Source organism: Nomascus leucogenys, chromosome X (assembly GCF_006542625.1).
Source record: "Nomascus leucogenys isolate Asia chromosome X, Asia_NLE_v1, whole genome shotgun sequence".
Classification (NCBI taxonomy): Eukaryota; Metazoa; Chordata; class Mammalia; order Primates; family Hylobatidae; genus Nomascus; species Nomascus leucogenys.
The window spans coordinates 115,924,854-115,995,526 of record NC_044406.1 but is presented as its reverse complement, the minus strand read 5'-3'; the positions used below and the strand labels follow the sequence as shown (position 1 = coordinate 115,995,526).

At 46.5% G+C, this 70,673-nt stretch overlaps 2 protein-coding genes across 4 annotated transcripts in view; one reads left to right on the top strand and one right to left on the bottom strand.

Annotated features, from left to right (window-relative positions):
• Positions 1-9,896, bottom strand: part of RAB33A (RAB33A, member RAS oncogene family) — a 12,862-nt gene extending 2,966 nt beyond the window's left edge. Inside the window, exon 1 of the mRNA XM_003262316.3 lies at positions 9,260-9,896. Coding sequence (XP_003262364.1) covers positions 9,260-9,652 — 393 coding nt within the window. The 5' untranslated portion in view covers positions 9,653-9,896. The remainder of the gene's footprint in view (positions 1-9,259) is intronic.
• A 5,797-nt stretch (positions 9,897-15,693) lies between these two features.
• Positions 15,694-51,911, top strand: AIFM1 (apoptosis inducing factor mitochondria associated 1). Of its 3 annotated transcripts, XM_030806574.1 has the most exons (17): positions 15,822-16,030; positions 25,266-25,408; positions 26,588-26,718; positions 31,944-32,043; positions 33,624-33,748; positions 33,877-34,007; positions 35,908-35,998; positions 40,848-40,932; positions 41,595-41,671; positions 42,769-42,877; positions 43,973-44,080; positions 44,427-44,515; positions 44,973-45,113; positions 47,689-47,831; positions 49,460-49,584; positions 51,106-51,302; positions 51,645-51,911. In XM_030806574.1, the coding sequence occupies exons 6-17, from the start codon at positions 33,913-33,915 to the stop codon at positions 51,714-51,716; spliced, it is 1,332 nt and encodes a 443-aa protein (XP_030662434.1). In that variant the 5' UTR covers positions 15,822-16,030; positions 25,266-25,408; positions 26,588-26,718; positions 31,944-32,043; positions 33,624-33,748; positions 33,877-33,912; the 3' UTR covers positions 51,717-51,911. The 3 variants fall into 3 exon arrangements, with proteins under 3 accessions (XP_003262362.1, XP_003262360.1, XP_030662434.1); XM_003262314.1 differs by lacking the exon at positions 25,266-25,408 and having other exon boundaries at positions 15,694-16,030; XM_003262312.1 differs by lacking the exon at positions 26,588-26,718 and having other exon boundaries at positions 15,694-16,030.
• Positions 51,912-70,673: the final 18,762 nt, after the last annotated feature.

Genomic DNA, 70,673 nt, shown 5'->3' with positions numbered 1-70,673 from the left:
AGCTTTTGGGATAAAGGCCAAATTATGAAGAAAAAAGCTGCTATCTGTAACATATGCAAAGACATAACTCCCAGGAGATATACATTCAGCCCAATCTATTTCCCTTTATATATCCAACGTCTTGGACAAGGGAGATCCATGCTCAGAATGATGGTCCCAAGGCCCTATACAATTCTCAGTTATCAAAGAAAATTTGATTACGGCCACTAATTGACTGCTATGGCTCTTAAAGCGAAGTATAGCCTTTATTTGGAGTTAGCAGTCAGTAAGTATAATCTAGTAAATATAATTGAATCTGTTGGCTGAGTGAAGATTTTACAGGGCCCTAGAGTCATCATTCCGAATATCAGTTTTCATTGTCCAGGCTCCCCGTCATCTCCCTCTATTGACACGGCTTCCAAGTTCCTCTGGCAAGACCTTCAGATTGAACCCTTCTTCTATTCTGATTTCTGTGTCCCTCGGCCCTCGGCCAGCCTCTCCTCTCCTCACTCCTGGACTAGAGCAAAGTATTTTGGATTGTGGATGTTTCCATTGCAGGGTCTCCTGAACACTGCTCACTTGCTTGCTTTTTTTTTTTTTTTTTTGAGATGGACTGTTGCTCTGTTGCTCAGGCTGGAGTGCAGTGGTGCAATCTCAGCTCACTGCAACCTCCACCTCCCAGGTTCAAGCAATTCTCCTGCCTCAGCCTCCCAAGTAGCCGGGATAACAGCCGTGTGCCACTGTGCCTGGCTAATTTTTGTATTTTTAATAGAGACGGGGTTTTGCCGTGTTGGTCAGGCAGGTCTTGAACTCCTGACCTTAGGTAACAAAAAAAGTGAACTTAAAAATAAATTGAAGGCCGGGCGCGGTGGCTCATGCCTGTAATCCCAGCACTTTGGGAGGCCGAGGTGGGCAGATCACGAGATCAGGAGATCAAGACCATCCTGGCTAACACAGTGAAACCCCGTCTCTACCAAAAAATACAAAAAAATTAGCCGGGCGTGGTGGCAGGCGCCTGTAGTCCCAGCTACTTGGGAGGCTGAGGCCGGAGAATGGCGTGCGCCTGGGAGGCGGAGCTTGCAGTGAGCCAAGATGGTGCCACAGCACTCCAGCCTGGGCAACAGAGCTAAACTCCGTCTCAAAATAAAAAATAAATAAATAAAAATAAATTGGAGTCTGAGTATAGTGGCTCACTCCTGTAATCCCAGCACGTTGGGAGGCCTAATCACTGCCGATCCACCTGCCTCAGCCCTTGAAGGTGCTGGGATTACAGACGTGAGACCCAGTGCCCGATCTCTGAATACTGGCTTTCTGACTAGCTTTACTCAATCCCTGCTTGTATCAGCATGCCATTCACCTCTTCAGGAAACTACTGTAGCCCTCTACTGCATGTGGCATCACATGGATTCCACATGTGGAATTCTGTCTGCCATAATTTGACCCTTCCCAATCTGGTTTCAAACTACTCAGCTACACCTGGTTGATTCCCTCCTCTGTACTTTGGGTCATGTTAGTCCACTCCTCCCCTACAGAATCAGCTGCCCCCTCATTGCCCTATCCAAAACTCACCCATTCTTCAAGGTTAAGCTCATGCCTCTGGCTTCTTCCTCAAACCTTCGCCAACTTCCCTTCAATTGTCTTTTCTTAGGAATCTCTGTTGCACTTTGAGTCTGCATCATACCATTTTGAATAGATTTATGTTTTCTAATTGTCTCGTCAGTGCTCTTGGCATCTCTCCAGCAAGACTGTAAGCAGTCTTTTTCTGCATCAGACCACACTCGTCATTGAGGTTGTCATCATCATCATTATCAGCAGCAGCCACATTATCAGAAGGCAGTGATGGCCTGAACCACTAAAACTACAAGCAGTCTGGCATCCTAGATATCTGCCAAGGCGATTTCAGAGGGAACATCTGACTGTGAACACACAGAAAAAACATAAGTCCTCAAAGACTGATTTGCTTCTGCAAGCAAGAGACAGAAAAGATTTTCATTTCTTCCACCTCTCCGTGGCGTTCTGAACAGGAAGAAAGGGAGAGCAGACCACAGGAGGAATGGAGGTCAGTAGGAAGACAGCAGGCATAGCCCAGGAATATCATTAGCACTTGGCTCCTGATCCCCACTCGCCACCCCACCCCCCAGGAGTCTTCACTCTTGCCTTTTGCCTCTGAAGAAGGCTGAATCCCTACCAGCCCTCAGGCATGTGGCAGATGCTTTAACACCATGAGCTCAGGACTCTAAAAATACCTGCCACTAGCAGGAACACGGGTGGGAGTGTGTGAGGTGTTTGAGGCTGAGTGAGGTTGGCCATTTGGCTTTTCTTTGGCTTCATAATTGCGTATGCCGCCCAAGTTGCCGGAACTGCCAGGAGGGCCCTCTCTGCTGGAGACCTCCTCTGTCTTTCCAACGCTATTGGGAGCCTTGAAGCTTTTATTTGGAGGCTCCGAATTTAAACTGCAGGCACTGCTCCCTTCTAGCTCTTTGTAAACCCCACCCTGAGTTCTTTGCAGACGTGTCTGTCGTGAGAGGGGAGCCAGGAAGCAGGCTGCTCGCAGCAGAAAATAGAAGAACCAGTGGTGTGGCCTCAGAACCATCGGAAAGGAAGATCACAGCAGGCAGGCTCCCTAAACACATGAAATGATCTCATTAAAAAAAAAAAAATCGCCGGGCACGGTGGCTCACGCCTGTAATCCCAGCACTTTGGGAGGCCGAGGCAGGTGGATCACAAGGTCAGGAGATCGAGACCATCCTGGCTAACGTGGTGAAACCCCATCTCTACTAAAAAATACACAAAATTAGCCGGGCGTGGTGGTGGATGCCTGTAGTCCCAGCTACTCGGGAGGCTGAGACAGGAGAATGGCGTGAACCCGGGAGGCAGAGCTTGCAGTGAGCCGAGATTGTGTCACTGCACTCCAGCCTGGGCGACAGAGCGAGACTCTGTCTCAAAAATAAATAAATAAATAAATAAATTTAAAAAATCAGACAGGGTCTCACTCAGTCACCCAGGTTGGAGTGCAGTGGCATGACCTTGGCTCATTGCAGCCTCAACTTCCCCAGGCTCAGGTGATCCTCCCACCTCGGCCTCCCGAGTAGCTGAGACTACAGGCATGCACCACCACACCTGGCTAATTTTTGTATGTTTTGTAGAGATGGGGTTTTCCCATGTTGCCCAGGCTGGTCTCAAATTCCTGGGCTCAAGTGATCTGCCCGCCTGGGCCTCCCAAAGTGCTGGGACTGTAGGTGTAAGCCACCATGCCTGGTCTCTTTCTCTCTCTCTCTCTTTTTTCCAGACAAGATCTCATTGTGTCACCCAGGCTGGAGTGCAACGGTGCAATCATGGCTCACTGCAGCCTCGACCTCCTAGGTGCAAGCAATCCTCCCTCTTCAGCCTTCCGAGTGGCTGGGACTACAGGCATGCACCAGCACACCCAACTAATTTTCATATTTTTTTATTTTGTAGAGATGGGGTCCTCCTTATGTTGCCCAGGCTGGTCTGGATATCCTGGGCTCAGGCAATCATCCTGCCTCGGCCTCCCAAAGTGCTGGCGAGCCACCTTACCTAGCAGTGATCTCATTTTGTTTGAGAGTTAGGTGTTCCTTTCTCAGCATCTTCATAAACCCCTGGCCCCCGCCAAGCAGTGAAAGCATCTCCTTCCTCTTTTGCAGCTGCCTGTCCTCTCACCCTTTCCTCCTTTCCTGTGGGCACTACATCCATACAGTGGATGAGGGTGAAGACTGCCTCTTAGCCACATACATGTACCCCAGATCCTTGTTTCTCTCAGATGGCCAATGGGGTATAGTGGAGTCAAATCAACTTGGGTGCAGATCTCGGCCCAAGTCATGTTAGTACATGACTTGTTAGGTGTCCTTAGATAAGTTAGGTGTCCTTAGGTAAGTTACTTTCTCTGTCTTCAGTGTCCTCATCTGGAAAGTGATGATAACAATAGTAATCAGGTAGGGATGCTGTGAGGATTAGTAGTCCTTGTAAGTATGTGACCCAGTGCCTAATCTACACTCTCCCTTCTTTCATGGCCTGAAACCTCCACCATTAAGTCTAGATAGGCAACAACTTGAGCAAGCACTGTTGGAAAGGCAGCAAGCATCCCAGCTCTTCTGCTCAGAAGCTGAGTAAATGCCAGACAAGTCTTTTAACCTCCCTGAACTGAGCCTTGTTTTTCTCATCTCTACAATGGGACCTTGATCCTCCTATGGTTGCTGGGATGATCCAGTGAAATAACACATGAGAAAGGACTTTTGGAAAATGTCAAGCACTCTGCAAATATTAGTTGTTGCTCTGGTCTCAGAAAGGCCATCAAGCCCTCTCCTGTCGGTATGGTTCCTTGGGTCCATTGGTCTCTCTTCCTGGAAATCACAGAAAGCTTGGTTTCTCGAAGGTGAGACAGAGCTAAAGGCCATCCAGTGGGGAGGGGGTGGAGAGAGGAATGCTGGCAATATGCCATGGGTGGCCGGGGGCAGGCCCGAACTGATGAGGTGCTGGAGGACGGAGGGGCACAGTGTGGGGAACTGCCAAAGAGATATCTAACCTTTTGAACTGTTTTCTGGGTGAGCTTCAGCAAGCCCCGCCCCTACCACCGCATGTGCTCTTAGCTGACAGGGGGATTTCTTTTCCCTAGGAAACATAACTGGCATCTTTCTATAGATGAGGCATGAATGTCCTTTTGTTGGAGGCCAATGGGGGAGGGTAGAAGTGCAAAAAAAGGAGACAAATACATCTGTAACCTTTGGAGCATGCCCCAGTGGATGATGGGAAAAGTTTAAAAGAAACCTGTTTTCAACTAGCTGGACCGTCCCATCTGCATCTAAGATCCACACACAAAGCTGACACAGAGAATGGCAAAGGAGGACAGAGACAAAGAGAAACTCACACACAGAAAGAAGCAGCAAGGGAGACAGAGAAACTCACACTGATGGATAATTAACCATTAAGCTAACTGGCAGAAGATAGAAGCTCAGAAGCCCTAAGGAAGAAATGATGTCATTCTGACTGCAGGCAGCTTCCAAGGAACACTTAGCTCAGCCTCCATCCACTTGATAATGTAACACAGGAAGGTATTTTTTTTCTCCCCCAGTGATCAGTAGAGGAACAGAAATTCACAGTCCTGAGCTGTACCTGCCCATAGCCACAGCTGACCTGCAGTTTGTCTTGTCCCCAGGACTGGGGCACAGGGAGTGCCCAGCCTGTGGGAGGAACCAAATTATTATAGACAGAAGTGCAGCTTCCATGCAAATTTACAAAGAATGATTCAAAAATTAGTTTCTTAGCCTCCCCTCTACTACATACCCTCCCTCTCTACACACACACATACCCCTGTTCGGCATTTTCCAATGCATTTAGGAGACAGACTCAATAAATTTAGCTACATCTGTAGGTGACAGACACATCATAGTCATTTAAGGGAAGCTCCACTCTTCCTTTGGGGGTTGGGGGATTCCTCCACCCTTCCTAGGCTGATGTCAGGAAAGACTGTCAGCTATCTCTTATGACGTCCCTCTGGATTCTTGTCATAGATGGCCTTGTGGGTTGGATGGACCATGGAGCTAGGCTGGAGAGAGGATTTTGTGCCCCTCTAAGCCAGGCAGCATGATGTGTGGAAAGAGCACCAGAAAGGGAATTAGGAGGCATGAGTTCTAGGCCTGGCCCTGTGTGATCTTGGGCAAGTCACTTTCCCTCTCTGAGTCTCAGTTTCCTATCTGCAAGAGGAGGACACTAGATTACAGAATCTGTAACATCTCTTTTTTTTTGAACATTCTCTGCATCTCACACCTGAGCTGAGACAATCAAGGTGTAAAAAGTAAACCCAGGGCTCCCGCCTGTAATCCCAGCACTTTGGGAGGCCAAGGCAGGTGGATCACCTGAGGTCAGGAGTTCGAGACCAGCCTGGCTAACATGGTGAAACCCCATCTCTACTAAAAATATAAAATTAGCTGGGCATCGTGGCAGGCGCCTGTAATCCCAGCTACTCAGGAGGCTGAGGCAGGAGAACTGCTTGAACCCAGGAGGCTGAGGTTGCAGTGAGCTGAGATCGTGCCATTGCACTCCAGCTTGGGCAACAAGAGTGAAACTCCCTCTCAAAAAAAAAAAGTAAACCCAGTTGAGTTCTGTGTGTTCTGGACACAAATTGAAGGAGACATCTGAAAGGCTCCTGGGGCCTTGGGCCATAACCCTAAGTCCCTGGCCTAGAAGAAAGAGCAAGACTGGCTGCCTGGCATTCTATCTCCCCCTGTCAAGCTCCCCAATCTAGGGGACTGAATATTGCCCTGTAGAGTGAAATGCAGTGGTAAAGGGCACGGTCTCTGAATCTGGGTTGAAATCGTGGCCCTGTAACAGGAAAGGCAGGATAGTGAGGTGGCGAAGTGCTTGGGCTCAAGAGTCAAAGACTGAAGCTCAGATCCATGTGCCATTGGGTTATTTCATCTCTCTTAGCCTCCGTCTCCTTATCTATAAAATGGGAATGATAACAATAGTGCTGATTTCATAAAGCTGCTGTGAGGAGTAAATAAGATAATGCATGTAAAGTGCCTAGCCTGGGCTCTTTGCTTATTCAATACATAGTTATTATTATTATTATTATTATTATTATTGCCTGCTCATTGGAGGCTTTTCTTGGTGTTCATACAATTGAGTTCACCAGGACTCAATTGTAAATGCTTTGATGGGGTGAGGGTGGGGAACATAATGATTGGAGACAGCAAATAGGGCTTCAATACCCTAGGGATGGCCTTGATAATTAATTACAGTGTGGCTCTAACTACACCAAATCAGTTGTCCCTAGCAGGGGTTCATGTATGTGCTACCCCAGGACACAGGCAGGCAGCCCAGAAGAGGCCACACCCTTGCTCTTAGACTGAGAAGAGCTGGCTGAGACCTCTCTACCACTCTCCTACAAGGGCTGGTATGTTACAGCCCAAAAGCCTTCTATTGCTGGCCATGGTCTAGGCCAGACCTCGGACTGTCACACTGGACTTTTCTCTCTCTCGCAAAGGGTGAAGCCCTTGGCAGTCATCTCCAAGCATGGCTTTGGCATGTATTCCTTGAACAACTTCAGGCTAGCCAGAGTGCGAGGCCAAATCTTCTCCTATCTAGATCACGTGCTAGCCGCCAGGCTCTGCCATCTTCCCACAGACATGCTGATCTCTCGCCTGCCAGCTCTGGTCCTGAGATTGTAGCAGCTTTACAAGAAGCAGGGTCACCATCTCCCCACTCCCACACGCCACTCTGAGCTCCTTCGGAATCTGCCCTCAGAGGACTCCTCCATGAGCAGTGTCACAAGGCTGTGTCCTCTTGAAAATATCATCTTCCCCAAAAAAGCCTGTATTAAGCACTTATCTGCACGTGGTGTTGTGCTGAGTTCTGTTTCTAGTGAGTCACACTGTCACAGGCTTTGCCCTCTGGGAAAAAGTCTGGAATCTTTGCCAGAGACTGTAAAGTCCAGTTTGGCTAAGTACTGGGGTGTTAGAAGAGAAGGAATGGTTTAAAAATTCCTTCAAGGCCACTGGGTGGTGACTCTTCCACTCGTGTTCATCTGTCATCCCTCACTTTCTAGCTTCCTCCTCCCTCCTTCTTTAGATTCCCAAACACTTCATTTTTTTCCATCTAAATTTCAGATGGACTTATTTCCCACCTTTTAAATCCAGGGAACTCTTTGGCTCACTGTAGCACTTGATTTTAAGCAAATGAGAGCATTAGGTTTTTGAGGCTTAAGAGCCCATCTGTAAAGATATTTCTACTTTGGATTACAAAGGCATGTTTTAGAAATTCTAGAATCTTATAGCTTTACATTAAAGAAGCTAGACACACTAGAGGAAGTCTTAACCAAGCAAATGTCAACAGCCCCAGGAAAGGACAGAGACAGATACCGCCTTTGACTTTAAAAGGAAATGTAGTAATTTCCCTCCAAAATTCAAGGGGCAAAAAAGATCACGATTTCAAAATAATGTTCTATCTTCCTACCCTGGGGCTGTCCCTTATCAGTACTGAGCTGTCCATCTTCCTGACATCTGGTGCGTTGGCCCAGTTTCTGAAGCCATTTTTAGAACACATTGATTTTAATAATCAAGGAGTCAGGAGCCTTGCACAGTTTCAAGTGTTTCATCAGTTTCATCGGTTACTCAGCCCTATCTCTCCACGTCACTCAGAGGAGGGGCCTTGTGGTCACTTTGGCCATTGGACCAGCAAGAAGGAGGCTTACTGTCACCCCTGACTCTGTCTAAGGTCCAACCATACGCTCAAGGAAAGGCCGGCTGTGAGCCTAGAGGAGTTGCCTTCAGTGATCCCCGTGCCTTTATAGAGGCCCCCCTCTGCTCCCCTGACACAAGAAGTTGCCCTTGTTATGTCCTCCCTCCGGCCATCCCCTGCACATGGACATATTCCTGTCATATCAGGTTTCTACCTTTTCTGAATTAAAGGTGAGCACAAATGGTCAGACAAGAATATTTGCACTTAGCCTATTACATAAACTCATGGAGGGGGAGGATTGATCATTCCCCTGGCCCTCGGTTAAGTCACTGCATTTTTACAAAGACCTTCTGAAGACAATACCAACAGAATGAATAAGGAGCAGTTCATGTATGAGATACCCCAGACATGTAAAGAAGATATCATTCCAGGGGGGCTGTTACAAAACAACAAGTTTTGTCTATTACGAAGGGCTGGACCCTGCCTCAATTTCTTTAAAAGGGCTCATGGCTTTCTGCCAGAACCACCCCACTCCACCCCCATCTCTACTCAGCCCTAATCTTAACTATAAACTGCAATTTAAAATAAAGCAGCTTTTTCATTCTCCGTGGATTTCCATCCTTTCCTTCCCTCTAACGCCTTGAGGTTTAGCCAAAGTGAGGTTTTGCAGCCTATCAGCACCCAAGCGGTAGAAGAGACATCAGGATGTGTAAAGTGCTTTGGGATCCATCCCAGAGACTAGGACCCAGAGATGCCTCCTGCCACCCTCTGCCCACAGGTGCCGCTGCTCGGGGTAGGGGTCATGGATGGAATCCAACATGCTTTTCCTGGCAGGACCTGTCAGGCAGGGGCTAAGGGTAAGAATGCAACCCCATTCTCAACCGCCCTAAAAAACTGAGTGAGGTAGGGACGGGGCCCCGCTGAGAAAGGTGAAAAGGGGTGAGGAGGGGCCGAGGGTCCTCGGCTCAGTAAGAGGCGAAACCGCCACGCGCTGGACGCTGGACGATGACAACAGCTAGAGCTATGCCTCGGGCGAGGTCCCCTCCCGGGTCCCACCCTTCCTGGACCTGACCCCCTGGATCACCTTGATCTTCTCGCCCTCGATTTCCACGGTCTTCTCCCTGAAGTCCACGCCGATGGTGGCTTCAGTCTTGTCTGGGAAGGTACCCCCGCAGAAGCGGAAGGTCAGGCAGGTCTTGCCCACGTTGGAGTCCCCAATCACGATTATTTTGAAGATGCGAATCTGCACGTACTGGTCCAGAGACGAGTCGAGCTCCAGGGACGCCAGGCCAGCGGCCGAGGCGGGCTGCAGGCTCCCATGGCCCAGGATGGGCTGCGCCATCTCCCCCGGACCGAACCGGGGCCCCAACCCCCCTTGAGGACTCCACACAAAGAGAACGTCCACGTTCGTGCGCTCGAGGCAAGCGAGCTCTGTGCGTGTGTGTGTGCGCGCGTGTGTGTCCTCCCGTGTGTGCATGCGCCGGCACCGTGTGCGCGCGCGCGTGAAGGGGGTGCCTCTCACTCCGGGCCCCCCTCCTCCTCCTCCAGCGCACCCTCCTTGCAGCTCGGAGGCACCAACACAAAAGCCAAGGAGAGGAGGAGAGAGGGAGGAGAGTGGACGAGCCGCGAGCCTTCTGCCTGTGTGCGCCCTCGGACCGGATGCTCTGGCGAGGACCCTACCGCGCTGCTCCAGCCGCCGCCGCGCCTCGGCCCACACCCTCCCCTGCCTGTACCCCCGGGACGGACCGGAGGGAAGAAGCCTCAGGAGGAAAGAGACGGGGTGGGGACAGCGGCACACGCTACCCCGGGATAGACTTATTTCTCCTTGCCATCATTTATGTTATAGGTTTCGGGCTCCCCACCCCCACTGGCTCGAGCGCACGGGGTCAGGGGGCAGGGAGCACAGCTGGGGAGGACAAAGAGCTGCACCTTAAGACATCACTGGATCACTTCGGCCTCCCTGGAGCAACGCAACTCTGCGGGGATGGGGTCGGGGCGGAGGCACCTCTTTCACCTCGGGAGCAGCGGGCAGCTGAGCTGCGCCTTCCTGGTCCCCGCTACCCCGTCCCCTCTACCCCCACCCTCTACCCAACCCGCGCCTTGGGATAAAAGGATGCTCTGTCTTATTGAGTGAGCAGGTGCACTCGCGGGCCCCAGACAGCCTGGGAGGACGCTGCCAAGACATGCAGTGGGTTGTCCGGGGCCTGTACAGCTGAGAGGAGGGAGCCAGCGGGCACGCGTGTGCGTGTGTAGGGGGTGTAACTGTTTCTGTCACAGACTTGCCAGATGTAGGGGGGCGCGTACCAGGCGCCAACATCCCCTTATCACACCACGAGCACCCATCCTCTGAATGTTCAGGAGAGCGGCTCCTATTGGCTGCCGCAGTCGGTTGTGTTTGGCTGGCCAATGGGGAAGGCCCGCCGCGGGAGAGGGCCACACAGAGGCTAGGAGAAGGGGGGGAAGCTAGTGGTGGCAATTCCAGCAAAAGGGGACTTTGTTTACGGGGCTAGCCATTACTGGCCCAGGTGGAGGATCTTGGGACATGGCATAAGCTCCACAGTGCCTTCCATTCCCAAGCCCTCCATATAACCATAAGTCCTTCCAGAAGGGTGGAGTTTCAGAGGGAATTGGGAATCCCTAGGAGGGTTCACCCCCCCCTCCCGCAGCTGAATGTAGAACAAAGTGGTTGGGTCTAATTTGCCAGAAGCTTAGATTATGCTTGGAAGATGATAAATGAACACAACCTCCTTACAGTATTAGGGGGCTGCTTCCCAAAGGTTACTAATCATCACGCACATCTTGGTCAAGACCAGTAGTCCCTCTCCCTAAAGTCACTCGCGGGTTCAGAATTTGTTTGAAATCAACTTTACTGGGGGTACAATTTACATACGATAAAGTGCACCCATTTGTTTCTTTTTAAGACTTTACCTCTCCCCCTACATATTTCATAAGCTAAGGTAACACTGACACATGTCACTAGCACTGACTCGTGAGTTATTGCTAATGCCATCAAGGTCAGGGATTCAAACAGCACAGTTGAGCTGCCATCTTATTTGGGAGGCTGAGCTGCAGGAAGAGACAAACATGACTAAATCCATTTCTGCTGAGAGAAAAACAATTCAGTGCATCAGTGATATACCTGAAAGCAAATTGGAATGTGACTACTCAAGGACGTCCAAGTTACTCAGAATGGCGTCTTCCAGTTAATAAGTTTATTAGCTGAGCTAGCAGGTATATTTACAGCTAACCCTTTTATCATATATGTGGGTCGCCCATTTCTAACACCCTACATTATACTACTCAGCATTAAAACTACCCAGATAAGGATTTCATCTTAGTTGGCCAATCCAAAATCATCCTTATGAATACCAATTTTCATTGTATTATGTATCAATAATCATTGTACAGTATTTTTGGTTTTGATTAGTCTGATGCCTAGTTTGCTGGATCGTTCCCTTCTGTATTGGAAGTTAATGCCCCTGATGATCTTTATCTACAGAATAGCTTTAAGGTGGAGAGGGGTAACTATTAATTAGGTACATCCTGTACACAAAGTAGAAAGGGGCTTTGCCCTTTGCCAACTCACAGCTAGAATTAATGCTAACTTCCTGAGAGATATAAAAAAAACATATGTACATAATAAGATTATTTCAGTGTACGCTTCTAGCAAAAACTTGTCACTGAGTCTACTTTTGTAAGGAAGAAACTTTGATTTCTGAAAATAAGATATCTCAAAATGGGCTTCTTCCCCTAATAAAAGGCATCTGTTACTTCTGTGGGGTGAGACTTTGGGAGACTTCCACTTATATTTTTTGGAATTAATTCAATGAGTATATATTGCTTTTGAAAAAAGATAAAAATATAATTTTTAATTAAAAGGACAGGAAAACTACCTTATTGTACCTATTGTAAAAAAATTAAATTTACTGTACAATGCCCTTTGTGTTAATTGTGCATTATTAAATTACTGACTTTCAAATACATGCAGTTGTTTCCATAGGTACCTGATTATCATGATTTTGACAGTGTTTTCCAGTCTCTTTCACCATCAGATATAATTAACTTTGTATTTAATCAATCCATGATTATTGGTTTTTACAAATATCAATAAAAATCAATGCAAGGCTGTTAAAATATTAAGTAAATATAAATAATGTTTACCTTACTTTGGAATTGATACTTTCTTTTTTTTTTTTTTTTTTTTTTGGAGATGGAGTCTCGCTCTGTCGCCCAGGCTGGAGTGCAGTGACGTGATCTTGGCTCACTGCAAGCTCCGCCTCCCAGGTTCACGCCATTCTCCTGCCTCAGCCTCCCAAGTAGCTGGGACTACAGGCACCCGCCACCACACCTGGCTAATTTTTTTGTATTTTTAGTAGAGACGGGGTTTCACTGTGTTTGCCAGGCTGGTCTCGATCTCCTGACCTCGTGATCCGCCTGCCTTGGCCTCCCAAAGTTCTGGGATTACAGGCATGAGCCACCGTGCCCGGCCTGGAATTGATACTTTCAATATTTATCCCCTGGTCTAAAGTGATCCACCCTCCTCGGCCTCCCAAAGTGCTGGGATTACAGGCATGAGCCACAGAGCCTGACCACATTTTCAGTATTTACCCAAAGGAGCTCTAGATAAAATGTCACCCATTGCCTGCACTTCTGAACACTGATCTACTCTGCTTAATGGGTAAGGGAGCCCTGGATCATTTTCACCAAATAATGACTACTTCCTAGGCCTGGCACAGTGGCTCACACGTGTAATCCCAACACTTGGAGAGGCTGAGGCGGCAGGATTGCTTGAGCCCAGGAGTTCAAGACCAGCCTGGGCAACATAACGAGACTGTCTCTTAAAGAAAACCAAAAAACAAAACTACTTCCTGGGTTAAACTTCATAAAAGAATGTCTTTGTAGGCCGGGCAAGCTGGCTCATGCCTGTAATCCAAGCACTTTGGGAGGCCGAGGCGGGTGATCACCTGAGATCAGGAGTTCAAGACCAGCCTGGACAACATGGTGGAACCCCGTCTCTACTAAAAATAGAAAAATTAGCCGGGCGTGGTGGCATGCGCCTGTAATCCCAGCTACTCAGGAGGCTGAGGCGGGAGAATTGCTTGAACCTGTGAGGCAGAAGTTGCAGTGAGCTGAGATCCTGCCACTGCACTCCAGCCTGGGCAACAAAGGGAGACTCCGTCTCAAGAAAAAAAAAAAAAGAATATCTTTCTAATTTCTTTTTCTTTTTTGAAATAGGGTCTCGCTCTGTCATCCAGGCTGGAGTGCACGGGAGCAATCATTGCTCACTGCAGTCTCGATCTCCTGGGCTCAAGTGATCCTCCCATCTCAGCTTCCTGAGTAGCTGGAACCACAGGCACATACCACCAGGCCTGGCTAATAAAAAAAAAAAAAATGGTAGAGATGAGGTCTCATTATGTTGCTCAGGCTGGTCTGGAACTTCTGGCCTCAAACAATCTTCCCACTCGTCCTCCCAAAGTACTGGGATTACAGGCATGAGCCACTGCACCCGGCCTTGTAATTTCATTTTCTATCCCCATTCCACCAAAACAAAAAAAAAAAAGTAACTTCATTACCTCCAAAGTTAGGGCCAAACTCTTGCCAGTTCAAATCTGGCCCCCCACCATACTTGCCTGTCTTTATCACTACTTCTTTTTTTTTTCTTTCTTTTTGGAGACAGAGTCTTGCTCCATCATCCAGGCTGGAGTGCAGTGGCACAATCTTGGCTCACTGCACCCTCCACCTGGCGGGTTCAAGCGATTCTCCTGCCTCAGTCTCCCTAGTAGCTGGGATTATAGGCGCATGCCATGGCGCCCGGCTAATTTTTGGATTTTTTATAGAGACGGGGTTTCACCATGTTGGCCAGACTGGTCTTAAACTCCTGACCTAAAGTGATCCACCCGCCTAGGCCTCCCAAAGTGCTGGGATTACAGGCATGAGCCACAGAGCCTGACCACATCAATACTTCTTAGTATGTACTCTCTATCATTGTCCCCCGAAAATGTGCTGGGTTTTGGTTTTTTAAAACAGTTCCAAGCCTTTTCATTTAACACACAGCATGGCGCTTCCTCTAAGACACTTTACAAATATTAGCTCATTTAGTCTTCCGAACACCCTCGTGAGATTTGTAGAGGAGGAAAATGAGGCACAATTAAGTGACTTGCCCAGGTGGCAGAGCCAGGATTCAATCTGGGTTGGTCTGGATCCAAGGTCAACATGTTTAACAATGAAAAATGTTATATTTGGTCCCAAAGTATTCACCATCTGAAATATCATTACTTTTCCTCCACTATTTGAATTTTACTACTCATCCTTAAGACACAACTCAAATAACTTCTTATATGAAGTTCTACCATAGCGATTCCATCCCATAGTCTTCTCTCTTGCTCTGTCCGGCACTACACCAGATATTATTTCAATGACCAGTATATGTCATCTCCCCAACTAGACAGTGGGCAATTCCTATATAGATGCTACGTCCAAATAAACCCATTGTAAATTGAAAATATCGTAAGTCGAAACTGCATTTAATACCCTGATAAACCCATCATAAAGTCAAAAAACCGTAAGTTGAACCATGGTTAAGTCCAGATGCTCCTCGACTGACATGGGGTTAGGTCTCATTAAACCCATCATAAAGTCGAAAAATTGTAAGTCGAACCATTGTGAGAGGTAAGTCGGGGACCATCCGTACTTTTCATACCCAACAGAGCCCCTTTTATAGTACAACCCAAGGGGCAAGTGCTCAATAAATACTTGTTAAATGAGTAAGCTGAATCTTTGAAACAGGCACATTTTATGTTCTGCGTGCAGCCAAAACATTATTTCCAATTTAGCTTATATCTGGCACAGTCAAAACATCTATTTACACTCGGCCCCTCACCCTACTCCCATAACTGAAAGTTCTGCTTAGAAGATTTCTCTTCCCAGAAAGTCCGAGAAGCACGAACGCTTTTTGCTAACATCCTGCTCCCAAGCACGGAAACCACAGCAGGAGACTGTGTGTATCTGTAGCACCTGGTACAGCATCTAGGACACACAACTGCACTAAAAAATAAAGGTGACAGGCGGGAAGAAGAGCGCAGAATTACTTGTCCGGAAACAGGGGTTGGGTGGGAAAGAGCCGGCAACTGGTAAAAGATGGAAGTACACGCGGAATCTGGGAAGCCAGGTTCCGCGCCTCGGACTCATGGAAAAACTGGATCTGGATCACTGCAAAACAATCAGGAAGGCTTCAGTATCAAGTAACTGGTGTCCTAAAACCAAAAAACAAAGTGCGGTGCCGGGGCTACGCTGTTGTGAGATGCTGTTATCAGTTCCCGTCACCAACACAGCGGCAGCACCAGGCACAACCGCCAATCAAAGCGGCCCCACGAGTCCCTCTTTGAACAGGTTCCTTAACTCGTTCAGTCCAACACTGTGCCACAAACTCGCGAAAACTGGCTACCTAGAGCCAGCGTCTTTGCGAGCCTGAGGCCAGCTAGTGCATGCGCAAATCCTCTCGCCCTGCGGACCAATCGCAATGCGGCAGCCAGTGCTACACCTGCGCAGTAGGCCTCCGGTCGCCGTTCCCCTTCCCCGGCTCTAGCAGGCCGGCTTCTCTGTCCAATGCCCACCCGGAGCTGGGAGGAGGAGTCTGCGTAGTGTGCGTGTGAAGAGACTGGGGGAGCTGGCCGGGGCTCGCGGTGTTTGACCCGTCGGTCGTGCGTGAGAGGAAAGGGAAGGAGGAGGTCCCGAATAGCGGTCGCCGAAATGTTCCGGTGTGGAGGCCTGGCGGCGGGTGCTTTGAAGCAGAAGCTGGTGCCCTTGGTGCGAACCGTGTGCGTCCGAAGCCCGAGGCAGAGGAACCGGCTCCCAGGTGACTGACTGACTCATTCCAGGCAACCTCCAAGTCCGAGGGCCTGGCGCCTTAGGCTCCCTGTGCCTTGCAGCCCTCTACCCCCGCGTCCCCCCGAGAAACTTAACACATAGTCACGTGAATTCCAAATTGGCAGACTCCGAACCCTGAGTCTTGCAAGCGGAGGAATTGGCTCAGCCATGCCGACCTGACCTTCAAGAGATTTGAACCCAGTAGTCGGCCTGAGGCCTTTTCCCGGGAGCGTTTGCTGTTCAGGGATCCCAGAACAACTGGCTGTCGGCGCTTCCCCGCCATCCCCACCCCCCACCCCCTTTTTTAGAGCAATGAGGTCAAGTAGACTTTGTCATTTACCGATTGAGACTTTAAACAGGATGTTTAAGCCCTACGCCTAAGTTTCTTGTGTAAATGAGGGTATTATCTGCTCAGCCTTCCAAACCACAGATGAAATCCATGGATTTGAATGCCCAGTGAAACAGAAACGGTGCAGGGCAAGTAAGGAGTCGGTTGGTTGTGTACCAGACACCCAGAGAATTGGCCCAGAATTAATTGGAGATGCCTGAGCCATGTACTTCTTGGTGGTCTTTAAGGCTTCAAAGAAACAGTTTGCAGAACGCATTGTGTTTGTCCTCCATTAAGTTGTTTCATCAAATTTTAGAGCTGGAAGGGATTTTGTGGTAAAGGTCAACCCACTCATTTTATAGATAATAAACTGAGGCACAGAGAGGTGAAATTACTTGCCAAAGGTCACATAGTTAATTAATAGGTAGAGCTAAGGATAGTTTGCTAGCCTCCAGGGCCTTAATCCCTTCGCTGCAACTCCATACTGCTTCCTAAAGTTGACCTCAAAAAGTTAAGAATGAATTCTGGTCTCTTCCCAGTAATTAGCCCATTGTACATCAGATATCCGTGAATTTATCTGAGCATGGCTTGAGCCTGCTTATTTTCGTACTGCATTACTTCACGGGGACAATGAATGATCCACCTGTAGGAGTTGCTTTAAAAAAAAAAATCAGTAATCCTTCAATGTCCACCCCTAGGGCATTTGCAATGTCAGAAGTTATCCTTGAGGCTTTTACAATACAGAAATACCTGGGTGCTTTAAAAATAAAAAGTGGAAAATATTTTCCTTGGGTTGTTAGGGTCTTTGCAAATGTGCATTTGAACAGTTTTTCCAGTTGCTATGCACAATGAAAATGTTTCCTGATAGGTGTATTTGAATTATGTCCTGGGACATATTGCTCTTGGAACTTAAAACCTCTGCTTAGCTTTTAAACTAATGCCTTATCAATGGATGTCATCTTTGAGGGTTTTGTGCATTGAAATGATTGCATTGAAATGATAGTGCTCTGTGCTTGTTGCACAGAAATTGAGATAACCTGAATTTTTTTTGGTTTTTTGAGACGGAGTCTCGCTCCGTCGCCCAGGCTGGAGTAGAGTGGCGCGATCTCGGCTCACTGCAATCTCCGCCTCCCGGATTCACGCCATTCTTCTGCCACAGCCTCCAGAGTAGCTGGGACTACAGGCACCCGCCACCACGCCCGGCTAATTTTTTTTTTTTTTTTGTATTTTTAGTAGAGACAAGGTTTCACCATGTTAACCAGGATGGTCTCCATCCCCTGACCTCGTGATCCGCCCGCCTCGGCCTCCCAAAGTGCCGGGATTACAGGTGTGAGCCACCGCGCCCGGTGATAACCTGAATTTTTTCATCCACACTGGCCTTTCAAACTTTGAGTAGTTGTTTTGCTTAAGTCTCACAACTTTTACCAGCATTCTAAAGTCTTACCAAAAGTTCTCATCAATTAAATATGCATTTGCAAAGTTAAGTTGATTTATTAGACATTGGAAAGTGGTTGGTGATGTTAGAACTACTGAAAAATACAGACTCAAATGGTTTTTTCCACTGCATGTCTTTGTTTGAAGGCAGTCTACTGTAGAATATATTGGGGCTTCCTGACATATCCATCCATCTCTTTGCATACACTTGTTCTTTGTCCTTTGGCCATGCACCAAAGTATGACATCACCTGCCTTTAAAAATGGGTGAGGGTAGTGTTAAAATTTCAAAAAGAAGTTCTGATACTCTCATTTTAGGAATTAACTCTGTTTTGTGGCTTGATTACTAATTGCTTTTGATCTGATTTCTCTTTCACGTAGTAGCATCTACCATGTGTTTTTGCACAGGTGGGAAAGAGCGAGGTTCGTTTATACACCATTTCTCCCTCCATCTTACCTTTAAACTTTTTTTTTTTTTTTTTTTTTTTTTTGAGACAGAGTCTCGCTCAGTTGCCCAGGCTGGAATGCAGTGGCACGATCTTGGCTCACTGCAACCTCTGCCTGCTGGGTTCAAGCAATTCTCCTGCGTCAGCCTCCCGAGTAGCTGGGACTACAGGCATGCACCACCACGCCAGGCTAATTTTTTGTATTTTTAGTAGAGACGGGGGTTTCACCATGCTGGCCAGGCTGGTCTCAAACTCCTGACCTTGTGATCCACCTGCTTCAGCCTCCCAAACCTTTAAACTTTAAACCTGCCTTGCAACTATCTTGTTGACATCTGTCACCATTGTCAGGTTCATTTCCATTATATGTTGCATTCTGCCTTAAAACCATGATAGCTACTATTTGTTTATTTACTTTATTTGTTTGGATGCTCTGCCTCCTTCCAGAGATGATTGAAGGTAACTCATAGTCATCACTCTATGTCTGCATTCAGACACAGAGGAGCAGACAGGTTAGATAATAGATATTTTCTGTTCTATAATATTTTGTTTGGTCACCAGTGCTGCCCATGTTATCAAACTGATCACCGACTCCCTGACTTTAGGTTCAAATGTTTGAACATTTTTCTCTATTTGGAATCCTTCTCACCTCTTTAAAAAGGAAACTGAGCTCCTTGTGGGCAAGGATCCTGGCTTCCTGGACACTGCCAAATGTGACTTCGTTTTGAAGCCTAAAAGATGAGTCTTCCCCTGTTCTTTCTGCTGAGACAGGGCTTTGCAGAAGAAATTCTTTGGCAACTCAGCCCTTTCTGTAACCAGTTAATAAGTTACATTTTCTAGAAATGTTCTAACTTTTTGAGGGAGTTACTGCATGTCTTAGCTTTCTTCTTTATCATGTTTCCAAAAGTTGCCTGGTCATATGAATCGAGCAGAGGACCAATTCCTAACCTTCTCCAGGAGATAATTCTGGGAATCTGTATTTTAACAAGCCCCTTGACATTCATATGATCAGGCAAGTTTGGTATATACTGTTTTGGATGAGTAGTGACTCTTAACCTTCTGTTTCACTGATGTAAGGATTAAAAAACCAAACTGAGCAATCTAGAGTCTCTTGTGATTTGTATCAAGCTCATTTTCTCATATTCAGAATAGTAGCAGCCATTCTCCTAAATTAAACACTACCTGAGGACATGGATTATGTCCTATTTATTTTTGTGTCCTTAGCACCTTGTACCATCTCTGGCACATGGTAAATTCTCGTGACTGAACCCTAGTACAGCATTGTGAAGGACTTAACTTTGCAGAAGATTTCATTTTCTGTTACCTAAATAATTTTTCCTTGTGTGTCTTTCATCAGAATGGTTCACGCTGTACTATAGTTATTACTACTCCGTTTCTTCTAAAATTCCAGCAAGGGTTGATACTAAAAAGTAAAAAAAGGCTGATAGCCAGGCGCGGTGGCTCACGCCTGTAATCTCAGCACTTTGGGAGGCCGAGGTGGGCAGATCACTTGAGGTTGGGAGTTCAAGACCAACCTGACCAACATGGAGAAACCCCCTCTCTACTAAAAATCAAAAATTAGCCAAGCATGGTGGCGCATGCCTGTAATCCCAGCTACTCGGGAGGCTGAGGCAAGAGAATTGCTTGAACCCGGGAAGTGGAGGTTGCAGTGAACTGAGATCGCACCACTGCACTCCAGCCTGGACGACAGAGCGAGAATCTGTCTCAAAAAAAAAAAAAAAGGCTGATAAATAGTTGTTGGATTCCTTGTAAAGAATCGTTTATCTACAATGGACAGACTATCTAGGCTTGTCCTGTGTTTTTTTTTTTTTTTTCCTTCAAACAGAGTCTTGCTCTGTTGCCCAGGCTGGAGTGCAGTGACACAATCTCAGCTCACTGCAACCTCTGCCTCCTGGGTTCAAGTGATTCTCCTGCCTCAGCCTCCTGAGTAGCTGGGATTACAGGCGCCTGCCACCACACCCAGCTAATTTTTGTATTTTTAGTAGAGACGGGGTTTCACTGTATTGGCCAGGCTGGTCTCAAACTCCTGACCTCGTGATCCACCCACCTCGGCCTCCCAAAGTGCTGGGATTACAAGCGTGAGCACCTGGCCGTCCTGTGTTTTCTCCATGCTGGAAAAATCGGTTTGACACTCAGGAAACAAGTCTCAAGAACATATAGATCTCTTAACCATTTAGGATCCCTGGGTGCCTCAGTTGTGAAGTTGTGTTTTTGGAAAAGGCCTTTTGGGAGTATGGAAAAACAGGAAATCACAAAACCTATAGAAATGAACTTGCTAGTTTAGCTACTATTCTAATGCTGGTCTGTGGTGTTTGAGGTTACTCATTTATGATTAAGCAACCTAAAATAAATGGAATCTGGCTAAAGCTTTTTTTTAAAAAAAACTCTTAAGTTTATTATTTCATTTCATTTATTTATTTATTTTTAAGTAGAGATGGGGTTTCACCATGTTGGCCAGGCTGGTCTCAAACTCCTGGTCTCAAGTGATCCACCTACCTCGGCCTCCCAAGGTGCTGGGATTACAGGTGTGAGCCACCGCACCTGCCCTGGTTAAAATTTCTTTGCAAAGAATTATTTAAAATGTTCAGTTAGCCGGGCACGATGGTGCATGCCTGTAGTCCCAGCTATTCTGGAGGCTAAGGTGGAAGGATCACTTGAGCCCAGGAGTTTGAGTCTAGTCTGGGCAACATACTGATACCTTTTCATTTAAAAAAAATTTTAGTAGTAATAAGAATGTTCAGTCAATATCAATAGAATTAGGAAGAATTTCTATTTCCTTCATTCATTAATTCAACAGATACTTATTGAGCAAACATCTATGCATTGTCAGGCGCTGTTGCACAGGTCAAACTGGCTTCTTAAGAATGAAATCCTAAGTGTGAGGAAGAAATTGCATCGTATGTGTGGTCTGACTGCAGAAAACCTAAAATAAGTAAACTGGTGCCATGATGAAAAGTCAAGGAGTAAGTTGGCTTTTCCATGTTAGTAAGACAAGTGAAAAGGCATGTTTCAGTCACAATGTAATATTTCCTAAAATTCTGAAGCTATGGGGAGAAAGGTTTGGGAGGAATTTCATAGGGAAAAGAAAATGGGGGGAGGGGGAATGTAAACAGACAATACTTAGTACGTTTTACAAAATTAAAGTCACTTTGTAGGTATGTAAAAAGTTTTAAAAGTTGGTTTATTAATGAGAGTAGTGTATTACATTTCTTTTCAAGCAGTAGTTTAAATATTAACCAGTTTACTTTTTTTAAAGTCAATTTACTTTTCCAGCCTGGGCAACATGGTGAAACCTCGTATCTACAAAAAATAGAAAAATTAGCTGGGCATTGGTGGCTCACGCCTGTAGTCCCAGCTACACGGGAGGCTGAGGCTGGTGAATCGCTTGAGCCCAGGAAGCATAGGTTGCAGTGAGCCGAGATTGTGCCACTGCACTCCAGCTTGGGGACAGAGTGAGACCCTGTCTCAAAAAAAAAAAAAAGTAAATTTACTTTTAAATGCTTTTTTCTTTTTTTTGGCAAATTGAGACAAAAGCTGCTGAACTTTCCCAAATCTACACTCTTAGTATTATCAGTTTGTGAAAAGCAAGCAGAAAGAGAATAAACATGAGTATGATATTAAAACAAATTTGTTATAATGTCTGTATTTAGGGTCTTCTGGAGGAATAAACAGAATTTTTTTTTAAAAAAAGAAAAAAACAAAAAACATTTATTTTTAGTAAATGAACCAGGGGTAGAGGTGGAGGACAAACTGAATTCATTGAACTAAATCACGTGGAACTTTTCCTAACCAGTTTCATTTTCTAAGCTCTGAGAGTTACCACTTTCTACTTCTGATGGTTCATTATTTTTGTAAGCTTCTGAAAATCAAAAGCTTACCCAGATTGAGATAAGTTTCTGCCCCGCTCATGTTTTTATTTTCATGATTTGTCATTATTTCCAAATCTCAACCATTTTATTTCATGAGGTGATGAAGAGTTCTAAAAGCAGGTAAGAAGAACAGTAAAGAAAAATACGTTTGCTTTTTTAAGAGTATAGATCTAAAGTCTCTTATCTGTAATTCAGAAATTGAAATTGTAGAAAGACAAAATTTAAGACTATCAAGTTTTCATAACTAATTTGCCAGTAAAACCTGACCTGAACTGGAGAGAGGCTACTTTATAATCTTTTTAAAATATCACTTAGCGTGATTGGTCATATTAATATGTTTGACTATGAGTTGCTGCCTTTTACCTTGCTAGGTGTCACTATGTGGTATATGCCCCATATACTTTTTTTTTTTTTTTTTTTTTTTTGAGACGGAGTCTCGCTCTGTCCCCCAGGCTGGAGTGCAGTGGCGCAATCTCGGCTCACTGCAAGCTCCGCCTCCCGGGTTCACGCCATTCTCCTGCCTCAGCATCTCCAAGTAGCTGGGACTACAGGTGCCCACCACCACGCCCGGCTAATTTTTTTGTATTTTTAGTAGAGACGGGGTTTCACCGTGGTCTCGATCTCCTGACCTCGTGATCCACCCGCCTTGGCCTCCCAAAGTGCTGGGATTACAAGCGTGAGCCACCGCGCCCGGCGGCCCCATATACTTAAGACCAGATAATTCAAAGTTCCAAAATATACATGGTGCCTGGGATTTCAGATGAGAGACCACAGATCCACATTGAGCTTGTTTTTACCCGTCTGTGGCCTAACGTTATGAAAGCAAGGGGGAAATTCCTTCTCTAATCTCTACAAGTATGCATGGGATGCTACCACCAGTGTCCATTCTGTTTGTCTTTTAAAGCCTAGACAGGACAGGGACATATGTATCAGCCTCTAGACTAAGCTTGTCCAACCTGCAGCCCAACACAAATTTGTAAACTTTCTTAAAACATTCTGAAATTTTTTTTGCGATTTTTTTTAGCTCATCAGCTATGGTTAGTGTTAGTGTATTTTATATGTGGCCCAGGACAATTCTTCTTCCAGTGTGGCTCGGGGAAGCCAAAAGATAGGATGTACCTGCTCTAGAAAGATGGTTCTCAATGTGTGGTCCCCACCCTAACAGCAGCAGCAGCAACAGCAGCATCCCCTGGGAACTTGTTAGAAATGCACATTCTTGAGCCCCATCCCAGATCTATTGAATCAGAACCTCTGGGCCTGGGGCCTGGCCAGCTTTGTTTTATAAAACCTTCAGGGCATTCGGATACACTCTCAAGTTTGAAAACCACTGCTCTAGATCGGGGTCTGCCAACTACAGCCACAGGCCAAAGCCAGTCAGTCACCTGCTTTTGTATGCCCCAGGAGCCACGAGTGGGTTTTGCGTTTTTTTTTCTTTTTTCCTTTTTTCTTTTTTTTTTTCTTTGAGATGGAGTTTCGCTCTTGTTGCCCAGGCTGGAGTGCGATGACGCAATCTCGGCTCCCTGCAACCTCTGCCTCCTGGGTTCAAGTGATTCTCCTGCCTCAGCCTCCTGAGTAGCTGGGATTACAGGCATGCACCACCACGCCCGGCTAATTTTTTGTATTTTTAGTAGAAACAGGGTTTCTCCATGTTGGGCAGGCTGGTCTCTAACTCCCGACCTCAGGTGATTCACCCTCCTCGGCCTTCCAAAGTGCTGGGATTACAGGCGTGAGCCACTGCGCCCGGTCTTTTTTCTTTTTTCTTTTCTTTTCTTTTTTTTTTTTTGAGATGGAGTCTCACTCTGTCGCCAGGCTGGAGTGCAGTGGCGCGATCTCAGCTCACTGTAACCTCCGCCTCCCGGGTTCAGATGATTCTTCTGCCTCGGCCTCCCGAGTAGCTGGGACTACAAGCGTGCCCCACCACACCTGCCCAGCTAATTTTTAACGGGGTTTCACCATGTTGGCCAGGATGGTCTCGATCTCTTGACCTCGTGATCTGCCCGCCTAGGTCTCCCAAAGTGCTGGGATTACAGGCATGAGCCACCGCGCCTGGCCTACATTTTTTAAATGGCTGAAAAAAAAAAAAGACAATTTCGTGACACATGAAAATAATATAAAATTTAAACTTCAGTGTCCATAAAGTTTTATTGGAACATGGCCACATCCGTTCATTTATGTATTGTCTTTGGCAGCTTTTATGCAGCATCAGCGGAATTGAGTAGTTGCAGCAGACACCAAATGGCCCAGAAAGCTGAAAATATTTACCATCTGGTTCTTTGCAGAAAAAATTTGCTGCTCTAGGTTGATAGTCAACAAACACGAGGAGTAATCACAGAATAATCAGAGACTGAGACCTTCCTTTATCTGAAAATGTCAGTGTCTCCCTAGAAAAATCTACAGAACTCTTATATTTCTATGTATAGGTGTCGTTATAATCATCACATCATTACATAGCTCTGCATAGTTTTACGTCAAAATAACCTTTGTATTATTTTGGAGGAATAAGAGTCAAGGAGTTGCCATTTAAATTTTGTCATTATAAAAAATATTTCATAGTCCAAAATTTTTTAGTTCTTTGGGGGAGCGAAACTCATTAAAATTTTTTTTTCTGATTTTCTTCTGAGCTTTAACATTTCTGTGTTCCAGGACACATTACCTTTCATGCAAGATTGAACTGTGTCCTGGTTAGAGTGTGTTGCGTTTTATTTTGTGCAAGATTGGAACCATCTAGATTACTCCTTAAATGGTTGTTATAATGTCCCAGGTAGCCCATGGTTAACTTTGTATATCTACCTATTCAGTCATCTCTCTGTGTTTACTTAATTTATGGGAAAGACATGAAGGGAGAGGTATTTGATGAACTGTTCATGTTTTTCATGATCTTTTCTGGAAGCTGAAAATTTTCTCACTGGACAGCATTAAATTTTGCTCTTAAAAACTTCAGCAACTTAAGAGTATTCATTCAGCTGTCTGTAGTATTTATGTATGCAGTTTTGATGATATTTTTCTTGATCATTTAACAGTGAATATCTGCGGGCAATAAGTCTTGTACAGTGCATTGACATTTAATCATAAATATGTATTAACTATTTTATTTTTGTATGTGTGTGTCTTAATAAATTATGTTTCTTAGGCAACTTGTTCCAGCGATGGCATGTTCCTCTAGAACTCCAGATGACAAGACAAATGGCTAGCTCTGGTGCATCAGGGGGCAAAATCGATAATTCTGTGTTAGTCCTTATTGTGGGCTTATCAACAGTAGGAGCTGGTGCCTATGTAAGTAGAAAAGCAGCGTGTATAAAGAAGCTGCCAAACAGCTCCCATTAATAGACTCGATAGTACTCTGCTTTAAAACTTTTGCAACTAATTCCCCTTTCTCCTTTTGGAAAAATTTTCAAAAAGCTTTCTCTTAAGTGCCTGCTGCCTAATATCTTATGGGAACCAATTCTGGAATGACTGAAATTTAATCTCATGTTGATTGATTTCTGCTCTTTTCACTTGTCTTTTTCTTCTTTACTTGAAAGCCACTGTGTTTTCCTAGATTCGAGTAACCCACAAAATTGTACCTGTTTTCTTGGATGTCACACACTAACCTGTGAATAAAGTCAAAATCCATTGCAGCTCCTTAGCACAATATTTGATTTTGACCTATTTGTCAGACATTTTATTTCCCTAGCTTGAGGTTCACATTAAAAAACAACAGCCTTCAATCAAAAATATTAAGTGTTCCTAAAAGGAAAGCTATCCCCGAATCTCACCCAAAGACTAAATTACAGAAGCATGGCTAGTATCACTGATTTTAGAATGGAGTTTGTTTGAGGTGAGAAATATGGTGTTTAATTGCTATGTAGTATTAGCACCATTGTATCTCCTTAAATGAACTCCGATCAGCTTAGCAGGTCACAGAGGAATTATTTTGTGGGTGTTTTTTTTCCTAACTTGGCAGGGTTTACTGTGACTAAGCTGATCAGTCTAAAGTTGGATCCTGTAAGGTTGAGTGAACCAACTTAGATAACACCTAGTAACACCCTTGATTGAAGGAAGCTGTTTGTTTTACTTTTTAAGCCATTACAAGTTTAGGGGTTTTTTCCTACATTGGTAAGACAATGAATTTATCTTTGTTCCTTGGTTGCTAGGTTAAAGAAAGGGACGTGAAAATTATTTGAAGCTACCTATATCCTCATCCCCTGATGTGACTCCCAAACGGACAAGAAAAGTAGATAAGTTCTTGCCTATTGTGAGTCAAATCAGAATAAGAAATAGGCGAGAGCTGTCTGATAATGTGGTTTGATGAAATACACATTCTGCAATCCTGGAGCAGCATTTTTTTTCTTTTTCCTTTTTTAGCACAGGGTAACCAAAACTGCTTCCCTGCCTTTGTATGGAATGTTTCTTCATTAATACTTAGTACTCTATTTCCTTTTGTTTCTCTCTTGGCCTTATCTTTACCTACAGTTGTGCAGTCTCATCACCTAGGATCCCCTTCTAGATCACTAGCATCTACAGGTGCTTCTGGGAAAGATGGCAGCAACCTAGTGTACTTCTTAATTGTAGGAGCAACAGTCACTGGGGCAGGAGTTTATTATGTAAGATGCTTACACTAAAACATATTTTGGGGTAGGGTGGGTGAGACCATGGCACTAATGAAAACTCGATATATTAGAATATAGTAAAATATTCACAGCATGTGCTTTCTCTAGGTGTTTATTAAAGGGACATTGTCAGTCACTAGAGAGTCCTCAAATCTCACTCTTCAAACTGTTGAAGTCCTACCAGATATAGCTAAAGCCACAAGTCTAACGATGATCACAAATCCTCATCATTAACTCTTTCTTTGAAACTTTTGCCAATTTTATAATGATTTTGTATGATACCAAATTATATTGTGCTTTAGTGCTGCATATCTAACAAGACAGTCTCAGAGTAAATGTTAAATAAGCAAATAAAGGTAATGTGAACACCATCCATTTTTGAATCATTTTAGGTAAAATGTAATTTTTGTGTTTTGTGGGAAACAACCAGACTTTGACTGTGAAAAGGCATTTTATTGAATGCTTCTGAGGAGATCCAGAAAGCCATAGAAATTGCAGTATTCTCCCCATCCACCTTTCCACTCACAGCGTCTGTTTCAAAGTAAATTCATTTGGCAGTGTCCCTTTGTAATCTCTAATTTGGTCAAACTAGTGGCTGAAGCGGTACAAGCTAACACATTCATGTAGATTGCTTTCTTTAATGCCTCTCATTCGTAATTCAGATACTACCCTCTGAGCCTTACTTTTTCCATTTCATATCTCTCAACTTTTCCCATCAGTTCCACCCCATTCATTCAAAAATAGATTTAAAGCCTTTGTGTTCAGTATGTTGGTAAAAATTTAAGCCTGATAAATTCCTGGTCTGTGTTGCTGTACCAGAGTTGGATGGCCTCCACAGAGTTGACCATGCAAATTTTCTTGATGCCAAGCTGCAAGACAGGGCTGGTCACTGTTCCTTTCTCCTGCCTTAGAAATATCTAAGAAGCACAAGTTCCTCTCAAGTCATTCATTTAAATGCCTCATTGTACTCTGTGTTTATCCAACACTGGTAATAATAAAGCTACTGTATTATAAAGTGGTTCCAGGTTAAATGATAAGCTTTTGTCTACCTACAACTGTTATTGAACTGTTATGTACAGTTTTGTTTTAGGTTCTAAATTATTGAAAACTTCATCTGAGGTGGTTTAGTTTTTTTGTCCGAAATTGGTATTAGTCTCAAGAGAACTATGAACTTAAAATCAGTGTTCAGATTTGATGAGATATAGCTGTAAGTTGTTGAACGTTTGTATTAGTTTCTTGGGCTGCCATATCAAAACACCATGGACTGAGTGGCTTATACAACAGAGGTTTATTTTCTCATAGTTCTGAAGGCTGGAAAGGCCAAGATCAAGGTCACACAGGGTTCAGTTTCTGGTGAGGGCTCTCTTCTTAGCTTTCAGACAGCCACCCTCTTGCTGTGTCCTCACATGGTTTTGGGGGGTGGGGGACGGAGAGGGAGAAAGAGTGAGCAAGGGAACTCCGGTGTCTTCCCCTTCCTGTATGAGCTCCAGCCCTATCTGACTTCATTCAACCATTTGTCACCTCTCCAACACCCCATTGCCAAATACTATCACATAGGGGGTTAATGCTTCAATGTAGGAATAGGAAACATTCAGTCCGTAACAGTGAACAGTGTTTCTTCGTAACTTTTTTCTCTCATTTGAAGAAATATTCCTAACTTAAGTATAACTATTACTTTGGCAATTCCTGTATTGGGAGCTCTTTACCTCCCTCCACTTTACTCTCCAAAAAGAAGGGAGTAAACTGCTGACTTTCTTTTTTTGTTGTTGTTGTTGTTGAGATGGAGTCTCTCTGTGTCGCCCAGGCTGGAGTACAGTGGCACGATCTCGGCTAATTGAAACCTCCGCCTCCCGGGTTCATGCCATTCTCCTGCCTCAGCCTCCCGAGGAGTAGCTGGGACTACAGGCGCCTGCCACCACGCCCGGCTAATTTTTTTTTTTTTTTTTTTTTTTGTATTTTTAGTAGAGACAGGGTTTCACCGTGTTAGCCAGGATGGTCTCGATCTCCTGACCTCAGGTGATCCACCCGCCTCGGCCTTCCAAAGTGCTGGGATTACAGGCGTGAGCTACCATGCCCAGCCTAAACTGCCGACTTTTAAAAATTTTTACCATGATCTGCAGTGAGAAATACATTTCTTTTACAACCCATTTTGTGACTACAAATACATAAAACAGAAACAAAGCTTCAAAAACTACTCTTACTAGGTGTCATACACTTACTCTAGCTTCTGTTCTCTTCTATTTGTATTTGCATCTAATGCTGGTTGCAGCCTACTAAATTGACTTCACAGCCCACTAATGGCATGCAACCACAGTTTGAAAAACACTGATTTCAACATTGCTTCTGCTGCTTGGGTTGTAAATATGAACTTCTGATTTGCATTGATGTGAGAGTTTTTCCTCTTTTTGCTGGTAACTTTCACTAGGACCTGAGGCAGATCCCCAAATCTCAGTCCTCTGTTTTTTGTTGGTGGGCAGAGCCAAAGTGGCCTTTAGAATATTTAATGAAATTTAGTATTTGGGCCCTTTGCTATTGTTAAACTATAGGATTGCATTGCCTCACTCAGAAAATGACCTGTTTCCTTTCAAATCCCATTAAGTTGAATAAATGCCACCATATTCATCTGTTTAGAAAAGTTGTCTTCGCTAATATTTTTCATAAATTTGTAGTTTTTCTTAACCTGACACGTATTCATGTCATTAATTGGAAATCTGTGCAAACTAGGAGTACAGAAACCTTTGGGGGAAAGGTAAAGAAATAAATACATTTATATATATATATATATCAGACAGATCGACCTCATTCTTGCCCTTTCCCCACTAAACCTCTAGATATTTCTTGGTCTGCTCTTCCCTTCATGTGTGAGCCAGTAGCAAGTGTGAGCTGGGCTTAGGCTATTTTGGGATATTCCTCTCAATGAACATGGCCCCTGTTTATTTCTCTTTTCATTCATGTTGACCAGAGTAAGCCATCTTTTTAGGTAAAACTTTTCTCTTGTTTTCTTTTTTGGAGAAGTTTTCCCCTCTGGGTTTTTTTTTGTTGTTGTGTTTTTGTTTTTGAGACAGAGTCTCGCTCTGTCGCCCAGGCTGGAGTGCAGTGGTGCGATCTCGGCTCACTGCAGCCGCCACCTCAGGGGTTCAGGTGGTTCTCATGTCTCAGCCTCCCTAGTAGCTGGTATTACAGGCACGCCCCACCACACCCAGCTACTTTTTGTATTTTTAATAGAGACGGGTTTGCTGTGTTGGCCAGGCTAGTCTCGAACTCCTGGCCTCAAGTGATCCCCCCAACTTGGCCTCCCAAAGTGGTGGAATTATAGGCATCAGCCACTGCACCTGGCTAAAGTCCCTTTCTTAAAAGAAATGTTTTTAAGGTATGAGTAAATACTGGACTTGTGTATAGTATCTGATACCAAGATAAAAACTCTTCCTGAAATTAATGTTAATTAAATTCATTTATTTGATAAATTTAGTAGTAAATCCAAGGAGTAACTATTGTCTTTTCGCATACAGTACTTAACTTTCTACTTCATTTGTCACAATGTTAAATGCTTCCAGGTTAAACCCAGCTCTCAGGGTCCAGGTTCCTCAATTGCAGCACATTGCCTGATGGGCTGTTCTGGAAGGAAGTCATAGAAGTATTCTTAGAATATGTTTTATGGGGCCGGGTGTGGTGGCTCACGCTTGTAATCCCAGCACTTTGGGAGGCCAAGGTGGGTGGATCACAAGGTCAGGAGTTCAAGACCAGCCTGGCCAACATAGTGAAACTCCACCTCTACTAAAAATAAAAAAATTAGCCAGGCATGGTGGCGTGTGCCTGTAGTCCCAGCTACTCAGGAGGCTGAGGCAGCAGAATCGCTTGAACCTGGGAGGCAGAGGTTGTGGTAAGCCAAGATCACACCACTGCACTCCAGCCTGGGCAACAGAGTGAGACTACATCTCAAAAAATAAAATAAAATAAAATAAAGAATATGTTTTATGGTAGTTCCTCTGATTGTCTTTACTTTCTCCTACAATTAATTAATCTGAGATTTCATTTGACATGTGGTCACCTAAATTCCTGTTTTGTTGACCCTGTGGGGTACAAAAGAGCAAAAGCATTGTAGGTTTTTCTTTTCTTTTCTTTTCTTTTTTTTTTGAGACAGAGTTTCACTCTGTCACCCAGGCTGGAGTGCAGTGATGTGATCTCAGCTCACTGCAACCTCCACCTCCTGGGTTCAAGCAATTCTCATGCCTCAACCTCCCAAGTAGCTGGGACTACAGGCGTGCATCACCTCACCCAGCTAATTTTTGTATTTTTAGTAGAGACGGGGTTTCACCATGTTGGCCAGGCTGGTCTCAAACTCCTCACCTCAGGTGATCTGCCCACCTCAGCCTCCCAAAGTGCTGGGATTACAGGTGTGAGTCACCGTGCCCAGCCAAAAAGCATTGTTATGTCAAGTCATTCTTACCTACCTTTTCTTTAAAAAGTCTCCAATAAACTCTGGTGCTATGTTAAAAAAGAACAACACACAACTAGTCATAATGGTAAAATTACCCTTTTCCAATTTGAAAGGGTAGAGAAGATAGAATATTTGAAATATAACAGGTGTTTAAACAAGGTGTTTGACCCCCTAGTAAATATCTGTGTGTAGTTTTTAGGAATGAGATTCCTTCTACCTTGTGAGTTTAGGAAAAGGATAGATCATTGAGGGAATGACGGGTAACTCTTTAAAAATAGAATACAGGCAGCCATGTTTCTGACCACTATGTGAGTACTCAGCAAAAGCTGGAATGTTGACCAGGAAAACTTATGTCCCAGCTTCCTACCCAGGACCCTGTAGATTGATTTCACAGCTAGTGTCCAGCGTAGTCCAAACCCCCTTTCTGTGCTTCATATAAAGATAAGCCCTTTCTAGCACTTTATTCTTCTAGTATAAAATGATTTTTTCTTTTTTCTTAAACTGTACATTCAGAATAAAATATGGGGAGAATTCTTTACAGAGAGCCAAAAAATCTGAAATTGGAATATTTTCATCTGCTTACACATATTTTTTCCATACCAAGCATGTGCACACCCAGTATTTTTTATTTCTTAAGAAAACAACTTTGTCTTAGTGGTTTTGACATAGAGGAACTAACATCGGACAGACAAAAGCTTCTCATTTAATTGAAAGATAATATTACTTACAGTATGAGCTAGCTGTATGGTGAAATAAACTTTCTCCATGTTTGGATCTGCAGGCCTACAAGACTATAAAAGAGGATGAAAAAAGATACAATGAAAGAATTTCAGGGTTAGGGCTGACACCAGAACAGAAACAGAAAAAGGCCGCATTATCTGGTGAGTATTCCCTTAATTCTGGCTTTGATTTGAGACTCACAAAGGGAAAGTTACAAACAGTTTGGGTGCTGTGATTTATGGATGTCTTGTAGAAGCAATGGTGCTATGAGATTGCAAGCATCTAGAAAGTATGGTATTACCCTAGAACTGGGAGTGATTTAAAGCATTTGGCTGAAATTTGGGTTTGAGAATAAAGCTAGTGATGATTATGATTGGTTGTTTATCTGTATGTTAATATTAGTCTCTTGGCTGGGCACGGTGGCTCATGCCTGTCATCCCAGCACTTTGTGAGGCCGAGACGTGCGGGTCACCTGAGGTCAGGAACTCAAGACCAGCCTGGCCAACATGGTAGAACCCCATCTATACTAAAAATACAAAAATTAGCCAGGTGTGGTGATGCACGCCTGTAATCCCTGGTACTCGGGAGGCTGAGGCATGAGAATTTCTTGAACCCAAGCGGCGGAGGTTGCAGTGAGCCGAGATCACGCTGCTGCACTCCAGCTTGGGCAACAGAGCAAGACTCTGTCTTAAAAAAAGAAAAGTCTCTTAAAAGGCAAGCTTAGCAAGGAAAACTATTGGAAAAGATGGAAAAGAGATGAAAACCTTTTTTTTTTTTTTTTTTTGAGATGGAGTTTCACTCTTTTTGCCCAGGCTGGAGTGCAGTGGCCCAATCTCAACTCACTGCAACCTCCGCCTCCTGGGTTCAAGTGATTCTCCCGCCTTAGCCTCTGAAGTAGCTAGGATTACAGGTGCATGCCACCATGCCTGGCTAATTTTGTATGTTTAGTAGAGACAGGGTTTCACCATGTTGGCCAGGCTGGTCTCGAACCCCTGACCTCAGGTGATCTGCCTGCTTTGGCCTCCCAAAGTGCTGAGATTACAGGTGTGAGCCACCATGCCCGGCCGAAAGCCGTTTTTTAAATGAGGAAATTCTTCTGGTCTGTTTTGTTCCCCTTTTGAATCTTTGCAGTTTCGAGTTGCTAAAAGTATATTTGCTTTCCTAAAGCACATACCCTAGCCATCACTTCCATTTCACATGATTCGCTTCAGTTTTCAGAAAGGAATGTTTTAATCCTTTAATAAGCCCCACAACTCTGGGTGGACAATTTGTTCTGCTTTTTTCGAAAGCACCCCCTTATTCTTGAACATTGTATAATAATCCCCAATTGACCTCCTGGATTTTCTCCCTTTGTTGCTAACAGAAGGTGAAACTGAGCTTGGTATTTTCCTGGTGATCACTAGAAAATTGATGGGAAGGGCAGAAGCCTACTGATGTATACTTTCTAAATGTTTTAGAAGTAACTAAATATTTAAGCTATGTCCTAGTACCAGTTCAGACCTGATGAATGAATGACATTGGTGAAATCATTCTCCTATTTTTCACTTATGAAATGAAAGGGATACTTGCTTTTTCTCTCCCCATCAGGATGCTGTGAAGATTGTTAAGATTAGTGTAGGTCCTATGTTTTGCTAGCTTTATGTGGAGGATTGAGACAAGTGCAAGGTGATTTTTTTTAACAGTGGCAAAGAATCGTCTGAGACTTCAAGAAGATTCATCCAGTCTGTTCTGTTGCTTTCAGCTTCAGAAGGAGAGGAAGTTCCTCAAGACAGGGCGCCAAGTCATGTTCCTTTCCTGCTAATCGGTGGAGGTACGGCTGCTTTTGCTGCAGCCAGATCCATCCGGGCTCGGGATCCTGGGGCCAGGGTAAGGTGCATGTTTTTTGGCTTGGCACAGAGGGTACAGTCTGCAAGCATTTAGCTAATGTGAACGCTTTGACATTTGCCTCTTAAATGACTTGGCTCTGATAAGCATCATGATTTTTATGTCTGAAGGTACTGATTGTATCTGAAGATCCTGAGCTGCCATACATGCGACCTCCTCTTTCAAAAGAACTGTGGTTTTCAGATGACCCAAATGTCACAAAGACACTGCGATTCAAACAGTGGAATGGAAAAGAGAGAAGGTGTGTTTGCTTATATAAAATGAGCCTGACTATCAACTTCAGCTAAGCACAGAGAATAGGTTAGGATTTTGCCACTGACTGTGTACAGTGAATAGGAGGGATGGCTTGGCTGTCCACTAGAGTCTACTACTGTCTACACTTGGTACAGCTTAGAGATAACAGTCTACAAAGGGCAAGAGTCCTGGATTCTGTTACCAGATCTACCAACAGTTGATGGTGTAATGTTGGCCTCTGAAATACTAATGCTCCTATTTCTGGAACCTTTATGTTAAGCTTCTTTAGGTGAAGATCAACTTGGCCTGTATTGTCACTTCTTTTTTTTTTTTTTTTTTTTTGAGACGGAGTCTTGCTGCTCTGTCACCAGGTTGGAGTGCAGTGGCGCAATCTCAGCTCACTGCAACCTCCGCCTCCCAGGTTCAAGCAATTCCTCTGCCTCAGCCTCTCAAGTAGCTGAGATTACAGGCACGTACCACCACGCCGGGCTAATTTCTTGTATTTTAGTAGAGACGGTGTTTCCCCACGTTGGCCAAGATGGTCTCGATCTCCTGACCTCATGATCCACCTTCCTCGGCTTCCCAAATTGCTGGGATTACAGGCGTGAGCCACTGCGCCCAACCATCACTTCTTTATACTTGCCTAGACATGTCCTACAAGAGCAGAAGAAAAGAAACTTTAACGGCACTCTCTTTGACAGCCTAGCAGGCATTTAGAATTTCAGGAGTAGAGTAGGAAGGCTGTAAGGAAGAGCCTGTGTTAGAATTTTTGCATGACAGACTTGGAGATACAGGTCCAGAAGCTTTTTCCTTTTGATGGACAACTTAGATCTCTTAATTCTAGTACCATGTTCTTTGGGTTCCAATTTTTTTTCTCATTAGTGACCCTTTTGATACCTGACGAAATTTTACAAACTTACCCTTCTCCCTCACCCCCACTATCATGTTCCATTTTCAAACAGGATGTATACTTTCAATTAAGTTAGTGGCTAACTTTATATGTATATATATGCATACACACACACACACACACACATACATATTTTTAGAGACAGGGTCTGGCTCTGTCACCCATGCTGGAGTGCAGTGGCCGAATCATAGCTCACTGCAGCCTCAAACTCCTGAGCTCAAGTGATCCTCCCACCTCAGCCTCCCGAGTAGCTAGGACTACAGGTGCATACCACCACGTGCCTTTTATTAATTTAAAAATTTTTTTTCTAGAGACGAGATCTTGCTGTGTTGCCCAATCTGGTCTCAAACTTCTGGCCTCAAGTGATCCTCCCACCTTGGGCTCCCAAAGCACTGGGGTTGTAGACCTGAGCCACTGCACCCAGCCAATATTAATATATTAACTAATTAATATTAATATATCATAATTGATAACTGTTTGAGGCAGAGTCATCTCAGGAGCTAGAATTAGTTGTTCCATTGAAGAGCACCATTCTGGACAACCCATTTGAGTGGATATGTGAATATCAGCTCCTTGGGTGCTCCACTTGTTCTTACTTTGAAATGAACCTAAATCTAGAGCAGGATCCTCAGCCTCAGCACTATTGACATTTGGAGCAGGATAACACTTTGCTGGGGTGGGGAGCTGTCCAGTGCATCACAGGATGTTTAGCAGCATCCCTGGCCATTACCCACTGGATATGAGTAGCATCCCTACCCAAGTTATTACAACCCAGATTGTCTCTGGACACTGGCAAACATCCCCTGGCAGCAAAATTGCCCCAAGTTGAGAACCACTGATCTGGATACCTGTATGTAAGCAAGTCATGACCATGATTTAATAGACTTGGAGACTTACTTTGGAAAGCATCCCTTAAAGTTTCTGATAATTAAAGCTATGGGGGAAGCTGATAACAGTTCCACATGCTTATAATATTCTCCCTGTCTTCTCCATACAGCATATATTTCCAGCCACCTTCTTTCTATGTCTCTGCTCAGGACCTGCCTCATATTGAGAATGGTGGTGTGGCCGTCCTCACTGGGAAGAAGGTGAGCTAGTAGACCGCTTCCTTTGTCAGGCTCTACATACTTGCCCACCAGCCAGTATGGTGATGTGTGTTTCCATTACCATTTATGTCTGTCCTGCCATTGTAGTTCATCAAAGAAGGATCGAGCTGCTTTAGGTTTAATAATGCTGAGTGTGTCTTTCTGGGGAAAGCACTAGTATCAAAGCCTAGGGTAGCATGCTGACTCAACTTGACCCTAAAAGCTGTTATCTCTCCTATTTGCTCTTCTGCCCTTCCTCATCATTCCTCTTTTCCCACACTAACTTCTCTCTGGGATTATCGATGAGAAAAGATTGACAAATATGTATTACTCATTATGGTAAAATAATTTGGGCATAACTCAGCATGGAATATATTGTTAGACTTTAAAAGGTGAGTGTCTGAATAATAAGGTCAGTTATTAGAGGGTATTTGTGGAGTCCCAGGATGGTTTTGTTATATTTTATTGTTGTTAATGGCAGGTACTAGAGTGTGTGTGTAAACTAATGGCAGTGTTCCTATAGGGAGGCATTCTCTGAAGGAGCAAAGCCCAGAGTAGATGAGATGCACAGCATAAGTGGAGGGATTGTCCTTCGTTAGGAACATACCCACTTCTCCTGTAAGGGGACATTAGACAGAGAAGATGGATATAGGTTTGTTGATAAGCTGGTAATGAGACATTTAGTGTCCCCTATGTGTAAACAACACTCAGGCCCTGCCCTCTAGGGGCTAACTGTATTAGGCAGAAACATAAATACGTAATCATAACACATAGGTGTGTAGTAAGAGAGATCTGCGCAGTATGTTGTGGGAAATACTGGGAAGGGTGCCCAGTAGAGTGATGACATCAGGAAAGGCTTTCTGGAGGAGAAGGTCTTACAGAATGGGCAATCTTGTGGAATGAAGAGGCATTCACCAGACTAGAGAAGAGTGAAGGGCATTCAAGTAAAAAAGAACAGCGTAAGCAAAAGCACAAGGGTACAAAAAAGCATGTTTGGTGCCAGGAAATAGAAGCAGCTCAGTACTGATAGAGCAGTTAGGTACAAGTTAGGAAGTGGCAAGATATGAACCTGAGAAGTTATGCAAGGGACCTGATCGTGGAGGGCTTTGCGTGAAAGAGCTTTTTCTGCACTGGGGAGCTGTTGCATTTTAGGCGGTTGAATTTTAAATAATCACCATTGGCAGTGAGGAGGATGGATTTCAGTGAGACAAGACTAGAGAGAGACCATTTCAGAGATTATTGCAATAATCTAGGCAAGAGATGATGAGAGCCCAAATTAGAATAGTAGTGGTGTGATGATGGTGATGATGAAGAAGAAGAAAGTAAGAGGTAAAATTTGTATAGTACCTATTCTAATCTTGTAAGCACAGTTCTTAAATGCTTTGTGTGCGCCATCTCATTTTATCCTCTCAATAATCTTATGAGGTGGATATTATTTCCCTCTTACAGAGAAATAAGTCGAAATTTTTAAAAATAAATAAATTTTAAATAATTTGCCTAAACTCACATAGCTAGTAAGCGGTAGAGAGAGAATTTGAGCCCGGGTCTGTCTGAGCCACAGAATTGGAACCCAGATATTCTGATTCCAGAGCCTAAGCTATTAATAACATCAGTGTACAGTACTTTTTTTTTTTGTTTGAGACAGATTCTCATTCTGTTGCCCAGGCTGGAGTACGGTGGCATGATCTTGGCTCACTGCAACCTCTGCCTCCCAGGTTCAAGCGATTCTCCTGCCTCAGCCTCCCAAGTAGCTGCACACGCCACCATGCCTGGCCAATTTTTTTTGTCTTTTTAGTAGAGATGTGGTTTTACCATGTAGACCAGGTTGGTCTCGAACTCCTGACCTCAGGTGATCCCCCCCCACCTCGGCTTCCCAAAGTGCTGAGATTACAGGCATGAGCCGTCATGTCCGGCCAGTATTACTTCTTGATAGAAAGGTGATGAGAAGTAGGGAACACACTTGAGGCATGCTTAGGAATCATGTTTGATGAGGCTTCGTGGTTGGTGAAAGGTAGAAGATAAAGGAGATGGAGGAGGCAAAGATGATTTTCTAATTTGTAGCCTGCATGTCTGAGTGGATGGCAGTGTACCCCCAGCTGAGAAAGACATTACAAGAGGAAGAGCTAGTTTAAGGGGGAAAATAAAATTCAGTTTTGGACCATTAAGTATGAAGTGGAATATCTGCGTGAAGGTGTCTTCTGGGCAGTTGGACATATGACTGCTACGCTCAGGGAACCTGGGCTCAGATAGAGAGTCGAGAATCATCTGCATATGTGTAGCAGTTGAAACCATGAGAGTAGGTGAAGCCTCCCAGGGAGAACTGATCTGGTGAGAAGAGGAGTAAGGCAAGGATAGAGCCCTGGGGAACCCCAATTTTTAGGAGGCAGGCTTAAGAAGAACCCACAAAGGAGACTAGGAAAGAACTTAAAGAGCAGTATGAGGAAACCTGAGGACAGGATCCAAGGTTGTAGGGAGTTTCAAGAAGGAGAATGTGATCCACAGTGTTACTGTGGCAGAGGAATCTGGGAAGAAAAGAACTGTAAAATGCACTGTGAGATTTGGCGGTTCAGATACCTTTGGGAGGCTGAAGCAGGTGGATCACTTGAGGTCAGGAGTTAGAGACCAGCCTGGCCAACATGGTGAAAACTTATCTCTACTAAAAATACAAAAATTAGCCAGGTGTGGTGGCGCACACCTGTAATCCCAGCTACTCAGGAGGCTGAAGCACGAGAATTGCTTGAACCCAGGAGGCAAAGGTTGCAGTGAGCCAAGATCGCATCAGTGCACTCCAGCCTGGGTGACAGAACAAGACTCCATTTCAAAAAAATAATAAAATAAAACAGATACCATTGGGAAGTTAGAAAAGAGGGTAAAGTACTCTTTCCAAAGATTTAAATGAGAAAAGAGAGATGGCAATTGGATAAAAGCGTGAAGTGGACATAGAATCAAAGGTGGGACCTATTGGATGGGACAAGCATGTTAATAGGCTGGGCGGGGGTGGTGGGGATCCCTCATGCCTCATGAGAAGCTGTGGAAGATCACATCTAATGGCTTCATTTGTTTTCGCAATACAATAGAACATAAGATGGTTATCTGAGAGCGAACAATGTGAGGGTTGAGTAGCGGGATTGGATTGAAGAGGGAGCTTACCAAGGACAAATCAAAGGAGGCTAAAGAAGCTGCTTATCCATCAGATCTCAGTTCACATCATTGCCTCTAGAAAGCTTTACCCAACCCAACCTGGCTAGATTGCACATGTCATATGTTCCCAGCGCTACCTGCACTGTTCTTACCACGTATATCACATTTATCACTCTTGATTATTGTTAGTGCTTGTTAAATTGTCTTGGCCACTAAACTCTGAAAGCAGCAAGGATCACTGTCTCAACTTGATACATAGTAGGTGCTTAATTGAATGGTCTCATAGCTAGTAAAGAGTGGAGCAAAAACTGGGGCCCTATTCTCTCTGACTCCAAAGCTCAAACTCTTAACCATAAGAAGGAGTAGGGTGCAAGGGAATTAAAGGTACTGGCAAAAGAACAGTTTGGATGTTCTACCATTGGCCCAAATTAGTTAGAATGGAGCAGCCAGTCAAATAAACAGAGAAAATTGAAAGCAAGTATAGGAGACAGACTGAGTGAAAGCTGAAGGGATGGAAAATTGTGACCAACAAGTAGAATAATTGAGGTAGAAGGAGAGGTTTAGGAGATAACAAGATGAGGAAAAGTATGAGCCAGGTTCCAAGGTCTTCAGTGAATCAGGAGGAGTAGCCAGGAGGTGGCTCAAAACAGTGATTCGTAGGAATATAGGACTCCTCTGATGTCCCTCAGAAGAGAATGAAAGTACAAGAATCTGGAAGCAGCAGACCAGTAACCTCAAGAAGCTTGCAGAATGCCAACACCTCCTCCTGGCCTTGTGATGTGGAGTGTAGGGGAACGAACAGCCTCTATGTGTAAGCTCTCCTTAAGAGAGAGCCAAGTTTTGGTGAAGGCTACAAGTTGGAGAAAGCATTCTGTAAAAATGTTGTAGATGTAGGAGAGTTATTAACAAAGTAATAATAAGTAATTCCAAACAGCCAAATAAGAAAGGCTGTTCCGATTCTCCTTTTCCACACATGGGTCAGGACTTTGGGACTGTCATGACTTGCTCTAATGTTGCCTGCCTTCCAATTGCCTATTTCCAACATATGACTGCCTGAAAAAACTGGGTACCAGAAACTGGTTGCCATGATTACTTGGATATGGTTTCTTAAGGATTGCTTTAGGGCAAGAACTAAATCTTCTTATTGGGCTAACAACTTTTTTTGTTTTTGTTTTTTTTGTTTGTTTGTTTTTTGTTTTTTTTGTTTTTTTTTTTTTGAGACAGAATCTTGCTCTATTGCCCAGGCTGGAGTGCAGTGGCATGATCTCAGCTCACTGCAACCTCTGCCTCCCAGGTTCAAACGATTCTCCTCAGCCTCCCCAGTAGCTGGGACCACAGGCATATGCCACCACACCTGGCTAATTTTTGTATTTTTAGTAGAGACGAGGTTTTGCCATGTTGGCCAGGCTGGTCTCGAACTCATGGCCTCAGTGATCTGCCCACCTCAGCCTCCCAGGGTGTTGGGATTACAGGCATGAGTCACTGTGCTTGTCCTGGGCTGACAACTTCTTATTGGCCTGGAGTTTTGGGGTGGTGTTGGAAATGTTCTGAAATCAGATAGTGGTGATGGTGGCACAACCTTGTGAATATACTGAAATCCACAGAATTCCACACTTTAAAATGGTGAATTTGATGTGAATTATATCTCAATAAAATTTTTTCAAAGCTAATTCATCTCTACCTCTTTTGTGTATGTGTGTGACTGTACCAGGTAGTACAGCTGGATGTGAGAGACAACATGGTGAAACTTAATGATGGCTCTCAAATAACCTATGAAAAGTGCTTGATTGCGACAGGTGAGCATTTCTGGAGATGGCTTTCTTCTCTGATACAGCTCATTCAAGTTTTAGAGTCCAGCCTTCTCTATAGAAGGCATTACTACTTAAGAAAATGGAAACCCAGACTCTCTGAAGTGAGTGTCTTCTCTTGGTACTAAAGCTGGCTGTGTCAAAGCATCCTGGATCACCAGCCCTTCTGGATGATCCTTGCTGTTCTCCCGGTAGAGGCATGAAGAAGTTACCCTTTTTTCTCTCCCTGCTTAACCCTCACCCTGTGCCCTGTGCCCTGAAAGTGATGTTTGTGGCTTCATTGCCAGTTGCAATCAGAAACCAAGAGAGGAGACAGAAGCAATTTATCAAACCCATGTAGCTATGCTAGCTGGCAAATCCTCATGAGAGAGAAACTAGAAGAGAACATGGAAGCCAAAAGTAAGGCCTTTTGGCCACCTAGGGGCAGGGTGTACCCCCTGAAGACAGACTCTCAAATCTGCTTCTCAAAGGAAACTGACAAAAAGCCTGCTGTGAGGCGAGCTGAAGGCAAACAAAGCCTTCGTATCCTATCCTGTTGTTGCCGCCATGGTGCTAAGTGAAGAGGGCTCCACCTTTGTGTGGTGGAGGGAGTATTGTTTGGGCTAGCTCCTGCTTGTTGGGCTAAAGGGTTTTCCTTCTCTTATTTCCAGGAGGTACTCCAAGAAGTCTGTCTGCCATTGATAGGGCTGGAGCAGAGGTGAAGAGTAGAACGACGCTTTTCAGAAAGGTAATTGTCTGCTTTAGTGTTTTCCTTGTGTTGTTTTTGAAGAGGTAGTATAATCTTGCAGTCCCCAAGTGCCCACCCGGGACTTGGGAGATCCAAGTTCTATTTATGGCTCTTCTCCAGACTTGTTATCTGGCCTTGAGCAAGTCACTTCCTCTCTCTGTACCTCAGATACCTCACTCAAGGGTTTTAAGCTCCTAGGGAAAAAATGGAGTGTTTGTATTCCTTGCAATAGATCCTTCTGATTGCTCTTCCATAGTTGTTTTTTCCTGATGTGTTTGATTCATTGGAACCCCTTACAGCCTCTTGGCATTTTTCATTGCAAGTGCTGTGTAGAGACTTCTGAGAAAAAAGTTAAGACTACCTAAATAAAAAGCAATGGGGTGTTCTGCTTCTTAACACTGTGCTTATGAAAACTGCTGTCATTTTTCAGGGATAAGATTTGTCCTGTCTTTTTTTTTTTTTTTTCGAGACTGTCTCGCTCTATCACCCAGGCTGGAGTGCGGTGGTGCGATCTTGGCTCACTGCAACCTCCGCCTCCCGGATTCAAGCAATTCTTGTGCCTCAGCCTCCCAAGTAGCTAGAATTACAGGCACGTGCCACCACAACCGGCTAATTTTTTTTTTTTTTTTTGTATTTTTAGTAGGGACGTTTTACCCTGTTGGCCAGGCTGTGTACTGTCTTTTAAGTTCTTCCTAGAACAAGGTTTGTCACCCTCTACAGTATTGGCATTTTGAGCTGGATAATTGTAGTGGAGGCTGTCTTATACCACTGTAGTATGTTAGCAGCATCCTGGCCTCTGCACACTAAATGCTGGGAGCACCTACTTGCCCTGACAACCAAAAATGTCTTCAGATATTGCCAGATGTCCTCCTGGGGAAGATAGGGACAAAACTGCCACCAATTGAGAACCACTGTTTATAGAAGGAATTTTACCATGAAGAAATAAATTTGCATTAATAACATAGAAGTTATAATTGAGTCACTTTATACAAGGAGAAAATTTACTTTTGCCAAAGATTTAGAAGATACTACTTCCTAGTATTATTATCCTATGCCCCTTTTGGAAATTAATGGACTAAACTGATGTGATCCTGCAGATTGGAGACTTTAGAAGCTTGGAGAAGATTTCACGGGAAGTCAAATCAATTACGATTATCGGTGGGGGCTTCCTGGGTAGCGAACTGGCCTGTGCTCTTGGCAGAAAGGGTGAGTATTGAGGAGTGACCTTGATTTTCTTTCTCTAGTCTTATATAGCTTTTCTGTGAATCCCAGAGATGTGTTTGGCAGGATCAGTAGAAAGAGTTTAGTTAAGGTTTATATAGTGAAAAGCTAAGCACTGAGATTAGTTCTGGTGAGGGATCCCTTGGTGACCAAAAAGCTATCACCTGAGCAACTTAACAGCGATGCTTTTTTTTTCTTTTCCGAGATAGAGTTTCACTCTTGTTGCCCAGGCTGGAGTGCAATGGTGCGATCTCTGCTCACCACAACATCCACCTCCCAGGTTCAAGCGATCCTCCTGCCTCAGCCTCTGGAGTAGCTGGGATTACAGGCATGCACCACCACACCTGGCTAATTTTGTATTTTTAGTAGAGACAGGGTTTCTCCATGTTGGTCAGGCTGGTCTTGAACTCCCGACCTCAAGTGATCCACCCGCCTCGACCACCCAGAGTGCTGGGATTATAGGTGTGAGTCACTGCTCCTGGCCAACAGCAATGCTTTCTTTCCTTTCCTTTCCTCTACCCTCTATGCCAGGACTCCTTAGAAATAAAATATTAAGGAAAGTGAGTTATGAAGATGATAAGGGCAATGCAGACTACAGAATTATAGGTGTCTTTGAACTGCTGCTTCCTGTAAAATGCCAAAAACTTCTTTGGGCACATGATGATTCCCAGCTTGAGAGATCTGTGAGCTCCATTTGGAATGTTTCATGGCAACTAGTTTTCTTAATGTTCTTTTTCAGATATATGAAATCAGGGCATCTTTTCAGGAGGATGCTTCCTATTCAGAGGTTGCAAAGCACTTGTGTAAGCCTTAGGTGACTGCATGGGTGGAAGTGCACAGAGTTCACCATCTGAAGCTTAATCTGGGGCCAGCAGTTCTGATACCTGTTGTATTTGCATTACAAATGAACTTGAGCACCGAGGCCCTTATGCCCACTGTCCTGTAAGTGGGCGCTGTGGCCTGGATTGCAGCTCTGCCCTGTCTGTAGTGAGGGCTGCCTGCTGCTCCTTTACTTCTCTTCCTGTCTTCCTAGGATTAACTTTTGCTTCCTGCTGTAACTACTCTGTTTCTTCTTCCCAGCTCGAGCCTTGGGCACAGAAGTGATTCAGCTCTTCCCTGAGAAAGGAAATATGGGAAAGATCCTCCCCGAATACCTCAGCAACTGGACCATGGAAAAAGTCAGACGAGGTAGAGAGACTGTTTCTATATGCTGCCACTCTATTTCCTTTGAGTGTGACCTAAGGCAAACTTCGCTTCTATGGGAACCCCTTTGACATAAGCCCTATCACCTGGCCTGTAAAATGTTTCCACCATTCTCCAGTCAGCTACGTTCATCTAGGTGTTCTGAATCAGATACCCCAAATTCCTGGAAGTGCTGAAAATGAACCATGGGTGTAAGTTCTTGCAGCTCTCCAAAACTGCCTGTGTACTGATAATTGGTTTTACTGTGGAGGAGACCGCTGGTCAGTTTCCGTACTTCCCATGAAAATGATAGCCTCGTAGGCTCACTCTCAGGTCTTGTTTGCCTTTACAGAGGGGGTTAAGGTGATGCCCAATGCTATTGTGCAATCCGTTGGAGTCAGCAGTGGCAAGTTACTTATCAAGCTGAAAGACGGCAGGAAGGTAAGGAAGGAAAAGATAGCCTGCCAGGAGGCCTTCCAGTTCTCCACTCCCCTTGCCTCATTCTTACTCCTTCATTTGACGCCAGTAGATTAGTTTTCCTGGCAGTTGCCATTAACCTGATATAATTTTCCGAATTAACTATCCCTCCATTAAAACAGAATGATGAGAGCCAGAGTAGGCTCCTGTGAACCACTTGCCCTTAGCCCCATTCTGTCTGTCTCACAGAGTTTTAAGTCCTGGCTAGGGTGGCAGATTTCTGTTCGAATGACATGGGGGATGTGCATGGGATGGGGTGGTGGAGGCTTATGAAATAGAACTTAAAATCCATTTACCAGAGGTAAGTTAACCCATGATTTTTTGAAGTCCCAATTCTTAATGGCATGATGGTCCATTGTGATGCCTGTAGGCATAAATGGAAACTGTGGTAATTGACTGAATTATTTCTTTTTTGCCTCAGGTAGAAACTGACCACATAGTGGCAGCTGTGGGCCTGGAGCCCAATGTTGAGTTGGCCAAGACTGGTGGCCTGGAAATAGACTCAGATTTTGGTGGCTTCCGGGTAAATGCAGAGCTACAAGCACGCTCTAACATCTGGGTGGTAAGTGTGCTACAGCATGACCAGGCATAGTTCATTCTCCCTAGCCTGTGAACAAGTCTGCCTGGTGGTGTGCTAAAGCTCATCAACAGCCTAACCAAATAGGGTCAGAGTGTTTAGAGGCTGAGGGTACAGAATAGAAACGTGTGAACTGCTTGATTCAGAAGACCAGGTATGGCCTCATCTGCGAGCTAGTGGCAGATGAAATGAACAGTGTGCATGCCTGCAGGGGTAGAGCTCTTCCGGTTCTACTTATTGGCAGCAGCTACTGGCATAACCCCTGGTGGGCATGCACATAGTCTTCAGATGGATCTGCTGTTCCCTTTGCTCAAACGTGAATCCGGAGGATGGAGGATGAAGCAATTTTATAACCTGTTCCCTAGAAAGGAAAATTACTCTGTTTTCATTTTCCTTGAGTACTATTTTTAGCTGTTTTTTACAATCTATTATGACACAAACAAGACTATAGTATGTGGGAACCATGAGGTAATTTCCCCATTGCTAGTTACAAGTGTATTGTGTTTGTTTATGGACTCTGCAACTAAGGACGTAGGTACCTTGGAGGAATTTTTTCCCCCTCTAAACCTTGCTTTAAAAAAAAAAAAGATGTACTAGATTTTTTTAACCTGTTATAAAAGTAATATGTGGGCCAGGCGAAGTGGTTTACGCCTGTAATCCCAGCACTTTGGGAGGCTGAGGCAGGTGGATCACTTGAGATCAGGAGTTTGAGACCAGCCTGGCTAACATGGTAAAACCCTGTCTCTCCTAAAAATACAAAAGTTAGCCGGGTGTGGTGGCACAGGCCTGTAATCCCAGCTACTTGGGAGGCTGAGTGAGGCAGGAGAATCGCTTGAACTAAGGAGGCAGAGGCTGCAGTGAGCGGAGATCATGCCACTGCCCTCCAGCCTGGGCAACAACAGAGCAAGACTCAGTCTCAAAAAAGAAGAAAAAAAAGTAATATGTGGTCAGTGTAGAAGACAGACAAGAAGGAGAGAGGAGAGGAAAGTCACCTGCAGCAACCATTAATATCTTGGTGTATTTCCTACCCTTTGTTTCCTTGCATGTAGGTTTTATTGTTGGTTTGTTTTATTCGTGGCAAGCATACTATATATAATATTCTGCTCTTTTCCACTTAACACCATAAAGGTAAGCATTTTCTATGTTGCTTCAGACTTTGTAAACAGTTTAATGACTATATATTCCATTAAGTGAATTTCACAGTTTACCGTTGCTCGTTGGATTTTTAGGTTGCTTTGGGGGAGTCTAAATAGCCACAAAGATGAACAAAGGGTTAGAGAGCTCAAATACCACATCCTTCGTGAAGCTGGCCCAGTTCACCCCCGGCTGGAGGTTCTCGCCCTCTGCTTGAAATACTTGACTCCTTTAATCTGTACCTCTCATATGGCACATTACTGTTTACATTGCTCTGTAGTTATGAGCAAGGCTGTATCTTTCTGTACTAGGTTGTATGCTCCTCATAGTCAAGGTCCATGTCAGTTTTGTCTCAGCAACCTGGACAACATAATACTTTTGTATATAATAAGTACTCCATAAATATTTGTCGAATGAATGAATACTGAGTGACAAAAAGAAATCTAAGAAAACATTTCTAGGTGAGAGGCAGTCACATCCAAAAACTGGTTTCTACATATAGAAAAGAATATTCTGCAAATCATGGTTATTAAATATCCTGTCTGTTAAGGAAAGAACAGGAAGTAGGCATAAGTAAACCGAACTATAGAAGATTTAGGTTAGCTTTATGGAAGCAGAATAGATTTTTTTTTCTTTTTTTTTTTTTTGAGACGGAGTCTCGCTCTGTTTCTCAGTTTGGAGTACAGTGGCACGATCTTGGCTCACTGCAGCCTCTGCCTCCCGGGTTCAAGCCATTCTCTTGTCTCAGCCTCCCAAGTAGCTGGGATTATAGGCGCTTGCCACCACACCTGCCTAATTTTTTGTATTTTTAGTAGAGATGGAGTTTCACCATATTGGCCAGGCTTGTCTCGAACTCCTGACCTTGTGATCCGCCCACCTTGGCCTCCCAAAGTGCTGGGATTACGGGCATTTGCCGCTGCACCTGGCCTGGAATAGATATTTTAAAATGAGATCTCAGGCCAGGCGTGGTGGCTCATGCCTGTAATCCCAGCAATTTGGAAGGCTGAGGCAGGCACATTGCTTGAGCCCAGGAGTTCAAAACCAGCCTGGGCAACATGGCAACACCCCATCTCTACCAAAAAAAAAAAAAAAAAATTTAGCCGGGCATGGTGGTGCATTCCTGTAGTCCCAGCTACTTGGGAGGCTGAGGTGGGAGGATCATCTGAGCCTGGAGGTCCAGGCTGTGGTGAGCCATGATTGCACCACTGCACTCCAGCCCAGGCAATAGAGTGAGACCCTGTCTCAAAAAAAAAAAAAAATTTAAATGGGTTATCAGCTGTTTTTGTTAAAGTACAACTCTGGCCTGTAGATGGAAAACATGAATTAGTTACCATTGCAAGTGTTCTTTGAGCCCCCAAAGTTTATATTTTGTCTTTAACTTGCTTTTTTTTTTATATGTGTTCATGTTATGTATTTGTTTCCACAGGCAGGAGATGCTGCATGCTTCTACGATATAAAGTTGGGAAGGAGGCGGGTAGAGCACCATGATCACGCTGTTGTGAGTGGAAGATTGGCTGGAGAAAATATGACTGGAGCTGCTAAGCCGTACTGGCATCAGTCAATGTTCTGGTAATAGTGGTGTGCCTTGGGGACCCAACTGATTACAACTCAGTATCTCTAGGACCATAACACAGAGTTATGGCTTGGTTTTATTATGAGCCAGTTAGCTTCATACAGAAGGGAAAAAAGTCCATCTCATGTCCACACATTCTACCCTCAGGTAGCCATCTGGCAGAAATGTCCTATTTAGTTTTTCACCAAACTAATCCTTTTGTAAAACATTAAAAGAGAAAAAAAATTATTTTAAGTGTTCTGTCTGTCATATGTTAGACTAGGTGAATGAATGGAGATGGCACCAGCACTTCAGGCAAAATAGCTCAGAGGCCGAGGTGGGCGGATCACGAGGCCAGGAGTTCGAGACCAGCCTGACCAACATGGTGAAACCCCGTCTCTACTAAAAATACAAAAATTAGCTGGACGTGGTGGCACGTGCCTGTAATCCCAGCTACTTGGTAGGCTGAGGCAGGAGAATTGCTTGGACCCTGGAGGTGGAGGTTGCAGTGAGCCGAGATCACACCACTGCACTCTGGCCTGGGCGACAGCGAGACTCCATCTCAAAAAAAAAAAAAAAGAATGTCAGAAAGCATTCCAGTCCTAAAAGATGAAGGCTGGTCTGGTGTGGTTGCTCATGCCTCTAATCCCAGCACTTTGGGAGGCCGAGACTGGGGGATTGCTTAAGCCTAGAAGTTCAAGACCAACCTGGGCAACATAGCAAGAGCTCATCTGAATTTTTTAAATAAAAAGTTTTTAAAAGTTAAAAAGAAAAGTTGGAGGCTAAGGGGAAATACTGTAGGTTAATGAAACCATAAAATATCTCAAATTCTGAATTCCATAAATGTGGAACACTAAAGCTTCAAAAAGGGAATTTCAAGACAAAAGTAGTGAATAGCAAAAGTGGGAACCTCATCACTTTCCAAATGTGGCATGGGATAAAAGCATGAATAAATTCAAGAACGTTTCAATCACTGCATGGATATGTGGTCGTGTATAATGGCTTTTTAAGGAAAAGTCAAAGCTGTTAGGGTTAATCTTACTTTCTCATGGTCATCCCTAGATGCTCTAGCAACAGCAGATCAGTTTGGCATCTCTTGTGATATGCATACTAAGTTGTTTGGTTGGCATAAGAGTGTGGTGTTGGTCGAGCGCGGTGGCTCACGTCTGTAATCCCTGCACTTTGGGAGGCCAAGGCGGGCAGATTACTTGAGGTCAGGAGTTCAAGACCAGCCTGGCCAACATGGTAAAACCCCGTCTCTACTAAAAATACAAAAATTGGCCGGGCGCAGTGGCTCACGCTTGTAATCCCAGCACTTTGGGAGGCCGAGGTGGGTGGATCACGAGGTCAGGAGATCGAGACCACGGTGAAACCCCGTCTCTACTAAAAATACAAAAAAATTAGCCGGGTGTGGTGGTGGGCGCCTGTAGTCCCAGCTACTCAGGAGGCTGAGGCTGGAGAATCACTTGAACCCAGGAGGCAGAGGTTGCAATGAGCTGAGTTCGCACCTATTGCACTCCAGCCTGGGCAACGAGTGAAACTCTGTCTCAAAAAAAAAAAAAAAAATGCAGTGTCATGGAGAATATGTGGTACTGTGTCATTCCTTACAGTCCCTTGACAGAACACCCTCTTCTCTCTTCCTTAGGAGTGATTTGGGCCCTGATGTTGGCTACGAAGCTATTGGTCTTGTGGACAGTAGTTTGCCCACAGTTGGTGTTTTTGCAAAAGCAACTGCACAAGACAACCCCAAATCTGCCACAGAGCAGTCAGGTAAGAAAGTCCCAGCACTCCTCTCCTCTCGGAGAGTGTTGAGAAGCAGTGAGTGGTCCAGATTCTCCTGAACAAGGGGTTTCTGTATTGGCCAGAGGGGGTTGTCAGTGAAAGCCTCTCTTCATGTTGTTCTTTAAAAGAAACCAAACCCCAAGTCCTCACTCTTTAGTGGTCTGAGATTTGGCAAAATCAGGTATCCTGGTCAAAGCATAGATTCAAATATTGCGGGTATCTGTCCTAGACGTTGGACAGTGGCTAGCTCAACGACACTGTTGTTTTGTTTGTCTCTGGAAAGACCTTTCTAAGGAAGAAAACAAGAAAACCTGAACGTTTTAGGTTGCGTTTTTATTTTTCTTTCTTTCAGTTGTCATTTTTATTATTTTGCTTCAGGCGAATCTCAAGAACACGGCCTGAGAGCCTTAGCTTAAGACTGGCTATCCTCCATGGGTCCTGGGCAGGGAGGAACTGGGCTGAGTAGTTATTTAGCTGCCTCTCATTCCATTTGGCAGATCTTAATGCCAGGTTTTCTTTAGATGGGAGGCATCTCTCTTGGAATGGACTTCTGTCCCACAGATGTCTCTTTCATTAACTCCGAGACCTTATTCCTTGACCTTAGCTCAAGTTATTTAACCTCTGCGTCCTTTTGCCAGAGGTGTCTCAAGGGCAAGGTGCTCTTTAAGAAGGAGAAAGCAAGACATTATATGGATATGTAGGTCCTTTTCCTGTGTAATTCTAATGTATTCCATATTCCTTAATTCTGATCTCTCCTAGTAACCTAGTAAGTGGATTCATGTCACTGCTCTGTCCACTGGACAGTATTATTTGGAGGCTGGTGGTTCTCAGAAAGCAAGGTGCCCCCTTCCTATGTCACCCTTCCCTTCACCTCTTTCTCTAGGAAGAAATGCCTCCACTATGGTTTTTCCATATGGAAGTGCCTTCTGCTTTGTCTAAAGTATCTGTCTAATAGCACTGTCCAATAGCACTTTCTGCTGCGATGGAAATGTTCCATCTCTGCTCTGTCCAGTATGTTAGCCACTAGCCACATGTAGCTTTTGAGCTCATGAAATATGGTGAGTGCAGATAAGGAACTGAATTTTACATCTTACTTAGTTTGAAATGATGTTCATTTACATGGCTGTGGCTAATGGCTACTGTATTTGGACCACGCAGCTCTAGAATTATTTCTTAGAGGACAAGAACCAGCCTTCTGCAGTTTGAAGAAATCCAGATACCAGGAAATATTCATAGCATGAATTTAAAATGAGATAATAAGGGAGGGAAGTTTTGGGTCAGACTGACCCTGTGCCCAGGAGCTGGCAAGGAGGACCTTTCCTTGGCTTTGTCACTGGAGAGGGGCTGGTGAAGGCCAGGGTTTACTGAGGGGGCATAGAGAAACAAATCCTCTAGAAGTAGCTTGAAGCAGGCCTCGAAAGACTGTTGGCTTCTAGAATTTCCCAAGCTCATAATAACTGAAGTTTTGATTTTGCTTCTATGTTTATTTGTTTTGGGGGCTGGCCACAGGAACTGGTATCCGATCAGAGAGTGAGACAGAGTCCGAGGCCTCAGAAATTACTCTTCCTCCCAGCACCCCGGCAGTTCCACAGGCCCCTGTCCAGGGGGAGGACTACGGCAAAGGTGTCATCTTCTACCTCAGGGACAAAGTGGTCGTGGGGATTGTGCTATGGAACATCTTTAACCGAATGCCAATAGCAAGGAAGGTAGGTGCCCGTCATAACTCTTAGAGGAAGATGGGAAGTACGGCTCAGAAACACTCCTGTAACTTCATCGGGTGCTCTGAGATGCATTGTGCCCCGCCCAGGTCAAATTGTGCCTGAGCAGAACAAAGGTATAGCCTTGGCTCAGGAACATTCTTTTTCACTTGGGACTTGGCTGGGTGACCTGGGATTTGGCAGGCTGCTTGTTTGGGGTTAGTAGAGAGCTGTTCCCACAACTCCCTCCCAGTGTGATATGGGGACTGCCCCAGGTGGCCCCATTGTGTGGGCATGGCCTGAACACACATGGAGTGAGTTGGGGACCTGTTGTTACTCTCTCTCCCTCAGATCATTAAGGACGGTGAGCAGCATGAAGATCTCAATGAAGTAGCCAAACTATTCAACATTCATGAAGACTGAAGCCCCACAGTGGAATTGGCAAACCCACTGCCGCCCCTGAGAGGAGGTCGGATGGGTAAAGGAGCATTTTTTTATTCAGCAGACTTTCTCTGTGTATGAGTGTGAATGATCAAGTCCTTTGTGAATATTTTCAACTATGTAGGCAAATTCTTAATGTTCACATAGTGAAATAAATTCTGATTCTTCTAAATTAAATTCTGTTCTCTTGTCAAGGGGGCAGGTGGGTGAAGGTGGAAAGCCACACATTAGAAAGCAAGCAAACTGCAGCACCGACCAAGCGCAGGATTTTTCTCAGCCATGTATTCATGCCCTACTCCACACGCAAAACTGCTTTCATTTCCGAACTTCCCTCACCCCTCCAGACCTCTCTGCACACACCTGCTGTGGCCTCGGCCCACAACACTTGACTCCCCTCCTCTCCTCTCAGGAAGTTTACTATCTCTGAAGACTTTCCCAGCCTTCCAAGCCTCATCCTTGTGTATCTACCTGCTAGCCCATGACTTCCTGGAAGCAGGAGCCCTGACGTTAAGGCCTTGCTCACAGTTTTATCTCCAGAGCTTAGCACAGGGTCTGCTTCATAGTAAGTGCTTCATAGATCATTGTCGAATGAGTGAACAAATAAATGTATGGAATAGACTCTGTTTTACCTGGAACAACTCCTGTCCCAGAACTGGATTGGGTCCTGCAGGGGACAGAAAGGGCACTTAATACAAATCTGAGTTCAGAGACCTGCTTCTTCACAGTTAAACCTGGAGACGGACTCATGGAAGGACCATCATCTCTTGACTCTTCTGCCTGCTGTCCTCATGCCAGACATCTGTCCTCTCTTAAGCTCCTTTTCTCTAAAATATGCTTATGGGCATACCTCACTTTACAGATTATTTCCTGGGAATACGATTCAAAGTTTCACAAGTCAACTCATTGTTTGCCATTTTAGATTGCTTAACTTTTAAAAATCAAATATTATTATTATTATTATTTTGAGATGGAGTTTTGCTCTTGTTGCCCAGGCTGGAGTGCAGTGGTGCGACCTAGGCTCACCACAACCTCTACCTCCCAGATTCAAGTGATTCTCCTGCCTCGGCCGCCCGAATAGCTGGGATTACAGGCATGCGCCACCACGCCTGGCTAATTTTGTATTTTTAGTAGAGATGGGGTTTTTCCATGTTGGTCAGGCTGGTCTCAAACTCCCTACCTCAGGTTATCTGCCCGCGTCGGCCTCCCAAAGTGCTGGGATTACAGGTGTGAGTCACCGCACCTAGCCTAAAAACATCAAATCTTATTTAAGAGGAATTTGTTACTACTTTCAAGAGTCCTGTTGTGAAACTCCATGTATATAAAGAGAAAATTATTACCAGTCTGGATTTTTTTTTAAATATTGGGTTTGATTAAGGGCAGTTTCAGCTTCAACCAAATCCCTTCTGAACACTGGGAGAACAGGCCAAATCTCCACCATAAGAATTTGCACTACAGGTATACCGTACAATACTATATGGATACAGGTTTGGTCGAATGTGATCATATCCAAATGATATATCCAAATACATATGTAGAAAACTCATCTAGGATCAGGCGCAGTGGCTCATGCCTGTAATCCCAGCACTTTGGGAGGCTGAGGCAGGTGGATAACCTGAGGTCAGGAGTTCGAGACCATCCTGGCCAACGTGGTAAAACCCCATCTCTACTAAAAATACAAAAATTTGCCGGGCATGGTGGCGTGCACCTGTAGTCCCAGCTACTCAGGAGGCTGAGACAGGAGAATTGCTTGAACCTGGGAGGTGGAGGTTACAGTGAGCCAAGATGGCGCCACTGCACTCCAGCCTGGGCAACACAGCGATATTCCGTCTCAAAAAAAAAAAAAAAAAAAGAAAACTGATCTAGTATCCTGTGACATAGAAATTATTATAGAGCAGTAATTGCTGCTTATAGAGATGGGGGTAAGACTAAGATCCTAGTGTTCCACAAATCATTAAGGAAAGATCAAATTGTGATTTGTCTTGCTTTAGTGTTGTATACAGTTTTGTCAAATTCTTTGACAGTAGTTATCCTTGTATGGTATGTCATTGTAGTTCAGTGGATTGAAATTAAATGATCTATTCATCTAATCAATGTTCATTGGGTGCCTACTGTGAGCCAGGTAGATGTCAGAATAGAAAGATGGATAAAACATAGCCACTGCTTTTAAGGACCTCCTGGTGTTGGTGAGGAATGCAGACACGTGGGTGCAGAACTCCAATACAATGAGCTACATTCATAGAAGGACACAAAAAGTACTGTGGCCATGCCAAGAATGGAGAGATCAGCCACAGCAGCCATCCTGAGTCAACCACTGCTGTTAGGCCACTTCCTAAAGCACCACTTGTTCCATGTCCCCTCCCTGTTTAAAAATGTACAGTGATTCCCTGTCACCAACCACATCAGGTTCAAAGTCTCCTGTAGTACTAAGCCCACTCTGCTTGGCTGACCTTCCCTGTGACTTTTAATGTGGACATACACACACACACACACACCTGGTTTATTGCCACCTTTAAACTTGTGTTCATGCTCTTCACATCTGGAACGCCATCTCTCCTCCCTTTACCTATCCAAATCCTACTCATCTTTTAAGGCCTACATCAAGTCCTGCCTTGGTGGCATGGTACCAGTTGGACTAGTGCCCATGCATGATTTCTCTCTGAACTCCAGTTGCACTTAGCACCTTTGAGTGTAATTGTTCTTTAAGTCATTCTAAAGGAATTGTCACCTGTCCCAGAGCAGAGCCCATGTTTTCTTCTCAGGATGGGGACCATATTGATGCACCCTGGTGGAGTGCTGAGCAAGTCCTTGGTCGATTGGCTGGATGATGCTAGATAACAGGGCTGACTGTAAAAATGCACCTCTGTCTTGTAACCTCTGATCTCTGTAATTCAGGTTGTTTATGGGAGGATGTTCAGATCATCACCACTTCACTCACTGTCACAACTTGCCACTTATCCCAGGATGCATTTAATCTGCCCAAGCCCCTGAGGATCCTGGGGTCCAACTTCTTTCTTTCTTTTCTTTTTTCTTTTTTTTTTTTTTTTTTTTGAGATGGAATCTCGCTCTGTTGCCCAGGCTGGAGTGCAGTGGGTGATCTCGGCTCACTGCAACCTCCACCTCCCGGGTTCAAGCGATTCTCCTGCCTCAGCCTCCCGGGTAGCTGGGATTACAAGCACACGCCACCACACCTGGCTAATTTTTGTATTTTTAGTAGAGATGGAGTTTTGCCACGTTGGCCAGGCTGGTCTCGAACTCCTGACCTCAGGTGATCTGTCCGCCTCGGCCTCCCAAAGTGCTGAGATTACAGGCATGAGCCACTGGCCTCTAGGGTCTGATTTCTCACTCCACAGACAAGCAGTGCCAGTCGAGGTTTGGCCCTCAATAGCTGGTCTGTGATAAGCTGGGCCACACCACAATGTGGTGCAGGGCTAGTCCCACCCTGGGAAGAAGAGGCAGGCTTTGCCCAAAGAGCAGTCATCTAGAGCCCATCCATTTGACTTCAACCTCGCTTTCCTTGGCCATTTCACAAACAGTATCAGATGGTCCTTGGCACCACTTAGTGATGGTCCTAACCTCTGCCTGGCTACCTGTAAACCACAGCAGGGGGTGTCCTAATGTTTTTAAAGGTGGAGAGGTGGAACTGAGGGAAGGAAGGAAGTTTGATTGGAAAGGGGTTAGATTAAGCCTCTTAGTGAAGGATGAGGTCAACATTTGTGATTTTTTTGTTGTTGTTCTGATCAACAGGGCCTGTTTTGGAGACAAGAGGCTTTAAACAGAAAGGGCTGGGGGTGGGACTCCACAGTGACCTACTGCAGGCTGCTTCCTTGAAGGAAAATCAGCAGCTTCTCAAGAGACCCATTTATACAAAGGAACTCTCCCCTCCCTTCCCCCACTGCCCCTTCCCTTTCCCGCTCCTCTCCAGTTTGGCTGCCGCCATATCCCTTCTGTACGTCCTTCCCTGACTCCACCTAAAGCCAGGCACCCTTGCTGCCCTAGAGATTGTTGGGACTCGCTCCCAGTGCCTTGCTTTCTGGGCAGAGGGGAAGTTCTGCTGGGCCCAGAGGTGAAGTAAGACTGCCTCTGGTCTCTTTCCCATCTTATCAGGGAATTCCTGGTGGGCACAGACACGCGTACACAAAACCACACACAGATACACTCACTCAGCCCAAGCCAGTGATGACATTCCCCTGCCTGGCTGGTTCTACGTATGGGTGTGACTAGGTCAAAGAGGACAGGGAGGGTCTAAATATTTAGATACTGGACTGCCAAGCCCTCGATGGAAACCAGAGATCCTCTCAAAATGAACATTTGCAGAAAGAAAAGCAGCCTCTGGTGTCTCTGGAAGCTCGCCCGGTACTGTCGGCCAGGACTTGGTGTTGCTACCAACTGGCCTGGCACTCACAGCTAGATCTGGGTGTTCTGCTGAACATACATTCATAGGACATCAGCATTATACAAGGCTACTCTGTGACCATGGTGGATTGAGACAAAAACAAGACCGCTCCATAATCATGTGAACACAGACAAAAACATGAAGATTGCCTGAACCTTGAAAATGAGCAAACACCCCCCACCCCCATCCTGGTTTTTCTGAGTAGCTGCTGCTTCCTTACCAATTGCGGCTTCAGCCTCGCTCTTGTCTGCCCTCCTCTTGGATAAGATTGAGTTGATAAGATACCCAATCCAATCACAGAATCACCAGCATCCAGTCCAGAACAAAGCCTGACATCCTTAAACCTTCCTCCAAATCCCCTGACCCAACCTGAATCCTCTAAGTCTTTTCTAGCGCCCTCTTCCTGAGGCATGGCAGGGTTCCCCCATGGGGCGCCTTCTTTCTTGCTGCAATGAGCAATAAACCTAACTTGTTTGACCATGTTCCTGGTGGTCTTTGACCAGAGGGGGTTGACAATTTGGACACAAATAGCCAAACTATCCTCTGGAGGACCACTGTCAGGCAGAGACCCCAGTGAATTTCACCTAGTCGTGTGCCTTTCTGAAGACCTTACCTAGTCCTGGTGGAGCCTCCAAGGTCTGTGTTTCGGTTGGGGAAAGCCCAGGAGTTGTGTCTTGTGTTGGGGGACAGAGGTACCTGGCTTCCCAGGCAGGTTCTCACCTAGGATGTCTTGGCATTTGCAGTACAACACAGAGATGCTTCTCAGGGAGTATCTAGCATAGGTATTGAATTTATAAATAATATACAAATAAATGTATTCATTTCTTTAACATTTTCTGAGCAATTAATGCATGCCATAGTACTGTACTAGGCTCTGGAGATAGGAAGATGAGTAATATATTGTCCCTGTCTTCCTTTAATGGCTTTATAACCGAGCGGTGGCCACAGACAAGTCAATAGGGATTATCAGTGTCACCTAACTGCTGGGAGTATGATAAGTGAGTTCCGATTGGAACTTCATTGCTTCTCCAGTTGCTTTACTGTTCTGCTTCTGTCTATTGTAGGCATTTTTTAAAAAAATAGAGATGGGGTCTCACTTTGTTGCCCAGGCTGTTCCCAAACTCCTGGGTTCAAGCGATCCTCCCATCTCAGCCTCCCATAGCGCTGGGATTACTGGCATGAGCCACTGTGACTGGCCTATTCTAGGCTTTTCCTTCACCGACCAAATCATAGTTTCCCTGTTTTATGGTTGTGTCTTCTCTGTCATCACTTTGGAAAGAATATGGAGAGTGCTCTGCTTCATAGAAGATGGAGCTGACATTCCTTTCACCCAGAGATTACACATCTCCCTCTTCACTCTTCCTCAGATCTTTCATTCTCCCTCCTCCTCTCAGAATCTCTGCAGTCTTCCCCTCTTGTTTTCCTTTTTTTTTTTTTTTTTTTTTTTTTTGAGACAGAGTCTCCCTCTGTTGCCCAGGCTGGAGTGTAGTGAGTGGTGTGATCTCGGCTCACTGCAACCTCCACCTCCCGGGTTCAAGCGATTCTCCTGCCTCAGCCTCCCGAATAGCTGGGATTACAGGTGCCCGCCACCAAGCCACCATGCTAATGTTTTTTGTATTCTTAATAGAGATGGGATTTCGCCATGTTGGCCAGGCTGGTCTTGAACTCCTGACCTCAGGTGATCCACCCATCTCGGCCTCCCAAAGTGTTGGGATTACCGGTGTGAGCCACCGTGCCTGGCCACCCCGTGTTTCCCTTTTCCCTGTGTTTCCTCTTCGGGTTCCAGGGGCTGCTCCCTGCTCATGTGTTTTCTCCCAAAGCAGAGGAGCACAGTGAAAAGAACACTCTTCCGGATTTCAGCTGCAGTGCTGCCGCTCACTGCCTGGATGGCTTTGGGCAACTAGTTTCTGAGCTCTCTGCTTCCTCATCTGTAAAATGAGAACAGACTAGGTCATCTCTCACCTTCAGCCCTGACCTCCTGTGTATGCAACAGTCTTTCGGTGTTTGCATGGGACTTTCTTCATCTCTCCATCTCTCAGTTGCTGTTTACCTCTAAGGTCTAGAGAGGCTGCTAATGGAACCCAAGGCCCTTGGCAGCCATCTCCCCATGCCTCTGCTGTCCCTTTGGCTCTACTAGATGTACAGGTTTTGCTGGTTTTTGTTTTGTTTTTAGTTTATGGCTTTTGTTTATAGTTTCTTTTTCTTTGACCTACCCAGTTACATTTGGACCTGGGACCCCTAGAAATTGTACATTGTACATTGTCTTATTTCCTCTCCACGGAGAGTTTGACAGCCTCAAAACTGGGCTCCATGAAACGGGTCATCCTTCAGCCCCTAAGCTAAAGTTTGGCTTCAAACCCAGAATTTCCACCAAGGAAGGCTTGACAGTGGGACTATTGTCAGCCATGATCCTAGCACATACATTCCTACGGGGTCCCAATCCCCAACAAACATGCCCTACAGAGCTGCTGTGTGGACAGCCATCATAACCCAGGCTTTCAACCTAATACCAAGGTAGGAGCTCAGAAAAGCTCCCTCATGCCATATAAGCCCAAGCCTTGAGACCAGCCCTTCTACCTCCCACCCTCCTTGCTCCTAGTCCATGGCCATTTCCATATTGACCATGGCCTTGGCAGAGCCGTGCCCTGAAGTGCAGTGACAAGCAAGCCAGGAAGCTTGCAAACTTCAACACCCAGCTTTGGCTCTTACCGTACAGACAAGGAAATTGCATACAGGCAAACAATGCCAATCCAGTACCACGATTTGCTAGGTGGGAAAGGATGCTTAAGGACTATGCCCCTCTGGAAGGAAAGGGGAGCTTTAGGTGTTTCAGAGGCCAGTGGGGCTCCTCTAACTTGAAGCCTTCCCTGGCCTGGGCCTGAGGCCCTTAGACACCTTGTTGAAACTAATATTCTAAGCATATTAGAAATTCTTAGCATAAACTAATATTCTGGTTTCCCACCCCAGTGGAGAGGTGATGAGACAATCCAATCCTCTCATCCCTTCCACTGTCCTCAAATTAGTGTCACAAGGGGGTGGTATGAAAACCCAGACTCCTGGGCCTCCAAGTCACCCCCACCCTATCCGGAACTGGTCCACTATCAAGTTCCAGGAGAAAGGGCCAGTGACCTCTCAGATGATCGGCTCGACTTGCTGCTGGGGTCCGGAACAGTTCAAGGCTCAGAACACTCCACACTTGTCCCTTCAGTAGCAGAAGCTGTTCCAAATTCTGCCTGAAGCAAGCCCATGTTCTCACTTGTTCATTGGAACAGGTGGTTCCAAAGAAGAGCCATCAGCTTCCAGGTGAACCCCTCAGGCAGCCCCAAGGTTCTGAAGAGAGGGAAGGGGATCCCCAGACCCCTTCCCTTGGGTAGGCACTCCCTGAATGCAGTGGCTAATTACAAAAGGATACCTTAGTGAGAGCTTTGCCCAATCTTGCAAACATGCAATTCCCTCCTGGGCATTCCCTGTGCACCCCCAGAACAGCACAGGTGGCCAGGTTGGAACAGGGGCGCGGAGGTCTCCACGGGGACTCCCACCCGCCACCGCCCTCCCAGCTGCCCCACCGAAATCCTTCCCGGGGAGCCCAGAGCCGCTCCAGTTCGCCTGTCAGGACGGGAGGAAGAGGGGAGGCGGGAGCAGAAAAAAAGGATTCCAGCACTTTGGGAGGCTGAGGCGGGTGGATCACCTGAGGTCAGGAGTTCGCGACCAGCCTGGCCAACGTGGTGAAACCTTGTCTCTACTAAAAATGCAAAAGTTAGCTGGGCATGGTGGCAGGCGCCTGTAATTCCAGCTACTCCGGAGGCTGAGGCAGGAGAATCGCTTGAACCCGGGGGTGGGGTGCGGAGGTTGCAGTGAGCCGAGATCGCGCCACTTCACTCCTGCCTAGGCGAAAGAGCGAGACTCCGCCAAAAAAAAAAAAAAAAAGAAAAAAAGAAAAAGGATTGAGGGGAAGTTTCAAAGGGTGTGCCGGGGAGCGGGGAAGAGTCTCATTCTCATGAGTCAGCGGATCCGGCCCAGTGTGACTTCACTGTTTCCCCAGAAGAGGCGCCCAGGGCAGGAGGCCGCTCAGAGCGCAGCAGCAGGAGTGGAAGCTTGGGGCGCTGGCTGCCTGCGCCAGGCAGGGCGCGGGACAAGGCTCGAGGCTGGGCTGGTCAGGCCGCTTGGGGCTGAGGCGGCGAAGGGAGGCCGCGTGCCAGCGAGGAAAGCTGGGGGCAGAGGAGCCGATATCGCCTCCTCCTGCTGCTCCTCCTTGGACGCCAGTTCCCGCCGCCGCCGCCGCCGCGTTCCGCGTGCAGGTGGCGCTGCAGAGGCGCCCGGGCGCACTGCTGGGCGGGTGGGGGCGCTCAACCTCACTAGGATCCGGGTTTGGAAGGCGCGCGAGCCCAGAAAGGGGGTGGCGAGAAAAACGCCACCAGCCCCCGCTGCTTCTCGGGCCGTCCCCGAACTCGAGAGAAGGACGCGCTCCTACCCCAGTGGCGGGAGAGTACGGAGATCAGCCCCGCGGCCGAGCGCCCCAGGTCGGGGGCTGGTTCCTGCGCGCTTCTGCAAAGTCCCTTGAGCCACCTTGCAGGCCCCACAGAGCCCCGGGCGGCTCCTAACTTCAGCAAAGGGATTGCAGTTTCGGGCGGTCTTTGCTCTCTGGGGATGGCGCTCTTGACCCGCGGGCAGTAGAATGGAAACTTTGAGTCGTGTCTGGGGCGTTGGGGGTGGGTTTCCCTGAACAGCCACTCTCTAGCCTGGCTCCCATGAGACTTAGAACGCATCTCCAGCACAGGGTTGCAGACTGTGACCAAGGCTGGGGCGCAGCCTGAGACTGGGCTCCGCTGAGATGAGAGGTAGAGGCTCTGCTTAAGTCCAGATCTAGAGTGACAGTTAGGTGTTCCATGCTTGTCAATCCGGTCTTCTGCAGCTATATAAGGGAAAAAGAAAGAAAGAAAAAAAAAAAAATAAGGGCTCATCTGGGGCTCAAACTTGCAACCTCTGTCTTCATAGACAGAACTTCATGTCCTAACTCCTTGCAGGCCCTGAGCTCTAGAAGCCATGATGCTGCCTTGGACATCCTCGTGGTGCTTGGTGGTTATGAGGTGGATGTTTACTTAACATATTGAGAATATCAAGGCACAAAAATAACCTTGTGGCCAGAACCTGTGGGGAAAAGTTGTTGGGGGCTCCAACCTCGCCCTTTCCAGAAGCTAGAGTGGCCACTTCTGTGATACAAGTTGACATATAAAATATATGGGCAGAGTGTGTCCCTCTTTTCTGTGCCAAGAAATAAAAGCTGCACCCTGTGCTAGCATTCTAGGTGCCTCTCCTCCCCTCTCAGTCCATCCAGTTCTCCTGCTTTCAGGGTGTCCAAAACCATCTGAGAAAGTTATCTAAAGACTTTCCATAAAGAAAGGGAAGGGGCGGGGGGAATCCAAAGGATCCTAAACGTTCCCAGGTCTCACTGTGTGCCAGGAGAAATACCGTCTGTCTCCCGCCCAGACCTCAGAGCCCGGGCCTTTTTCCTACAGGGCGGTGCCCAGCTATTCCTGGAAGCCCCCTCCTTTCTACCAGCCCCCTCCCCAAGGTGTCTCCTCCCAGAGCACGACCGAGGAAAAAGATCAGATCAGCAAAGCTTGACGCCCCCCTGCCCCCTCTTTCTGTCCCCAATCTGACCTGCAGTCTCAGCCTGTGCCCTCTCCTGATGCCACGGCACCAGCTTCTTCTCCCAGAGCAGGACCTGAGCTGTGAGCTCTTCCCCAAGCCCCCCTAGGTGTCCAGGAGAGGATCTGATATACTAATTTGTGTTAATGTGATACTGGGAGCTAATGGGGTCACGTGCTAACCACGGGTCCAAGCTCTAACTCAGCATCACAAACTCAACCCCAAGTTAAGGCTGCAGGGATGGGAATTTTGGGCTGACTAATCTCCACAGCTGGCTGGAGGGGGTGGGGGAGTGGGAGGAACCGAAGCCCCTGGACGATCCCAGGGTCTGGTGCCTTTGAGCTGCTGTCTCGGTTTCAGTTTCATCCTTGGCTGACACATTACTCCGAAGAGTGGAATTGCTTTGGTTTCCCTCCAGCCCCTCTCCCGTCCCTGGCCACCTCCGTTTTGGACTGCTAGCTCCTCTCGGTCAGCCCTTCTCTTCGTGAGGGGAGAGATGGGAAGATAATTTGGCAGCGACGAGGAAAAAATGTACACGTAGACACCCTGAGACGCACAGGCTCACATACCATACTGCTTTGCAGACAGACATATGCACACGCCCTCCACGAACACACACGCATGCACGAGGGGACCTGACATCCAAGACTTGAGCCTACACACACAAGCATATGCACACACACGCACACCCCGAACACAGTTATGCCCTCACTCACATCTGTGAGACCCACACAGACACGCACACAGGCAGGCAAGGCCCAGAGAGCCATGTTGCACACAGACCCGCATGCACACTCATACACCCTCACACACACAAACCAGCAGCAGCCGCCGAGTTGGATGGCTTCCTCAAAAGAGGGCTGGAAAGCTTGTTTGCTGCCAGCAAAGGGGCCTAGACATTCCGTGAAGTGACTCATACTGCACCTTTATACACATTGTTATATTTTTCTGCATTCAACAACAACAACCCTCAACCCCGATGTGGGGGCAGGGTGGGGAAACCGAAGAGTGGCTGCATTTCCACTGGGCCTCTGCTATGCCTCTGTCTAGCAAATGTTTCAGGCCTGTCCTCACTTCCCAGTGGATTGTGGCAATCCCAAAGAGCAGAATTGTCTACCTCCTGGTACAAACCTCAGCCCGGGCCTGCCCCTTGGGAGGATGCAGAGTGGATGAAATTGGGGGCTAATGCGTTCCCCTCATAGACAATCCCCCATCCTACCTCATCCCTAGTCCTGGATATCTGGGGCCAGGCCCCATGGTCCCACTGTGGTGGCCCAGTCTGAGCCCCTCCTGATCTCTCCTCTCCAAGTGCCCTCCCCAATTCTCCTGAATCTGGCCTTACTGCCACCTCCTTGCACACTTCCGGGCAGTGGCATTCACTTTATATAATACATAGAGCCCCGTGCAGTGTGACTGGAGGCCCCTCCCTTCCCCTGGGTCTCTTCTCCATCTGAGGAAGAGATGTCAGCTTGATGGCTACTTGTGTCCCCATCCCCCAGCACACTCAAGGGCCTGCAGAAATTCACTTTGTGCTCGCTCTGGCAAAACCTCCCTGTGTTGACAATCTTGGTCTGCCTGCACCAGGCTGTGGGGAGATCAGCTAAGGCCAGGGCCTCCCCAACTTCACTCTGAGGACACATCAGAGGTCACAGAGACGACACAGGACAGGTGTTGGGCCAGCAGATACTCACGGCTGAGGGGTTAACTCTGGCACCACTGGACAGTGGCCCCAAACCCCTGGATGCTGCATTGCCTCTGACAGGAGCCCAGGGCAGGTGCCTACCTCTTTGCCCTGGTCCCAGGGACTTTGGCAAGCTGAGCTTTGGCTCCAAGGTAGGATGAGTTGGGGATCAGTGGAGTTAGAGACTCCAGGGGGCTTGCCCTCATCTCATTTGCTGACTCTGCCCAAAGCCACTTCGTCCTCACTCTTTTTTTTTCTTTTCAAATGAACCACAGGTTTGAGTCTTTCCATCTCCCACACTCTCCAAATTTCCCACCATCCCAGAGGGCCCTCCTGAAGAACACGGAATCTGTTTCCCAAACAACAGGCCCACTCCCCAGCTGTCGGGGGCTGGGGGGTAGTGCCTCCCAGCAGCCACCATGCTCAGGGTGAGCACCTATTCACGGCCAGCAGCACCTCCTGTGTTGGCATCATCTCCTCCAGGCAGCCAGCCCTCCTGAGCTGCTGTCCAGCTCGACGACAAGTGAAAGCCAGTGATCTTCTGAAGTTTTGTAGGGGCTTTCATGGTGCTGGGAGGAGACATGTATAACTGTTTTTTTTTTTTTTTTTTTTGAGATGGAGTCTTTGCTCTATCACCCAGGCTGGAGTGCAGTGGCACGATCTCGGCTCACTGCAAGCTCCGCCTCCCAGGTTCACGCCATTCTCCTGCCTCAGCCTCCCGCATAGCTGGGACTACAGGAGCCCGCCACCACGCCCGGCTAATTTTTTGTATTTTTTAGTAGAGACGGGGTTTCACCGTGTTAGTCAGGATGGTCTCGATCTCCTGACCTCATGATCTGCTCGCCTTGGGCTCCCAAAGTGCTGGGATTACAGGCGTGAGCCACTACACCCAGCCAATGTATAACTGTTTAAACGATTGTAAACTGAGCAGGGTGGGCTGCAGGGACCGAGTGGCTTTCCAAGAGCCCCAGTCAGGCATGTCTCCCAACCTATGAGGGTGGTGCAGATGAAAGTTGTGATCTGGGAAGTGGCTACCAACTCCATCCTCTCATCTGCGTGCCTGCGCTTTAACCTGAGTCCACCTCCATCCCCAGTACGGGCCAAGGCCACAGACCGTCATCTGTGAAGAAAAGCTTTGGTATAACCAGCCCATGTTGCACACAGATCCACATGCCAAGGAGTTAAGTGAGGAGAGGGAGGAAGAAACCAGCCACCTTGTCTCCAAAGAACCTGGGGTGGCCAGGCACGGTGGCTTACGCCTGTAATCCCAGCACTTTGGGAGGCCGAGGCAGGTGGGTCACGAGGTCAAGAGTTCGATACCAGCCTGGCCAACACAGTAAAACCCTGTCTCTACTAAAAATACAAAAATTAGCTGAGCATGGTGGTGCGCACCTGTAGTTCCAGCTACTCGAGAGGCTGAGGCAGGAGAATTGCTTGAACCCGGGAGGCAGAGGTTGCAGTGAGCCAAGATCCCGCCACTGTACTCGAGCCTGGACGACAGAGTGAGATTCCGTCTCAAAATAATAATAATAATAATAATACAAAAAATTAGCTGAACGTGGTGGCAGGCGTCTGTAATCCCAGCTACTCGGGAGGCTGAGGTAGGAGGGCTGAGGCAGGAGAATCACTTGAGCCTGGGAGGCAGAAGTTGCTGTGAGCCGAGATCGCGCCATTGCATTCCAGCCTGGGCAACAAGAGCAAAACTCTGTCTCAAAAAAAAAAAAAAAAAAAAAAAAAAAAGGACCTGGGGTGATTTGCAGGAAAACATGATGGGCTATCAGGCACTGCTTGAGGAAAGGAATTCTGTTTTGCAGCTATTCAACAAGTTTTTTAGAACAAACACTGCTTATGCTGACCAGACACAACCTTGACTTGGAGATCTCTGCATGCCACTTGGATACCCATGGCCTTGTCATATAAACCCAACAGATGCAAACCTGGGGTTATTGAATGCAACAGAAGAATGAGTACTGGCTTTATAGGAAGGATTATAGGGGGCTTCTCAGATTTATAGGTGGGAGGCTTCCTTTTACACCATAACCTCTCTCCCAGCTTTTGAATACACTCCTCGTTCCAAAAGTCTGATCGATAGGCAACTTTCCTTTTCTTTCTCTCTCTCTTTTTCTTTCTTTCTTTTTCTTTTTCTTTCTTTCTTTCTTTTTCTTTCTTTCTTCTTTCTTCTTTCTCTCTCTTTCTTTCTTTTTCTTTCTCCTTCCTTCCTTCCTCTCTCTCTCTTTTTCTTTCTTTCCTTCTTTCTTTCTTTCTTTTTTCTTTCCCCTTCCTTCCTTCCTTCCTTCCTTCCTTCCTTCCTTCCTCCCTCCCTCCCTCCCTCCCTCTCTCTCTCTTTCTTTCTTTTTGACAGTTTCTCTCTGTCACCCAGGCTGGAGTGCAATGGCGTGATATCGGCTCACTGCAACTTCTGCCTCCTGGGTTCAAATGATTCTCCTGCCTCAGCCTCCAGAGTAGCTGGGATTACAGGCGCCCACCACCACGCCCAGCTAATTTTTGTATTTTTAGTAGAGATGGCGTTTCACCATGTTGGTCAGTCTGGTCTTGAACTCCTGACCTCAGGTGATTCACCTGCCTCGGCTTCCCAAAGTGCTGGGATTACAGGCATGAGCCACTGTGCCTAGCCAATAGGCAACTTTTCTAGTATGTGTCTATGGTGGTATGTTCGGGCTCTGGCCACAGAAACTGTGGTGTTGTGGTATATTGCTCTGCCCACAAGTTTGAATAGAATTTGTTGAGGATAAGGAGTTAAGTGAGCAGAGAGAGGGAGAAATCAGCCACCTCATCTCCGAAGAACCTGGGGTGATTTGCAGGAAAACATGGGCTATCAGGCACTGCTTGAAAAAAAGAGATAAAGGCCAGGCATGGCAGCTCATGCTTGTAATCCTGACACTTTGGGAGGCCGAGGTGAGAGAATCGCTTGAGCCCAGGAGTTCAAGACCAGCCTGGAAAACATGGCAAAACCCTGTCTCTACAAAAAATACAAAAATTAGCCAGGCATGGTGGCATGCATCTGTAGTCCCAGCTACCCCGGAGGCCAAAGAGAGGGAGGATCGCTTGAGCCCAGGAGTTGGAGGCTGCAGCGAGCTATGATCGTACCACTGCCCTCCAGCCTGGCAATACAGCAAGACCTTGCCTCTGGAAAAAAAGAAAAAGGAGACAAAGAGGGGCTCTGAAAGCTGTTAAAGTGGAAGGGCAAGTTGAGTGTGCAAGTAGGGAGATGGAAGTACATGGGCTGTGGGCAACACAGAGGCCCCTCCCGCTCCTTGCAGGACTCAAGTTTTGAGACCCGAGACCACCCAGTCAGGGTTGGAGACTGGGGGAAGCAGGGCTGGAAGGAGAAAGGTTCAGAGTGCTCCGCTCATGGTGCAGGCTGGGCATCCATGGGCAACTCGAGAAGGGGAATTCCTGCCAAGTCAGGGAATGAGCCATTGGTAGAAACAGCATGGCTGTCGTCAGGAGAATGGTGATCTCAGCCTGGCTGGCCCCACCTGGCTTGGGCTCACCCAGCAGGTAAGTGGAAGAGCGGTGAGCCGTGTGGGGAAGGAGAAGGGCAGCCAGGAAGGTCATTCAGGTGGCCCACGGCTCCCCAAGGCGAGGTCAGCCTTTTTCATCAAGGGGGTGGGGCTTGCTTTGGCTGCAACGCGCAGATCATGGGGCTGTGGTTAGTTCTGAAAGGCTGGGGAAGGTGGGAACTTCTGGGATTCCCACAAGCCGTGGGCTGCAAGGCCCTGGCAGGCGTTAGGGCCAGTCACCATGAGCTGGTTGGCAGTGCCGACCTCTCTTCCTGCCCTTCCCAAAAGGGAAACCTCTCCTTGCATGCTGCCTTGAGGCTTCAGCCTTGGTTCAAACTACATTCGCTTGCAGGAGGGATCCACCATTAGTCCTGAGCAACTTCAGCCCTGGCCCTGTCATACTTTCTCCTGAGAGCTGGGTTGAGAAAGGGAAATGAAGATGAACATGACACCTAAGAGACCTAACATTTATTGAAGACTTACTAGGCACCAGACACTGCCATAGACATTTGTTATCTCATTCAGTCCTTGCCACAGCCTTGGGAGATAGGTTCATATTGTCTCCAATTTAAAAATAAGAAAAGTGAGGCTGGGGGCAGGGAAATGGGGATGGTTAATGGGTACAAAAACACAGTTAGAATGAGTAAAATCTAGTACCTGATAGCACTACAGGGTGCCTGCAGTCAACGATAATTTATTGCACATTTAAAAATAACTAGGGCCAGGCGCGGTGGCTCACGCCTGTAATCCCAGCACTTCGGGAAGCCAAAGGTGGGCACATCACCTGAGGTCAGGAGTTCGAGACCAGCCTGACCAACATGGAGAAACCCCATCTCTACTAAAAATACAAAAATTAGCCGGGTGTGGTGGCGCATGCCTGTAATCCCAGTTACTAGGGAGGCTGAGGCAGGAGAATCACTTGAACCCAAGAGGTAGAAATTGCGGTGAGCCAAGATCACACCATTGCACTCCAGCCTGGGCAAGAAGAGTGAAATTCCGTCTCAAAAAAAAAAAAAAATCTAAACTAAAAGAGTATAACTGGATTGTACATAACACAAAGAATGAGGCCGGGCGCAGTGGCTCACGCCTGTAATCCCAGCAGTTGGGGAGGCCAAGGCGGGCGGATCACGAGGTCAGGAGATCGAGACCATCCTGACTAACACAGTGAACCCCCACCTCTACTAAAAAATACAAAAAATTAGCCGGGCAGGATGGCGGGTTCCTGTAGTCCCAGCTACTCAGGAGGCTGAGGCAGGAGAATGGCATGAACCCGGGAGGCGGAGCTTGCAGTGAGCCGAGATCGCGCCACTGCACTCCAGCCTGGGCGAAAGAGTGAGACTCTGTCTCAAAAAAAAAAAAGAAAGAAAGAAAGAAAGAAAATACACAAAGAAAGGAGAAATGCTTGAGGTGACGGATACCCCATTTACCCTGATGTGATTATTACCCATTGCATGCCTGTATCAAAACATGTAACCCATAAATACACACACCGACAATGTACCCATAAAAATAAAAAACAAGAATAAAAAAATTTATTTATTTTATTTATGTTTTCTGAGATGGAGTCTCGCTATGTCTTCCAGGCTGGAGTGCAGTGGCGCGATCTCGGCTCACTGCAACCTCTGCCTCCCAGGTTCAAGTGACTCTCCTGCCTCAGCCTCCCGAGTAGCTGGAACTACAGGCACGCACCACCACACCGGCTAATTTTTGTATTTTTAGTAGAGATGGGGTTTCACCATGTTGGCCAGGCTGGTCTTGAACTCCTGACCTCAAGTGAGCCACCCACCTTGGCATCCCAAATTGCTGGGATTACAGGCATGAGTCACCATGCCCAGCCTAGTTTTTGTTTTTGTTTTGTTTTAAAGAATAAAAGTGAGGCTCAGAGAGTTTAAGTGACTTGCCCAAAGTCACACAGCTGGTAAATAGTGAGCTGGAATAGGAACCCAGGTCTGTCTGAGGTTACAGACCACTGAACTCTTAGCTAAATGGGAAAGTGTGTGTGTGCATGTGTGCGTGCGCGTGTGCAGACATGTGTGTCCATTCGTGAGTTTCAAAGTCAAGGTAAAGAGGGCTTAGGGACATCTGGGACCTACCCCAAATTTGAGAGGAGACCCTCGTGGATGAGAGGCCAGCAGAGAACTGTGTGTCTCCAGGATCTGGAATCCCCTGGGAAAAGCATGCCCGCTTGTAAAAGACAAAGTGCTTGTTTTGGGGACTTGATTCTGAGTATCCAGGAGGTCTCAGGGGCCGGCGCCCCAGTCCAGCCACAGGATCTTTCCTTGGTAACTTGTAATCTGCAGCTGCCTTTGTGGCCATCATCACCACCACTCCTGTCCCCCAGTCCTGCGCCTGGGATGATCCTTTCCCAAGGCAGGAGAAGCAGGCCGATGCTGGAGGCTGAGCAGGTCCTTCAACCTCAAGCCCTTTAGAAGGCCCCATCCCCTGGGGCCCCTTCAGTCTTGATGCTTTCTGCAACGGCTTAGGCCTTGCTGCCCCCACCCCCAAAAAGGCCACGTGGAACTATACAGAGTAACAATTCCCAGCGGACTCTTTCCAGAGCCTCCTATCAGCAGACCCACGTAGGCGGCGGTATTGATGTTGAGGCAGGTCAGAGAGGGCAAAGGGGAGGTAGAAGAGGAGCGTGCGTGAGTGGCTTTCGAGTGGGCGCGTGGAGCAGAGCAGCCTGGCTTTGGACAGGGGAAGAAAGGTAGGCATGGGCTTTCTTCCAGCACCCGAACTCTGGCTTTCTTTGCACTTTGTGGGCCAGCCCCTCTCCCGCTAGCCCTTCCCCGACTCTTATCTTGCCAGCGTCCCCCACCCCAACTCCCCGCAGGACTCCTAGACTCGACTTCCCTAAGAAGTCGCCGAAACTCTCCAGTCACCCCAGGTGTTCCGCCCAGGATTCTGCGGAGTCGGGCATATGGTTCCAAAATTGTATCCTCTGGGCATCTCGCGGCCTCACCCGCCGCACGGCCCGCCCTCCCGCTGGGGCCCGCACACCCCAGGAGCTCAATAATGTGGAGCGCAGGGCTTGGCCCAAAGGCGTCAAGCAAGTCTCCACTTGCAGGGGCCGAGGGGGCTGGACGAAACCTTCCCGAGTCCGCGGGGAAGGGATTTCTCTGCGGGGCATTGTGTGGGGGCTTCGCACCGGGAAGGGCGCGGAACGAGCAGAGAGTCCGGGGTCCCGCTGGCTAGAAGCAGAGTGGGGGGCGCCCGCCCGGGCCGCGGCGCACGACGCGGGCTCTGCGGACGCCCTGCCTAGTGGTCCCCCGGGCGCGAGCGAGCCGCGAGGGGAAGGAGAGGCCGCGCGGGCCCCTGGCACGGCTCCCCCTGCCGTGCTGGCGACCGCGGCGGGCGGGCCGGGGCGGAGGGGCGCTGTTTCCACCGAGATGCCTCGTCCCTCCCTCGTTCCCTCCCCCACCCCGCCCGCCCGCGGTCCCTCCCGTCGGTCCCTCCCTCCGGCTCTTCCCTCCCTCCCGCCCTGCCTCCTTCGCGCCCGCCCCAGCCGCCGCCTGCGGGGACGTGTGTGTCTCTAGTGTAATTTCCCCTTTCGCTCGCTCGTTTCGGTACAGGTCTGCGCCGGTTCGCGCCCCCTCCCCGGGCGCCCCTGCCGCCCCCTGTCTTGGCCCGGCCCTCCCCGGCATCCGCCCCGCTCCCCGCGCGCTCCACCCCGCCCCCCGCCCCGTTTTATC

Bases quoted from the DNA above. Each gene is read 5' to 3' on its own strand.
- AIFM1 (XM_003262312.1), top strand. From the start codon at position 15,925: ATGTTCCGGTGTGGAGGCCTGGCGGCGGGTGCTTTGAAGCAGAAGCTG. The intron at 33,749-33,876 runs GTAAGGTGCATG...TTATGTCTGAAG, and splicing joins CTCGGGATCCTGGGGCCAGG to GTACTGATTGTATCTGAAGA. The intron at 35,999-40,847 runs GTGAGCTAGTAG...TGACTGTACCAG, and splicing joins CCGTCCTCACTGGGAAGAAG to GTAGTACAGCTGGATGTGAG.